General features: G+C 50.0%; 1 long non-coding RNA gene across 1 annotated transcript; it reads right to left on the reverse strand.

Annotated features, from left to right (window-relative positions):
• Positions 1-23,093: 23,093 nt before the first annotated feature.
• On the reverse strand, positions 23,094-51,835 carry LOC135977695 (uncharacterized). Its single transcript, XR_010595116.1, has 4 exons — positions 48,296-51,835; positions 45,584-45,604; positions 45,165-45,197; positions 23,094-23,570 (listed from the first exon to the last, which is right to left on the reverse strand). It is a non-coding gene; the product is annotated as an uncharacterized LOC135977695 (long non-coding RNA).
• Between the last annotated feature and the right edge of the window lie 19,695 nt (positions 51,836-71,530).

The following is a 71,530-nucleotide window of genomic DNA, read 5'->3' on the forward strand; positions in this document are numbered from 1 at the left end:
TTAGAAGCTCCTGAAATGTGTTGTATTTTAAAATTAAAATTTTGGAGAGCTAAACTTCACCGAAGAAGTTTTTTGTTATTTCCCTTGGCGGTATGAAGCCACTGTAGCGCAGCATGGTCTGTTTGTAGTTGGAAACGCCGTTCCCAAACATATGGGCGTAGCTTTTCCAGCGCGTACACAATGGCATAGCATTTCTTTTTGCTGATTGACCAATGGCTTTCCCTCTCAGACAGTTTCTTACTGAGAAACAGGACAGGATGGAATTTTTGATCCGGTCCTTCCTGCATTAAAACTGCTCCCACGCCTCGCTCGGACGCATTTGTGGTTACTAGGAACAGTTTGTTAAAGTTTGGGGCCCTTAGTACAGGGTCAGACATGAGTGTTGCCTTAAGCTGGTTAAAGGCCTTTTGACACTCATCAGTCCACTGAACTGCATTTGGCTGTTTCTTTTTGGTTAGGTCTGTCAGCGGGGCGGCGATTTGGCTGTAGTGGGGTACAAATTGCCTATAATATCCAGCCAAGCCTAAGAAGGATTGGACCTGTTTTTTAGACTTTGGAACCGGCCACTTTTGGATAGCATCCACTTTGGCCTGTAGGGGATTTATAGTTTCTTGACCCACCTGGTGCCCCAGGTAAGTTACTCTGTTTTGGCCTATTTGACACTTTTTAGCCTTAACAGTTAGTTCTGCCTGCTGGATGCGCTCGAAAACTTTTTTCAGGTGCTCCATGTGCTCTGCCCATGAATCAGAAAAAATGGCCACATTACTGAGGTAGGCAACTGCAGATTCTCCCAATCCCGCTGGGAGACCATCTACAAGTTTTTGGAAGGTGGCGGGTGCATTTCGCAACCCGAAAGGGAGTACATTGAATTCATACACCCCTGCCTGGGTGACGAAGGCTGACCTTTCCTTAGCGGGTTCATCTAGTGGTACTTGCCAGTACCCCTTGGTTAAGTTTAAAGTAGAGATGAATTGGGCATGTCCCAATTTCTTCAATAGCTCATCTGTGCGTGGCATTGGATAGTTGTCAGGACGAGTTACAGCATTTAGCTTACGATAGTCCACGCAAAAGCGTATTTCCCCATCTGGTTTGGGAACTAGAACACTGGAGATGCCCATGCACTCTTAGTGGGGCGACTTATACCCATCTGTAGCATGTCCTGGATCTCCTTTGTATAGCAGGTTTTGGCATGAGGTGACTCCCGGTAGGGTGGGGTTCTAATAGGGTGAGCATTACCTGTGTCAATGGAGTGGTATGCCCGTTCTGTCCAGCCTGGAGTGGCTGAGAAAATTGGTGCAAAGCTTGTGCACAGCTCCTTGATCTGCTGTCGCTGCAGACGTCCAAGGGTCGTGGAGAGGTTCACCTCTTCTACGCCACCATCCTTTTTTTCTTCGTAGTAGACACCTTCAGGCCACTCCACGTCATCTGTTTCCTGGGCTGTAAACTGGCAAACGTTTAATTCTCTGGAATAAAAGGGCTTAAGGGAATTAACATGGTATACCTTAGGCTTTATGTTGGAGGTGGGGGAGGCTATGAGATTGTTAACAGCTTCTAGGCGCTCCTGGACCGTGAATGGTCCTTCCCACGATGCTTCCATTTTATGGGCCTGAGCGCCTTTAAGACCATGACTTGGTCTCCTACTTTGAAGGACCGTTCTCTGGAATGTTTATCATACCAGGCCTTTTGCTCTTTCTGAGCATTTTTTAGGTTTTCTTTAGCAAGGGCTAAAGAGTGTCGGAGGGTGCTTTGTAGGTTGCTTACAAAGTCTAGAATGTTAGTTCCTGGAGAAGGCGTAAACCCCTCCCATTGCTGCTTTACCAACTGTAATGGCCCCTTAACCTCGCGGCCATACACAAGTTCAAATGGTGAAAACCCTAAACTGGGATGTGGTACAGCCCTGTAGGCAAAAAGCAACTGCTGCAACACTAGGTCCCAATCATTGGAGTGTTCATTTACGAATTTACGTATCATGGCCCCCAAAGTTCCATTAAACCTCTCCACCAGGCCATTGGTTTTATGGTGGTAAGGGGTGGCAACCAAGTGATTCACCCCATGAGCTTCCCACAGGTTTTCCATGGTCCCTGCCAGGAAATTAGTTCCCGAATCTGTAAGGATGTCGGAGGGCCAACCTACCCTGGCAAAAATGTCTGTTAATGCCTGGCACACACTTTTAGCCCTGGTGTTGCTTAAGGGTACTGCTTCCGGCCATCGGGTAGCAAAATCCATGAAAGTCAGTACGTACTGCTTTCCTCTGGGTGTCTTTTTTGGGAAAGGACCCAGAATATCCACAGCTACGCGCTGAAATGGGACCTCAATTATGCGTAGTGGCTGGAGAGGGGCTTTAACCTGGTCTTGGGGCTTTCCCACTCGTTGGCACACCTCACAAGACCGGACATATTTAGCAACGTCCTTGCCCATTCCCTCCCAGTGGAAGGACTCCCAACCGGTCTTTGGTTCTGTTCACCCCAGAATGACCACTGGGATGATCATGGGCTAAGCTCAAGAGCTTTACCCCGATACTTAGTGGGAACTACCAACTGTCTTTGAGGATGCCAATCTTCCTGGTGCCCACCAGAAAGAGTCCTCCTTGTATAAAAGTCCTTGTTCTACAACAAACCGGGATTGGTTCGAAGAGCTGAGAGGCGTTGGGGTGCTCCGTGCCGCCACCCAAGCTTTCTGAAGGCTGTCATCTGCTTCCTGCTCGGCCTGGAACTGTTCCCTTGATGCTGGAGACATCAGTTCCTCCTTGGACTGTGGACTGGGGCTTGGTCCCTCTGGAAGTGATGCAGGTGCTGGGGCTGTTTTCCATTGACTGTGGTCCGCTGGTGCACTATGTGGTATCTCAGGCTCTGGCTGAGCCTCTTGGGTAGGGTTATCTGCTGCTTCCGCCAGGTCAGGCTCGCTGGTGCCCTCTGGCGTTGGAGTTGTAGACGGGTTTGCAAGCGCTGGACTCAGTGCTGGCAATGGTCCTGGTGCTGGTTGCGTTGCCAGTTCCGGTTCTGGGACTGGCTTTGGCTGGGTCTCTGGGATTGGATCCACTACGGCTGTTGCAGTCGTTGGCAGGGGATCCTGTTCCACCACCTTTGTCTGGGTCTCTGGTAACCCAGACGGGGCCCTGGTGGATGGCTTAGGAACAGGGATGGGGGTAAAAGCTTGCTTAGCCTTGGCTAGTTCCAGTTCATGTTTCCTTTCTTTTTCTCTCTCCTCCATCTCTTTTTCTTTCATCTCCATCTCTCTCGTGGGCCTCCTCTTTGGCTTTCTCTTCTCTGTCTCTCAGCTCTATCTCTTTTTCTTTCAGCTCCATAGCTCTCTTGTGGCCTCCTCTTTGGCTTTTTCTTCTTTTGTAGTCATTTTTCCTGTTTTTTTGTGCTGGGTCACCCCCTCTGCAGTTGACTGAAACTGGGAAGCTCTCAGCTCTGGCTGCTGCTGAGTTAACAGAGACTTTCTAACTAGCTACTCCCGAGGATGTAAAAAGAAAAAAAAAAACAATTCAGCTTCTAAATTCCCTTTCCCTTTGTTTGCCCATTTGAACACTTCTCTTAACAAAGGACCTGTTAAAAAAACTTAACACCTCTGCCTTCAGCAAGGAGAGATAAGATATGCATCTATCTACCTCCAGCTCGGCTTTCCAAGCAGCTAGAAGGAAAAAAAAATCTCACTGGCTTTTGGGTTTAAAATGATCCCACCACTCTACCACCATGTCAAGGCTGGATCCCCACTTTGAACTTTAGGGTACAAATGTAGGGGCCTGCATGAAAACTTCTAAGCTTAACTACCAGCTTAGCTCTAGTTCCGCTGCCACCATTTCAATTTTTCCCTTTCTGAGAAGCCTTGAAAAACCTTCACCAATTCCTGGTGAATACAGATCCAAACCCCTTGGATTTTAAAAACAAGGAGAAATTAACCATCCCCCCTCCTTCCTCCCACCAACTCCTGGTGAACACAGATCCAATCCCCTTGGATCTAAAAGAAGGAGAAATTAACCATTCCCCTCCTTCCTCCCACCAACTCCTGGTGAATCAAGATCCAAACCCCTTGGATCTTAAAACAAGGAAAAATCAATCAGGTTCTTAAAAAGAAGGTTTTTAATTAAAGAAAAAGGTAAAAATCATCTCTGTAAAATCAGTATGGAAATTAACCTTACAGGGTAATCAAACTTAAAGAGCTCAGAGGACTCCCCTCTAGTTTTAGGTTCAAAGTACAGCAAACAAAGATAACCACTCTAGTAAAAGGTACATTTACAAGTTGAGAAAACAAAGGAAAACTAACACGCCTTGCCTGGCTATTTACTTACAAGTTTGAAATAGGAGAGACTTGTTTAGAAAGATGTGGAGAACCTGGATTGATGTCTGGTCCCTCTCAGTCCCGAGAACGAACACACTCCCAAACAAAGAACACAAACAACAACCTTCCCCCCCCCCCCCCCCAAGATTTGAAAGTATCTTGTCCCCTTATTGGTCCTTTAGGTCAGATGCCAGCCAGGTTACCTGAGCTTCTTAACCCTTTACAGGGAAAAGGATTTTGGAGTCTCTGGCCAGGAGGGATTTTATAGTACTGTACACAGGACAGCTGTTACCCTTCCCTTTATAGTTATGACAGGGGTATTGGTTTTCATAACCATCATCCCCATAACGAGTGGCACTGGTAGTGATACTGGGAAACTGGAGTGTCTAAGGGAATTGCTGGTGTGACTTGTGGTTAGCCAGTGGAGAAAAACCAAAGTCCTCTCTGTCTGGCTGGTTTGGTTTGCCTTAGAGGTGGGAAGACCCCAGCCTGGGCTGTAAGTGCCCTGCTTGAAGCGATTTGTCCTGAACTGGCACTCTCCGTTGGGTCCCGCCAGAATCGCCTCGTCACAGCCTGGCTGAGAATTCCCAGCAGCAACAACTGAAGGGCAACACAGTCAGACTCCCCAATAGGCAGCGTTGGTTCTAGGAGCCCTGGCCAGGGTGTTCTCCTGGGTTCGATGGTAACCCTGCCCCACCGTGCAGGCTGGGGCAAGTCACGGAGCTCTCTGGGCTTCAGTTTCCCCAGGTGTCCAATGGGTAGAATTCCTACCTCCCAGGAGGGCGGTGGAGCTTCATTAATCAGGGGGAGTAAATGATGCCAAGAGCCTCCTACCCAGGGGACGTAGAAATGATTCTGCCAGAGATCTCCCTAGGCCAATCTAATTCACGGGGGAGGCACTCAGGTCTGTGGGGATGGGCAACAGGATCAGAGCTTGGGAGAGACAGAGAGAAAAGTGCAAAGCCAAATTCCCAGTTTGACTTTTTCTGTACTCTCCTGCAGCTTCACCTCCTCTGACTCCACCTGGTCTCAGCTGCTTTCTTCTTCAGGGACAAGTGCGTCCACCTTCTGGTGAGGAAACTGTTCTCTCCTCATCGCTATCTGCCATCGAGGTGTCAGATTGGCTACAGACACAGAGTCTTTTCATGCCTGATAGGATGGTCCATGAGAATTTGCTTCTCTGGGGCTTCTCTGGCAAGGCCTGTTCTTGCTGGCTGAGGACAGAGCATGCCTCAATTGCTGCAGGTTGGAGGAACACTTTGTGCACAGGGATCTCTCTGTGCTCCCTAGAGGCGAGTCTTTGGAAAAAGGAACGAAGCCTGGAGTAGAAAGAAGGAGGAAATGGGTTTTTCTGTCATTCTCTAAAGGAAGGGAATTAGTTTGCCCAGGATTCACAGATCCAAGAGACTGGTCTTTTGAATCCATCTGCGCCTCTAATAGCCAGCACTGGTTCATACAACCGAGAACATAAGCAACACAAGACCGCCCAGACTGGGTCAAACCAAAGGTCCATCTAGTCCAGTATCCTGTCTTCCGACAGTAGCCAGTGCCCCAGAGGGAATGAATGATTTAGTTGGGAATTGGTCCTGCTTTGAGCAGGGGGTTGGACTAGATGACCTCCTGAGGTCCCTTCCAACCCTGATATTCTATGATTCTATGAATGAACAGGGAATCGTCAAGTGATCCATTCCTGTTGCTCATTTCCGGCTCCTCGCAAACAGAGGTTAGGGACACCATCCCTATCCATCCAGGCTAATAGCCATTAATAGACCTCTCCTGCATAAATTTATCGAGGTCATTTTTGAAAGCTGTTATAGTCTTGGCCTTCACAACGTCCTCCAGCAAAGAGTTCCACTGGTTAACTGTGCGTCGTTTGAAAAAATACTTCCTTTTGTTTGTGTGAAACCTGCTGCTTATTAACAAAGACTTCAAAGGGGGCACTAGGATGTGAACCAAGGACCACTCGATCTGCAGTCAAACACTCTACCCCTGAACTCTACCCCAGCTGAAGGTGAAGACACATGGGACCATGGTGAAACAGGAATTCTTCTGGGGACGTTCTAGGGCCTGAGTTATGCAGGGGGTCAGACTAGATGATCAGGGCTGGCCTTAGAGCCGTTGAAACTATGAATTTATGAAGCTAAAGTTGGCTGTAACTGCTAGTGTGAAGGTTGCTGCTCCTCTCCAAGAGGAGATGCTTTGTCTGAGGTTTCCTTGGGGAGAGGCACCAGATCCCTGTTCCCTCTTTCTCATAACCTTCCTTGGACAGAGCACATCACAGGTTCTCCCCTTTTGTTCTCTAACAGGAAACCTCCATCCACCAGATCTGTAATTCCTCCCATCCTAGCACAGTCGCTGGCTACATTTCCTAGCCTGACTCTCACCCCATGGATCTCACACCTCCTCTGCCATTGGGCAGACATTGAAACAACAAAGGTCAGTTTCTATTTTCTTTGGTCATTGCCTGAGTCTAGTTGCAAAACTGCTTCATTATTAACCCCACTCCTTTGTGCACAGAATGTTGGGACTCTGGGAACAGATAGGGCCAAGCTGAAAACCAATAAACCTCTGTTCCCAGAGAACCCAGGAAAAGGAACAAAAGATTGTCATCCAGAAGGTTTGAGGGTCTGGAAGGATGGATTAGCAGCTGCAAATATGTTGACTGATTTTAGTAGCGTGGGGAAAATAACCAGTAAACTTTAAATGTAGAACTTCCCATACTATTTATAACATCCAGTCAGAAGTTGGGCCACCAACACAATAACAAAGAAATCACACCGAGACCCATGACAAATGTAGGCTAAAGTTTATTTAAACCCCGTTCCTGGAAAGGAATTGCAGGGGGGAATTTACACATCTATTGTATATAGCCCAATGGGGGCATAGTAGAATTTGTAGAGAGTTTTGAAGTCTATCTCCATGAGATTATTTCTGAGAGAACTGCCAAGATGACAGCCAGGGGATGGGAGTGGAGCCGTATCACTTTCAATAGCTTAAGATTTCTTTCTTCTGCATTATTTGATCTCATTTATGTGTGTTTCAGTCATGTAAATTCTGAGATAGATATTGTCTCAATACACATACATTAGCCAATCATTACATGAGACAAAAGGTTTAGATTCACAACTTGAAGGCAAGGAGTGTATTGAGGCAACTCCAAGGAAAATACTATTTATGGAGATATCAATCTAAATTCTACACGAGTTTTGTTATCTTCCCTTTAGGTTCTATCCATGGAAATTCACCCATACTCGTCTGCTGAAAGATCAAATAATGGAAATCTGCCTCCAGAGAACGTGGAAGGCTAACGCAGAAGGGGAACTGAAAGATGCCCACATTCAAATCAAAACGGGATGTTGAGAACTGACTGTTGCAACGCTGGCCCCCACCAGTCCCTAGGACAGGGGTGGCCAACCTGAGCCTGAGAAGGAGCCAGAATTTACCAATGAACATTGCCAAAGAGCCACAGGAATATGTCAGCAGCCCCCCATCCACTAACCCCCTCCAGCCCCCAGCACCTCCCGCCCACCGCCAGCCCCGCCAATCACCCGCCACAATCAGCTGTTTTGCAGTGCACAGGAGGCTCTGGTGAGGAGGGGGGAGGAGCGAGGGCATGGCAGGCTCGGGGGAAGGGGCTGGGGCCTTGGGGGAAGGGGTGGGGTGGTGGCAGGACCTGGGGCAGAGCAGGGGGTTGAGCAGTGAGCACCCCGCAGCATATTGGAAAGTTAGCAGTTGTAGCTCCAGCCTCGGAGTCAGCGCCTATGCACGGAGCCACAAAGTAACCTCTGAAGAACCGCATGTGGCTCCGGAGGCACAGGTTGGTCACCCCTGCCCTAGGAAAAGGAGACACCAACCTGTCGTGTGCGATCTAATGAGCAGGAAAAGAATCTGGGAGCCTAGAGCACCCAGAAGGAAAAATTAGTGGGTGTTTAGCACCCACTGGCAGCGAAGCTCTGCCCTGCCCGCAGTGCATCTCGCCCGCCAGCGGCCCCACTGAGCAAGTCCTCCCGCTCCCTCCCAGCACTTCCTGCCCACTGCAAAACAGCTCTTTCATGGAATTCAGGATGCTCCGGGAGGGTAGGGGAGGAGCGGGGACATGGCATACTTGGGGGAGGAGATGGGGAAGAGGCGGGGTGGGGGTTGGGGAAAGGGGTGGGATAGAAGCGGGACGGGGGTGGAGCAGGGGCAAGAAGAGAGGGGGCCGGGGGTTAGAGGAAGAGGTTGATTTGGGGGTGCGGCCGGGGCAGAGCAGGGGCGGGAAAAGGTGGGGCGGAGCTTTGGGGAAGGGGTGGAGTGGGGGGCGGGGCCTGGGGCAGAGCGGGAGTTGAGCACCCACTGGCCAGAGGGGAAGTCGGTGCCTACTGAGGGGATGGACAAAGGACTGATAGAATCATAGAATATCCGGGTTGGAAGGGACCTCAGGAGGTATCTAGTCTAACCCCCTGCTCATGGCAGGACCAATCCCCAACTAAATCATCCCAGCCAGGGCTTTGTGAAGCCTGACCTTAAAAATCTCTAAGCATGGAGATTGCACCACCTCCCTAGAGAACCCAGTCCAATGCTTCACCACCCTCCTATTAGGAAATTGTGTTTCCTAATATCCAACCTAGACCTCCCCCACTGCAACTTGAGACCATTGCTCCTTGTTCTGTCATCTGCCACCACTGAGAACAGCCGAGCTCCATCCTCTTTGGAACCCCCCTTTCAGGTAGTTGAAAGCAGCTATCAAATCCCCCCTCACTCTTCTCTTCTGTAGACTAAATAAGCCCAGTTCCCTCAGCCAATCCTCATATGTCATATGCCCCAGCCCCCTAATCATTTTCCTTCCCCTCCGCTGGACTCTCTCCAATTTGTCCACATCCTTTCTGTAGTGAGGGGCCCCAAACTGGACACAATACTCCAGGCGTGGCCTCACCAGTGCCGAATAGAGGGGAATGATCACCTCCCTCGATCTGCTGGCAATGCTCCTACTAATGCAGCCCAATATGCCGTTAGCCTTCTTGGCAACAAGGGCACACTGCTGACTCAAATCCAGCTGCTTGTGCATTGTAATCCTCAGGTCCCTTTCTGCAGAACTGCTGCTTAGCCAGTCAGTCCCCAGCCTGTAGCGGGGCATGGGATTCTTCCGTCCAAAATGCAGGACTCTGCACAACCTCATCAGATTTTTTTTGGCCCAATCCAGTTTGTGTAGGTCACTCTGGACCCTATCCCTACCCTCCAGGGTATCTACCTCTCCCCCAAGCTTAGTGTCATCTGCGAACTTGCTGAGGGTGCAATCCATGCCATCATCCAGATCATTAATGAAGATGTTGACTAAAACCAGCCCCAGGACTGACCCATGGGAAAGCAGGGGAGGGAGTGGAGGAGAGGAGGCACAGGGTGAGCGGAAGGGACTCCACAGAGCGGCAGTGTAGTGCAGGAGAGGGGGAACTCAGCCTAGCAGCGATGGGGGCTGGGAGAAGGGGCTAAGCAGATACAGGAAGAGATGGAGCACAGGAGCTGCCCCCCCCCAGCCCTGTGCTCCTCGCCGCACCCCCGTGCCGCCCCAGCCCTGGGCTCTCCCCCCCCACACACCCTGCCACCCCAGCTCTGGGCTCCCCCCTACCCCTCCACCATTGCCCCCCACACACCTCCTGCCGCCCCAGCCCTGGGCTCTCCCCCCGCACCTGCATCTTCCTTCCGCCACAGCCCTGGGTCATTGGTAACTCGCTCCCAGGGCAGGTCATTCAGCAGGAATTTTGGATGTGCACAGAACACAGACAGGATTGGTTCCCATATGGTTACAGAACTGCAGTAAAGTGGAACAATTTTCAGCTTGTGTGATTGGAGGATATCTGGATGCATATTATAAGACTGTCCTACATAAATGAGGAAAAGTTGAGGTGCCTTTATTATTCTTTTGTTCCACTCTTTGATTCTATGGGGAATTTGCCAATGCAATATCACTGTCTTCCTTTTAAACAAACAAACAAACAAACAAAAGGCAATGGCTGTTGAAAATAGCAATTCCAGTCCTAATAACCACTGGGAAGCATTTCTTGCTCAATTTTATCCTACTTTCTCTACAGCAAGTTACAGTGGATCAGTATATTTGATTTGGGAGAAATGAAGTAACAGCTGCCCAAACTGAGCTTGAGCACTCCTGAATTTTGAGGTATTCAAATCTGGAAGGCAGGTGCTGGGGACAGGAGGGCTGTAGCTCCACAGGGGAGCATGGCAGCATGTATGCAGCAGCGTGTCTGGCGCTGCGCTAAGCCAGACATACTGGTCTGAGTGGCACGGTAAGGGGGCTGGGGGGTTGGAGAAGGGGTAGGGGGCTCTGGGGGGGGCAGTCAAGGGACAGGGAGCGGGGGGGTTGGATGGGTTGGAGGTTTGGGGGGGCAGTCAGGGGCAGGGAGAAGGGGGGGTTAGATGGGTCAGGGGTTTGGAGGGGCAGTCAGGGGGACAGGCAGCAGTTGGATAGGCATGGGAGTCCCAGGGGTTTGTCAGGGGACAGGTAGGGGGTGGGGTCCTAGAGGGGAAGTTGGGGGGGTCTCAGGAGGGGGCAGTTGGGGACAAGGAGAAGGGAGGCTTAGATAGGGGGTAGGGTCCCGGGAGGGGGCAATCAGGGGACAAGGACCAGTGGGGTTTAGATAGGGGGTGAGGTCCTGGGGGGCAGTTGGGGCAAGGGTCGGATGGGTTGGGGTTTCTGGGGGGGCAGTTGGAGGGAGTGGATGGTGGCAGGGTGGGGCTACCTTCCCTCCCCGTGGAGTGTCCTATTTTTTGAATGTTAAAATATGGTATCCCTACTCCCAGTGCAGCTCTCCATTCATAGCAGGCTGCAGTATGAGGTCTCAGCTTCCTCACTCCCTCCCCCTCTTTCCTGTTGGTAGTGGCCAAGGGAATGCTGGGAAATGTAGTTCTTTCCCTGCTCCTGGGCTGGCTCTGTAGGCAGGGAGCTAACCAAGGAACTACAGCTCCCAGGGCCCCCTGCTGGTTCTCAGCTCCCAGGCTGGCTCCCTGCCGCCCCTGCAAATGGGCTGCCCCAAGCACCTGCTTGCTTTGCTGGTGCCTAGAGCAGCCCCGGCCCGGGAGCATGTAACAATGAGTAGATTTGTTTATGATTGGCATAGTCAGGAGGATTGAATTCCCCCTGTGATCCCTGAGGGCTGATGGAAGTCTTGGTTGTTGAAGGAAGGGTCTGTCCACCGAAGTGGGTGTATCGAAGGGCCAAGCTGGTCACTGGATTTCCCACTTCAGTTCCAGGGACTGGTTAAGCAGCCAAAGCAGTTCTAGGGGGTTCTCCAGCAGCTCCTAGAAAAAGCAGAAGGAAGTGCATGCACAGCAGCAGCAACACCTGTGAGAGATCCTGCAAAGGGAAATCAACCCAGGGTCTGCTATGCCAATGGACAAAAAGAGCAGAGAAGGAGAGCGTGCCTGGGCTGTGCCGAGAAGGTTAGCCCAGGGAGAAGGGCATGAGAAAGTGTACAAGCATGGCCTAATACCAAGATGGGGACAAGAGTTCTTTGTTTTGGGTGCAGAGAAACAGGCCATATCAAAAGACAGGGCCCGCTTAGGAAATTGCTGAGTGGCAAAATGAGGGGCCAAAGCCCCAAGAAGGTAGAAAGAAAGGAGGTGTCCTCTGACACAAACCCACATGCGGCAGGCAAGGTGGAGGTGGCAGGGATGGCCGTGAACCTTGCAGACCCTCCACCAACACACCCTGTCGAGTGCTGCAAGGGGTGAAGGACGAAATGGTTGGCCCAGAGATGAAGCAGACTGAAGTAGGGACAAACACAAGGATGGAGCAGTCCATGGTGGGTTTTCAGACCCTGTGACAGGGTCTGCTTACCCCGCACTAGCCCAGACAGGGTTAAGCCCATATTATTGACAGCGGAAGTCCCGCCTCCCCGGCGAGACTGGGTGTGCTCCAAGTGCTCTAGCAGTAGAAAGGGAGGAAGCCCAGCTTATTCTGGGCTGGAGGCTGCAGGGGAATGACCTGTCTGGGAAGCTCCTGCGAAGGGCCAGCCACAGCCCCTGACTGCGCCAGGATTCAGAGCCTCCCTGGGCCCACCTGCACCCCGGCGACTGGAGGAGCCACCGGAGGTGACCAGACCCACTGACCACAGAGAACCCAGCATCTCATGGGAGATCCCAATACAGACTCTGGTAGGAAGTGACTCAGGGAGGGTGACGGAGTGGTACCTCCCACCCAGGAAACCTCAGCATGTTTCGGTAGGCTGAGTCAGTGGCAAGTCGCTATGCTACTGTTAGGGCCCTGGGTTGGTGTCTGGTGGAGTTGGGGGCCCAGGCCCCGCTTCCGGGGCCACCACAACCCTTGGTGGGTGCCCCACCATTATAGACTCTGGCCGTTAGGCCCCACTGCCCCGCACCGAAGGGCGGCTTTATAGACTCTGGCCACTAGGCCCCGCTGCCCTGCACCGAAGGGTTTCTTTATAATCTCTGTGTGGGAGATTATGTTGCCCCTCTGTGGGGAATCCCTTCCTTGCAGATGGTGTGCTTTGGTTCCTGGACTCTGCCAGGAAGCCCAGCTCCCATCCCTAGCAGCTTGGCTGTTCCCTATCATGCTGTGCACCAGGCCCTCTGCAGAGAGCTGCTCTGGGCAAGGACTGCAGAGCCAGCTATCATCCTGGCCGGTGTAGCTCCAGGTTCCATAACCCTGACCCATGGTCTCCCTCCGCTGACAGGCTCTGAAGAAGGCCTGCCCAGAGACATGGATGACATGCTGAAGAGCTTGCTGACAGCAACCCCCAGCACAGACAAACTCCAGCACATCTTGGAGATGAGCAGAATGGGCAGGGGCAGCAGGACTTTTACCTTAGCCATGGGGAGGCCCGGAAATGAGCGACTGGATGATCCATGTTTCTATTGTGTCCTGCTGCCTGAGAGCCATTGGGCCACCGTGGTCAGGGCAGTCAGTGCAGAGCAGTGTTGGGGCCCTTCCTCCTTCAGGGACAGAGGGAAGGCGCTGGTGCTTGACAACAGGTCTCTGCCTGGTTCTGTTGAGCACTAACTCCAAGGCTCCAGGCAGGCTTGCAGAGTGAGAGCATCAGACCCCTGTGAGGTCCAGGAGAAGGTCCTCAGAGAAGAGCACTGGCTCCTTCCTAGGAAGCTGCTGAGATTCTCAAGGAGGGATTCATCTCTTCTCTCCCATGGACACAGAGGATTGTAAGGAGCAGGGCGTTGTCCTTTGTCCAACAGAGACCTGTCCTCGCTCTAGCCATTGATGGACCTATCCTCTATGAACTTACCTAATTCTTTGTTGAACCCTGTTATAGTCTTGGTCTTCACAACATCCTCTGGCAAGGAGTTCCACAGGTTGACTGTGCGTTGTGTAAACAAACAAATACTTCCTTTTTTTAGTTTTAAACCTGCTGCTTATTAATTTCATTTGGTGACCCCCAGTTCTTGAATGATGAGAAGGAGTAAATAACACTTCCTTATTTACTTTCTCCACACCAGTCATCATTTTATAGACCTCTATCATATCCCCCCTTAGTCGTCTCTTTTCTAAGCTGAAAAGTCCCTGTCTTCTTAATCTTTCCTCATTTGGCCGCTGTTCCATACCCCTAATAATTTTTGTTGCCCTTTTCTGAACCCAATTCCATTATATCTTTCAAAGACGGGGAGACCACATCTGCACACAGTGGGAGTACCATGAATTTATAGAGAGGCAATATGATATTTTCTGTCTTATCTATCCCTTTCTTAATGATTCCCAACATTTTGTTCAAATTTGTTGACTGCCACTGCACACTGAGTGGATGTTTTCAGAGAACTATCCACAATGACTCCAAGATCTCTTTCTTGAGTGATAACAGCTCACAGGAGCAGCCACACTCCAGCACTCCACCTGGCAGCCTGCTGAAAATTGCTTAGCGAGGACCCATGAAGTTCAGCCCCAGTTTAAGGCTCCACTCCTGAGGTCCTATTGGAGGAGTCCCAGAGAAGCTAATTGGCCCCTGGCCCTGCTTAAGGCAGCAGCAGGAACAGGAAGCTGACTGAACACCAGGACTGCTCCCTGTTCTGGACCGTGCGCTGCCCCTTTCTGCTGCCGCTCCCCTGGCTTGATTTCCTGGCATCTGATTTGTGGTTGTGTGTATTATCCACCAGGCAAAGTATTAACAACTTCAACAGAACTTTATTTACAGTGCAAGTCTCTTCTCCAAGCTGTAGCTGCACACTCTGTAACTCTCCCAGCCTCCTCAACTCCTCCCCCCTCCTTCCTGATTCCTGTCCTTTCAGACTCCCAACAGCCAGTGCTCCCAGTTCTAATAATTACAAGCAGCATCTAAACACCACATTCCCTCCTCTCTTAAGAAACTTTCCAAATTAAAATAAACATTGTTGTTCTAACCAGAGGAACAAATATGAAACAAGACACTATACTGTTGGCAGGAATATTACACTGAAAACACTGTAGATACTACATAACATAGTCTTTAGTCCAGGCAGGTGGTCGTCTGGGTCTGACAGGCCGTCTCTCAAGCCCCGGTTCCAGTGCAATGTCTTGTTGTGTTGGTTCTACAGTGAAGTCATCCAATGCAGACTGGGTATTGGCATAATCTCCTCTTGGTGCATGGGCAGGTGCAAGATAAGAAGCATTCCATACCTGCCCATCAGAAAGTCGATAGGTGTAAGGTCCCTTCTTCTTTATGATTTTAAGAGGAGCTGTGAATTTATGGTTCCCTTTGCGTAAGATTCCAGGTTTTCGTATTCTAACGAAGGAACCACACTCAAACTTTGGTTCCTTAGCACCCCGCCGTTTGTCTGTGAAAGCCTTAGACTTTGCTTGGTTTTGTTCAATTGTCTTTCTCACATCACCCCTGTTTGGGGCATCAGGTCCAGCCTGTGAAATTGTATGCCCCAGAAAGGAGAGTTCAGTTTGTCTAAATTTGCATTTGGACCTATTGAGCTTGAGGCCTGCTTTGCTGATGCAGTTTAGTACAGACTGCAGTTTATTGTCATGCTCCTCAGTAGTATTTCCAAACACAATAATATCATCCAAATAGCACTGAACTCCATGTTGATTCTTCAGAATCAATGACATCATTTTTTGAAAGGCACTTGGGGCTCATGCGAGACCGTATGGAACACGTTTAAAACGAAATAGTCCCTCATGTGTAATAATTGCTGTGAGGTCTCTGCTACCTTCATGCAACATAACCTGGTGGTATGTTCTACTCTGCAAATCAAGAGTAGAAAACATCTTTGCTCCGCGGAGTTCTGCAAATACTTCCTCTATGTGAGGAAGAGGATGACTGTCAATCACAATAGCTTTATTTGGCTCCCTTAAGTCCACACAAAGGCGAATGTCTCCACCCTTCTTCTGCATCATTACTATAGGTGAAACCCATTCCGAGGAGTTAATCTCTTCAATAATGTCCTTTTGAACAAGTTTTCTACGTTCCTCTGAAACAGCTTCCCTGACTGAAAATGGTAAGCGCCGTAATTTCTGTCGTACAGGCAACACATTATTCCGCATTTTAACTTTATGCAGAAACCCATAAGCACAGCTGAGTTTCTCCTCAACCTGTAGTTGGGTCCCAGCTGAAACTGGTGTGTGTACCGCAAGAGTGCTTTGCTGAGGAAGATCAATTCGTCCATTAACTACCCTGAGATTTAAAGCAGCTAATAAATCTCTGCCAAGGATAGCAGTGCCTTTGTGGACAATGTAGAACTCCACAGTTACACAGCGATCACCAAAAGTAACTATTGCTGGCAGGCAGCCATGTACTGGAATATGGTTTTTCAAATAGCATACCAAGTGAAGTTTGGGTTCAGTAAGAGGCACATCTTTAACGTAATGCAAATAGATGGAATCAGGTAGTATAGATACTGCTGAGCCAGTGTCCAACATTAGCTGAATAGAGTGTGATTTGCCTGAAGGTATGGCAGAAACATTTACAGTGCACTTGATCTGTTCTGGAATATGTGCAGTAGTGATTTTGTCTACACTCAGCACAGTAACATCTGGCATTGTAACTGCATGCACCTGTTGATTGAACTGGCTACTGCAACATACTTTAGCAAAATGCCCAATCTTTTTGCAATGATTGCACCGAGCTACTTTTGCTGGACATCCTGTGTAGCTTGCAAGATGTCATGGGGATCCACAGCGAAAGCATGCTTTTACTGTATTTTGCATTCGCTGATTCAGTGGCTTTTCATTAGTTTTCCTTTTGCAATTGTTTGTCTGCAGTGATAGTGAACTTTTCTGCAAAGGAGTCACAGCCTGGACTGGGCCTCTTGTACCCTGACTCATTATTTTGGCTTCAGCTGTAGCTGACTCAATCTGAGTAGCAATGGTTATTGCTTTTTCTAGTGTAAGTTGTGGTTCTAGAAGTAAGCGTTCTCTTACATGAAGCACTGTTGTTTTCTCAATGAGCTGGTCTCTAATCATCTCATCTGCCATATTCCCAAAGTCACAAGTTACAATCAGACTCCTCAGGGAAGCCATATACTGCATTATAGTCTCCCCTGGTTTCTGCTCACGCTGGCGAAATCTATAGCGATTAGCTACTACATTCACTTTTGGCACAAAAAAGTTCTTTAATGCAGTGAGTGCAGTCTCATATTTATCATCTGCAAGGGGAAAAGTGTAAAATATACACTGCCCTTCTGCTCCAAGGCAGTGGATTAGCAGAGCACGCTTTCTTACTTCAGAAATCTCTGTAGCACTGATTGTAAGCAGATAAGTCTCAAACATACGGATCCAGGCAGTAAAAGCAGTTGGAGGCTCACCTGGGCTTTGCAGAAAGGGTGCAGGTGGGTTCAGAGGCAGAAGATCCATCCTCATCGCCAAAATGTTGTATCCACCAGGCAAAGTATTAAGAACTTCAACAGAACTTTATTTACAGTGCAAGTCTCTTCTCCAAGCTGAAGCTGCACCCTCTGTAACTCTCCCAGCCTCCTCAACTCCGCCCCCTCCTTCCTGTTTCCTGTCCTTTCAGACCCCCCAACAGCCAGTGCTCCCAGTTCTAATAATTACAAGCAGCATCTAAACACCACATTGTGATCACAAGTTTCTTTTGCTTCTGATCTTCCAGTATCCTGACCGAGCTGACTCTCGACTCCTGTCATGTGAGTGTGGACTCTGGCTCTGACCAGTAGGTCTGGCTGCCCTTGACCCAGCTGTGACATTGACTTTTGTACAATTTCTCCAATGCCCTTTTCTGCTCTCCAGCAAGATACACCAGTACCTTGCCTCCCAAAGTCCTAGTTGCCGGCTATTCAAGGGTGAGAGGGGTAGTGCTTGTATTTCCCCCACCCCCAGCCCAGCGGCTTTTCCTATGGGAATCTCCCTAGAGCAGAGGAGAAATGTGCTCTTCTCTTAGGATCAGTCCCAGCAGTAATTCCACCCACCCTGGCCTCAGCTCAGCTACTGTGTTTACCTGGGATCAGGGACCAATTTTGAAGCCCTTACTGTTAGAGGTGGGAGCAGAGCCTGAAGCTCCAGCAGTTTTCACCAAAGCACACCATCCAGTCTTTCTGTGGTCTGACTAGGGCTCCCCATCCATCTTGGAGCTGAACACCAGATGGGAGCTGATCAGGGCCAGCTCCAGGCACCAGCCGAGCAAGCTCGTGCTTGGGGCAGCAGATTCTAAGGGGCGGCATTCCGTCCGCCTTTTTTTTTTCTTTTTCGTTTTGGTTTGCCGCTCCAGCCGCCCTGTAGGGGGCGGCGGCGTGGAGGAGGGGAGTGCCCTGCAGCAAACTCGGCAGGGCAGCCCGCGTCCTTCCCTCCCAGCCGACTGGAGTGGCGCAGAGCCCTCCCGGCAGGTGGCGCGGCAGGAAGGGCCGCGTGGTGAGTGCCCCGCTGAAGCCCTGGCCGCCCCACTTCTGTCTCTCCCCCCCACTCCCTCTCCTTCCCCTCCCCGCTAGACCAAGCGTGCACTCTGCTGCACGTCTGCAGCACAGGGAATCCTCCTGCACCCTGGCTCCGGCTGCCCTGCCGTTTTGGGTTTTTTTTTTTCTGCTTTGCTGCTCCGGCCACCCCACAGGTGGTTTTTGTGTGTGTGTGTGTGCTTTGCCGCTCTGGCCACCCTGCAGGGGTGTGTGTGGGGGCGTGCGCGCTTGGCCGGTCCGCAGGTGTGGTTTTTTTTTTTTTTTTGCTTCGCTACTCCGCCCACACACCCCCGCAGGTTTTTTTGTTTTTTGCTTGGGGTTGCAAAAAAGCCAGAGCCGGCCCTGGAGCTGATAGATTGTCCTTGGTGGGCCATGTTCTTGTGTGTGATGGTGCTGTGTGCCAGAGAGGGCCAGGAGCAGATGCACCACGCATGGCCAGGACCGGGCTAAACAGCCTGTAATGCTAGGTGAGTCAACCATGGCCACATATAGACACCTTGGGCATCCATGGGGACTGAATCTGGGTGCTTCACTGCTAAGAGCACAACTCACCCCAGTTTGAGTCATTACGGTAGTGACCCCTGCCAGCCCCTCTGAGGGGGGTCCGTATTGTCTCTCTAAGCTGGCGCACTGGGATGGAAAGCAATTGGCTGCAAGGTCACACACAAGGTCATGCCAGAGGCAGGAACGAAGCATGGTACTGATACCAGTCCAGCTCCAACCACTAGATACCACCCACTTCCAAAGCCAGAGAACCCAGGAGCCCTGACTCGGACAGCTAGGCCTTAAATGACAAGACCAACCCCCCTCCCACTCAGGAAGCCATAGAAGGGACCATCTGCTGAGCTCCCCTTTGCAATGCTGCTGTCAGAGACCATTGCTAGTGGATGCCAAGTGACTGAGCAGGGAACTCCTTGAGAGACTCCTAGAGACTTGCAGGTGTTTCACTGTGACCCTCTGGGAGCCATGGAAAGAGCGCTGCATTGAAGAGACTCTCCTGCTCTAACAAAGGGTTTCTGTTCTCCTAACTAGTCAGCCAGTGAGGCCAGTTTGCAGAATGTGGAAGAGCTGTTTGGCGATGGGTTGAAGGATTCACTGTGTAGATGGCAGCAGCTGCAGTGCCTGGGGTGTCCATGGGCCAAGCCTCCACTCCTGACACTCCAAGCTAATTTCCCACTGCTCTCAGTGGGGCTTTGGCTTTAGCTGCTGGGCCTGCGTGCCTAGACAGAAGACTCAGGTATTTCCACAGGTTGCTCAATGGCAAATGCAGCCACCCAAAGAAGTGAAGAAGAATGGAAATGAAAGAGCAAAGCTGGACCATCCGCTGAGCTGCTGCAATCAAGTGAGCAGAGCCGGGGAGAGAAGAGGGAGAACTCGAAGGTAGCTGGCAGCAGTAGGGAGGAAAAGCCAGGAGAGTAGAAATAAAGAGTTAATGATGCGGGCTTTGTCTTGTGTGGTGAAGGGTTGAAAACGGGTCTCTACTATCACACTAAACTTTGAAATAGCCGTGTGTGATGAAAGGGCAGGACTATAAAGGGAAGAGGTAACTCTAGGGGCTTGAATTCCCAGATCCTGTCGCTATTGCGTGCTTCTACCAGCCGATCTCAACCCAACAAATCCCTGAGGTGGTAGCAGTAGTGAGCTCTTGTCCTCTTTTTCTGGACTAGCCACCAGAAAAAGAACACGATACATGTGGCCAAGGAAATAGAGAGGCATGGGGGTCACTTGCAGTGTTGCCTGTTAACATGGCTCTTGTGGGGGAGCACCGCAGGTTATATTAGACTAGGTAGGAGCCACATGTCTCCAAACCTGCACATCCCGAGACTCCAGAGACCTCTCTCCAGATCCCAGAGTTTCCTCAGAGTCCTAAGGAGCCAGATGGAATCTGGCCTCTCCCCTCTCCCCCCCACCCCCCAGCTCAGCAGTCCAGAAAAAGCTATTTGTAGACATGTTGTGTGTCCTCTGCCACACTCACCTGTTGCTGACTAATGCAGTCACAGAGTCCAGGCTCAGTGTCATGCATTCCTCTGGGCTGTGACAAGCAGGAGGACGTGAGCTGCAATGGATCCCCCTGTGCATTGGCTGAGTGGGTAACCTCTCTACTGCCATATCTGGTTTCCAGCCCACACGCACTAAGGAGGAGGGTGAGGGACTTACCCCAAAAGTGGGTGTGGGAAGAAGCAGAGTGAAGAGGTGATCAGAGAACCATCCCATAGCATTCCTCCTAGAGTCACTCCAACAACCCCCTGGCTCCTTCCTGCCGTAGGCCACAGCCCCTAGGTTCCATAGGGAATTTCTGAATTAACCCTCTAGAAAGCTGCCTCTGGCTCTACAAGCTCTCACACAGCCCTGTCACCAGAGGTAAGGAATAAGGTCCTGCCCCCCGCAACTGCTTGGGGGAATCCGCTCAGAGAAATCAGTGCAGGGCTTTATGCATCTCTACAAACAGATCACTTTGTGTGGTGTTGTCAAGAAGCTGCACACTCCTTGGCAGCTCTTTTTAGAGCAACATTAACTCCCACAGGGATTTCTGCTCTAAATGCTCTGGGCCTGAGGGAAAGATTCTGTGGAAAACAGGCCTTTCCCTTGCTCCAATCCAGGCTCTGCTGTTCTGATGCTGCAGAGCCGATAGGGAAGGTGTGAGGGTTCCTGGGCAGCATGGTTCTCTTTCTTTCCCGGTACTTTCCAATGGAGGGAAGAAAGGGAGACATGAGATGGAGTCTCTCCCTGGCTTACAGATAACCCATTCTGCAGTAACACAAGTGTGGACTCAGGGGAATGCTGTGCTGCGGAGCATGTGCCCTGCAAGATATCACTCATGAAGGGAAGCAACACTGCTCTTGGCACTGGAATCTGGGCAATAAGGAAGAGAAGTTGGAAATTCTCCCTGGGGAGGGGAAATGGGGAAACCCAGTGGGATGATGTGTATGACTGGAATGTTAGTGTCGCTGTGACGTTCCCTTCTGGTGTTATCTGGACCAGTGATATACTAGGCCACTCCAATCCTTGACTCTGGGAGCCAGCCTTACCCTGCTCTGCTGTGAAAACCCCACTCCTGGGCTTTTCACCCACAGCCTCTCGCATGTAAGCTGCTCCCAGCTACTCGCAAGCGAATGACACCAGCCAATATCTCCGGTCCCAGACGCAACCCTAGAAACCTCCATCTTGCAGTGTCCAGTTATGCCCACTGGATGCTGCAAGGTTATATAAGTTCGTCAATTTAACAAAGAAATTGATATGCACCAGGCTTGCTATCACAAGGGGAGCCTCCGACACACTTCAAACCAAACACACTGCTTCACGTAGAATAAACAAACAGATTTATTAACTATAAGTGATTATAAGTCAAAGCATAACAAGTCAGATTTGGTCAAATGAAATAAAAGCAAAACGCTGATCTTAACACTTTCAATGTCCTTAAAAATGCTTCTCACCGCAGGCTGGCTGATTACTTTTCAGTCAGGCTCTCCCCTTTGATCAACATTTCAGTTGCTTGATGGTAGTGGTGTCTGTAGATGTAGGTGGAAGAGAGAGAGCATGGCCTTTCTTTCCTTCTGACTTTGCTCCCCGTCCCCTTCAGAGTCAGGTGAGCATTACCTCATCGCAGTCCCAACCTGCCTAAAGGAACAGGGTGACTCCCTTGAGGGTCTAATAACAGATTATTTTGTTGCTGCCTGCCTAAGCCAGTTTCCATTGTTCCTGTGAGGCTGGGCTGGAGCTATCTCTAGACCAGATCCTGCATTCCCTGGGCACTCTAATTCCCTTTGGCTTTGGGAGGTGCACAAGGAAAGTAGGTGCAGGTCTGAAAAGCAAATTCATATTCCCCCAGCAACACCAAAACCACAGCAGTACTCAGAAATTCGAAAGCCACTAACAGTGGGGAAACCTCGGGAAAAGTTCCCCAAAGCCCTAGCTACAAAATAAAATATTGATCATTATTAATGCAGTTTGTTAAAGAACAAAGGCCCAGTGAGGAATCAACTGCAGGAGACATAAGCCATTCAAAACTACATAAAGTACAGTGAATATGATCCAGGCGTAAATCAACATCTCTTCATTTCCATGGCATTAGCATGATATACACCCGCTGAGAATCTGGCCCATTATGTGTTTGCACATGTTTGATGGGAGGTTGGATTGGTAAACAAAAGCACAATGTTGTCAAGGGGGTAATAATTACTAGGAAATTACTAGTTCTAAAATACATGGCTGGCAATGTGCTCCCTTGCCTCTCTTAACAGCTGTATGGAACTAACAAATCTTAAAAAAAGGCAACATATCAGTGAAATCAGTCGGGGGGAGGGTCAAAAGTTATCCAAAAAAACTGTTTTTTGATGGAAACAGGTTTTCAACTAATAAACATTTTTCACAAAAAGGATCTGCTTTCTGTGGAAAAACTCAAATACTGCAAACTCAAAAGATTTTGGCCCAAAAACAGATGATTTTGGGCGTGGATCAAATTTTGGGAGGGGTTTCAGCTGAAAATTATCAGGTTTTGAATTTTTGCAGGAAAAAATATCAAAATTTTCTGCAAGAAGAAAACCAGCCCATTTTTCTTTCAGACAGGGCTGGCTCTGCCCAAGTGCTGGCAAAGTCCACAGTTCCCACTGACTTCAATACGACAGTGGGCACTCAACTCTGGAAAAATCAAGCCCTTAGAGCTGCTCCTAGAGCGGGGAACTGTATCTAAACCCGCTACGGTTTTCTAGCCATGTATTTTTTTAATGAGAAAATAAAAAAAATTTGCAAGGAAGGGAGCTTGCAGGGACCGCCCCACGAGCCCTGAGCTCAGCGTTACGCGGGGGCTCGCTGTCTGCCAGGGAACTGAGTCTTTGAGTTCACTTGGCTGCTGCCAGGGGGACGGGACAGCTCCTCTGCACTGGGCATCTCTGGAGCTGCAGGCGCCTGGCGTGGCCTTGGGGCTCTGGCTGCCCCTGGCTCCCGGCTCTGCCTGGCCCTGGGGCTCTGGCTGCCCCTGGCTCCCGGCTCTGCCTGGCCCTGGGGCTCTGGCTGCCCCTGTGTTCTCCACACGTTGGGTGGCCCCCGCTCACCTTGAAGCCTGGCGGCTCCCGCAGGTCCCACCGGCAGGCACAGCAGCAGGATGCCCATGATGCCGGTCACCTTCCTGGCCATGGTGTTCAGTCCCCGCAGGACTGGAACCCGCCGGGCTGGGGCTGGGGCTGGGCCTGGGGCTGCTGCATTAGCAGGCGGGGCTTCCTCCTCCTTCCTGGTGCGCTGCCCGGGGCCTGAGATGGGCCAGGAGCCCGGATGCTGCGGCAGGGGGCACAGGTGATCGGCCCATGGCTCCTCCTCCCGGGACTGCTGCAGCGTCGGTGTTTGACACAGGCCATTGGAAATTGGAAAGGTGCAGGAAAGAGCCACAAATACGATCCAAGGGGCTGGAGAAAATGTCTGATGGGGAGAGATTTACAGAGCTGAATCTATTGAATATCACAAAAAGAAGATCAGAAGTGACTTGATTACAGAGCATAAATACCATCCCAGGGAGAGACTCCCGGGTACTAAAAGGCTCTTTAGCCCAGCAGAGACCACCAGAACAAAAACCAATGGCTGGAAGTTAGAGCCAGACTAATTCAAATGAGAAATAAGCATATACGCTGACTTTTATTTTTCCTGGTGGGTGCTCCATCCTCACTGCACCCCAAGGCCCCCCCACTCCACCTCCTCCCTCGAGGCCCCGCCCTCACTCTGCCTCTTCCTGCCTCTGCTCTGCCCTCTCCTCCGAGGCCCCATGCCAGCTGCCAAACAGCTGAATGGCAGCCCAGCTGTGACTGGTGGGTGTTGACCACCCCTGCTATTTTTTTCCATGGGTGCTTGAGCCCTGGAGCACCAATGGAGTCAGTGCCTATGCCTGATTCTCTTCTCACTTGTAGCCGTGTAAATCAGGAGCAACCCTAAGGAAATCAGTTAATGAACCCCAGCGGTTCACCAGCCTGGGAAGAGCCTAATGAGTGGCTGTGGTTCAATAACAGATATAAACCCAATCTGACAAGCCAGAGAAGGCACGTCAGACTGGCAGTGCCAGCAGGAATCTGAAACACACTTCTTGAGTTGAAGAGGGTACTCAGCAGGGGTAAGGCTGACTGGCATAGCTATACTGGCAAAGACGCTATAGTGTAAACAAGACCTGCATTAACCACGTTTTCAGGCAGTTAATTTCCCTTGTTTCCTGAGGAAGTGGTGTTAGTGAGGGGGCATGATTGGAGGGCACCTGTGGGAGGGGAATGATCTGCCACTTTAGCTACCAGCTCTGAGCAGAGCAGCTTGGCACGCACAGAATTGGGGAAAGGCAGTGGCAGTGAGTCTGCATGCCCCCCACCCCCAAACTGCACCCATGGTGGAACTCCCCATCCCCCCCCAACACTGCAGCATCACCACCCCCGCCAGGCTCCCTCTGCCTGAAACAGGACTCACCTAGTGGTGCCTGCAGTTGGCACTGGCTGGGAGCTGGAGCTTGCCCAGGAGATCTAGGTAGCAGGCGGGGCGACCCAGGGGAGCAGGGTCTCACCACTGCTGATCAGACTGGGTTTTTGCAGAGCAGAGGGAGCCTGGTGCTCCCCCCTTACCCACCTCTAACCCTAGCTGGAGCAGTGGAGCAGCTCCCTGAGGCTGCTGGAGGAGGAGCCCCACCCTCCACCGAAGTCTGACTCAGGCCTGGGTCAGCCTTTGCTGCAGCAAGCCCAGGGGGGCTACAAAAGTTGAACAGCTAATAGGTGATTAATGCAGCCATCTACCAGCTGATCGGTGGGGGTGGGGCTACTTATCCCTGGCTGGGGCTGCAGCTCTATTGTTGGTGGGTGTTAAGCACCCGCTAATTTTTTTCACTGAGTTCTCCAGCTCTGGAGCACCCATGCAGTTGGCACCTATGGAAATAAGGCCCAACATTATGACAGTGGGGGGTGATTAACCACTAGAACAACCGGCCAATGGAAGCATTTGATTACCCAGATTCTGATTCCTCCAGATCCAACCTGGAAGCCCTGCTGGAAGGTGCTTTCGCCAAACATAAGTCATTGGGTCAATATAGGGGTAACTGGGAGAAATTCTCTGACCTGTGCTATACAGGGGGTCAAAGTCAATGTTCTAATGTTCCCCTCTGGCCTTCAAATCTCTGGACCTATGAAGCTGCTGCCAGGCAGCACTAGGTATGACGGCTTGAGTGTGTGCCAGGCGCTGGGAACAGGCCTGCTCAGTGCATGGCACAGGCCCACATTGCAGAGACTGGGGTGTGGAGCTGAGAACAGAGAGAACTGTCATTGTAGGCTGTGTTCAGGATGGGATTGGAAGGGACAACAGGTGTCTGGAGTTGCCCGTGTCTGGGGTCTTGGACAGACAGCAGAGGGGAAGCTGTGTGTGGTGTACATTGCCCTGGTACAGTTTCTAGTAGCAGGGAAGGGAGAGAGATGAGGAGCCAGAGAGGGTTTCTGGAGGCAGGTTGGGTGGGGACTGTGAACCTGGGACAACAGGGGGTGTTTTCATCAGAAGGATGTGAGTTGTGTCAGGTCCTTCCAGAAAGATCCAGACTGCTGACCCCAGCTTTGTGACCTGGGATCTTTCTGTGTGGGACACAATTCCTCATTTCTCAGTCTAGTCATCTAGACATCTGAATTCCCATCACAATTAAAAACAGACTGTGTCTCCTGTTCATAGAATCATAGAAGATTGGGGTTGGAAGAGACCTCAGTAGGTCATCTAGTCCAACCCCCTGCTCAAAGCAGGACCAACACCAACTAAATCATCGGAGCCAGGGCTTTGTCAAGCCGGGCCTTAAAAACTTCTAAGGATGGAGATTCCACCACGTCCCTAGGTAACCCATTCCAGTGCTTCACCAACTTCCTAGTGAAATAGTGTTTCCTAATATCCAACCTAGACAGGCAGGAGTATAAAAAATATTGCTCGAGCATGCAGGGATGTAATCAGAAAGGCCAAAACACAACTGGAGTTGCAGCTATCATGAGATGTGAAGGGTAACAAGAAGGATTTCTACAGGTATATTAGCAACATGAAAAAGGTCAGGGAAAGTGTGGGACCCTTAATGAATGGTGGAGGCAACCTAGTGACAGATGATGTGGAAAAAGCTGAAGAACTCAATGTTTTTTTTGACTTGGTCTTAGCAGACAAGGTCAGCTCCCAGACAGCTATCCTGGGCAAAACAGTATGAGGAGGAGGTGAGCAGCCCTCAGTGGTGAAAGAACAGGTTAAGGACTATTTAGTCGATTTAGTTGGTGTTGGTCCTGCTTTGAGCAGGGGGTTGGACTAGATGACCTCCTGAGGTCTCTTCTAACCCTAATCGTCTCTGATTCTATGATTGTTTTTCTATTTTTTCCAGTCATCCTCCACCCCTTTCTAGTCAATGTCATTTTACTGGTGCCAGGGGCAGTGTCTTCATGTGACCAGACCAGGCTCCACACTGAGATTTCTGGGATTACACTCGGCTGTTTGCAGACTATGAATAGTGTCATGATACAAATCACTCACCTATATTACCATCATAACTGGAACTGGTATCACAGATCCTAGTGAGTGCTCCTTCCTGGCTACCCGCTAAGGCTGCTGTCAGGGCCGGCTCCAGGTTTTTTGCTGCCCCAAGCAAAAAAAAAACCAAAACAACCGGCGAGCCACCGCCGAAGCAAAAAAAAAAAAAAAAAAAAAAAAATCTACACAAAACCCCCCGGAATGCCGCCCCTTGAAAAGTGCCGCCCCAAGCACATGCTTGGAATGCTGGTGCCTAGAGCCGGCCCTGGCTCTGTATTCCCAGGGGTGTTTCAAGCTCATGGAGCATGAGCAGAGTCCAATCACACCCCCAGTTTTGGGGTCCTTGGTGCAGTCTCTTGCCACTTAGGACTTGGTCAGATAAAAGAAAGACTTTGAAGCTTCTCCATTCTGATTCTCCTTCCATATGTTTGTGTCCTTCCAGCATCCAGCGAGTCTCCTTTTGAGCCTCCAAGGAGAGGCATGTGTGTAGTAAAGGTTGGCTTTTCAGCCTGGATTATCACACACACATCGCCAGAGGAGCAGAGGGGAGTGAAAAAGTCAACAGACAGATTGGAAACATTGTTTGTTGATGTTTTTTAACTCTCATGGTTTGTGGGGCCAATCTGATGGTTTTTTAGGATCTGACTCATGATTTTTGATCTCTGAGGCTGACAGTCCTGCCCCAGTGTGTCAGAAGTGAGTGAAATCTGCTCTCCAAAGCAGGAGTAAAGGAAGAAAATGGCCAGAGTGGTGAGTGAGTGGGGACAGTGGCGACTCAGGGTGGAGAGCTGTGGGAGCTGCGGCAGGAGGAGGCAGAGTCGTGTCTCAGCGCAGCACTGCAGTCCCTAGTGCAAACGGCTCTGCGACAGAAATGTGATTGTGGCAAATCAGGCAGCTGGTCTTGCTGGAAGCAGAGATTTGAGCAATTCCAGACGACTGCTGGTTTAATAGAGGAAGCCCAAGAATACCAGGTAAATGCCTGGCCATTTGCCATGGGTGATGCTGCTGATGACATCCTGTGTGCCAGACTCCTCACTCTGAGGAGAGGAAAGACTACGCCAAAGGGAAAGAGGTGTTTAAGGCCCATTTCCTGGGCACATAGAATGTTATCTAGGAAAAGGCCAGTTTGAATAGCAGGTGCCAGGAACCAGAGGAAACAGCTGAGATTTTCATTACTGCAGTTCATAGTCTGGCTGAACGTTGGAAATATGGAACATTTAAAGATGAACTAATAGGAGATGGGCTAGTTATAGGGTGACCAGACGTCCCGATTTTATCGGGACCGTCCCGATATTTCCTTGTTTGTCCCGCGTCCCGACCGACATGCGGTCGGGACAACCGGACAAACAAGGAAATGCCCCAGAGCCTGGAGCCCGGAAGTGCTCGCGCCCCCCCCCACGCCCCGACTCCACCCCCTCCTCCCCCGATTGGCTCCCTCCCCGAATCCCCGCCTCTTCCCCAGGCTCACCATTCCTCCCCCCTACGCAAGCGCTGGAGGGAGGCCTGGGAGACGCAGGGGAAGCGCGGGACCAGGGTGAGTAAGAGTCCGGCCTGGCCCCGAACAGGCAGGACTCAGTCGGGTGGTAGGGAGAGGAGGGGGGCGGCCCGTGGGGCCAGGCGGCGGCTGTTGTTCTCCCCCCCGGGCAGCGGGACACAGGAGCAGCTGCTGCTGCAGCTCCTACTGCCGCGGGGGAGGAAGCGGCCATGGCGCTCCGCGGCTGCGGCGCCCCCGAACCCCCCGAGCCGGGGTCTGCTGCGGGGACCCAGCAGCGCGCACGCTGGGCCCAGCCCCTGGCCAGTCGCGTCTGGGCTGCTGCCCAGCTGGTGCTATCCCGCGGAGGCATCGGCAGCCCAGCCCCGTTCGTTCCCCTGCGGGACCCGAGCGGGACGGGGGGGCTGGGGCCTGCTGCCCCCGCTCCGGGGCCGCCGCGGGATAGCACCAGCTGGGCAGCAGCCCAGACGCGACTGGCCAGGGGCTGGGCCCAGCGTGCGCGCTGCTGGGTCCCCGCAGCAGGCCCCGGCTCGGGGGGTTCGGGGGCGCCAGAGCCGCAGCCGCCAAGTGCCATGGCTGCTTCCTCCCCCACGGCAGTGGGAGCTGCAGCAGCGGCTGCTCCCGAGTCCCGCTGCCCGGGGGTGAGAACAGCCACTGCCTGGCCCCGCGGGCCGCCCCCCTCCTCTCCCTACCACCCGACTGAGTCCTGCCTGCTCGGGACCAGGCCGGACTCTTACCCTGGCCCCGCGCTTCCCCTGAGTCTCCCGGGCCTCCCTCCAGCACTTGCGGAGGAAGGTTTTTTTTTTTTTTTTGGCCCCGCCCCCCGCCATGCCCCCCCCACGTCACCCCCCCCCCCCCCCCGCGTCCCGATATTTGTCTTTGGTGATCTGGTCACCCTAGCTAGTTATAAGAGACACTGACTGATCAACACAGCTTCAGTTAGACCCAGACTGCACACCAGCAAGTGTGATAGCAAAAGTGAGAATGGTGATGTAAGCAGAGTCTGAATGAATGAGCTCTTCTCTGATTTCTAGTGATGAGCTGGAACAGGAGTAGTCAATTATTTTTTGTCAAGGGCCAAATTTCTTGGTCAAGGTATAGTCAAGGTCCAGACTCCGGAGAAAATAATAAAGACATTATAACAACAATGATAATTATAAGATTTTGGGTCTGTTCAAAAACATCTGGTGGTCCGGATTTGGCCCGCCATCATCTGCCCATTGACTGCTCCTGGGGGGAAAAGACTTCAGGAGCAGATTGTATTTGCACAGACACACCTACACTGCCTAGGCATGCAGCAGAGGGAGCTGCTCTGCCAAAATGATCAGTTTTGGCTGGTTTTGGGTTACAAATCACTCTAGTATTTGAGTGGAAGGGCAATGAAATGTTGTTATCCTGAGTGTGTGAGCAAAGGGCATCAGAACTGTGATTTGCAGGCCCCTGACTGAGTGGGTCACGCAGGGATTCTCACTTGCTAAGCAGGGGGTAGAGTTGCCAAATCCCAGTGAAAGAGAGACAAGGGTGGAGGCGGGAATTCTTTTCTGGTGGTGTGGGCTCTGGCTAAGAGTGGTCTCTCCCTTGTTTAAAGACAGAGCTGGTTAGTCTCAGTGGTGAGCCCTTGTTTTGTTCTGTGGTCACTACCCCTGCAATCACTGCTAACCAGCTGTAGGTGCTGAGCCTTAGACCTGGTGTGGGGCCATGTTACAGTGAAAGGGACTGTCCAGCCTGCACCAGCAGGGAGGTTCCCCACTACTGGCTGAAATCCCTGAGAGCTGGGTAAGTGACAGAACCTCCGAATGTGGCAGCGGAGAAAGTGGTGGCAGCAGCGGGCCATGACAAAAATGGGTGGAGCAGCAGAGTGAACAACAGCAGTGGTGGGTGACAGCAGCGAGTGAATGCTAGCAACTGTGAGCCAATTGCAGAGGCAGCAGCTGAAGCATTGCTCAATGCCTCCCCCCACACCCATGGTGGGAGGTTGTAACGGGGTCCCTGAGGTGTAACGTGGACTGTGGGACTGCTGAGCCCTCCAACCCCACCTGCCTGGGCCGTCCCTCACACTGCGGTGCTAATGTCAAGCTACAAGCCTCGGACAGGCCCTGCACTCACACAGCCATCCACAGGCAGGGACACACCTGTTACCCGAAATTGGGTCAGCTAGTGAGCTTAGGGAGGACTAATGACCCACCAGAGTTTGGCAGAAAGCAGTACGTTTATTATATTGATAGCTAAGCTCAAAATAGAGGGTGGTGTCACATTCACACTTGCATACTCATGCTCCCAGGACAGGCATGGCACTGGAGATGTCAGGATCCTTCAACGTAAGTGTCCCACAGCATAGCGATGGATTGTGCGATGAAGGTAAGTCTTCCCGAGGCATGATGGAATGCAATGCGGTGAACCACTGGCCAGGCGGTCCGGGCGAAGGGCCTTCACGGGAGGTACAAGCTTGTGAGTGCACTGCTGAGCACATGGCCCCTTCCCCTTTTAAGGACCTGCTCCTCATGGCCTGTGACTAGAGATGACTTGGCTGCATCTGGTTGGTCACACTCCACCTCAGCCAGTGTCCATGCAGTGTCCATGCATTGGGTGTGTGAACGCTGCCTAATTAGAGTCCCAGACACCTTGTGGAGCTTGGGGGCGGAGGCTCGACTGATTAGGGGGCCTATAAAAGCGGCCGCCCAGCCAGGCAGCGGCACAGCTGTGAGCAGCGGCACAGGAGGCTGCTAACAGGGGAGTTTGAGTGGGAGTCTCATTGGAGGAGAAGGTATCTGTACTTGTGTCTGTCTTTGTAGTGCTTGTGTGTGTAGAGGCCTGTAGGGGCACTGTGCTGGGAGGGCAGCCGAGCCCTGAGTAGGGGGCGGAGCTTGGCTGATTAGGGGGCCTATAAAAGCAGCCGCCCAGCCAGGCAGCGGCACAGGAGGCAGTGAACAGGGCTGCTAACTGGGGAGTTTGAGTGGGAGTTTGCAGGGGGAGGTGGAAGGGGAGGCAGGAGGGCGCGGTGTCCCGTGTGCTCTGTTTCCCCAGGTGCACTGGGCAGAGACTACAGCGGCCATGAGCCAAGCAGCAGGGGACACAATGCAGATGATTGCATGTGGAAGCTGCGGTATGTACATGGTACTAGAAGGGGGAAGCCTAAACAGAGGTATGTCTGTATGAAGTGCCGTCTAATAGAGCTGCTGGAAGAAAAGATCCGAGGGTTGGAGATGCAGGTAGATACCCGGGTAGAGTTTAGAAGGGGGTTCGAGCAGCTGATGGAGGAAAGGCAAGGAGGGGCTGAAGGGGAATGCTCAGGGGTTCAGGTGGAAGCAGGGGCTAAGGTCTGTGAGGGGGGAATATCTGAGGGAGAACAAGGGCAGTGGAAGCATGTGACCATGAGAAGCAGGCCAAGGAAAAGGAGGGCTAGTGAAGGGGAAATAGAACTCAGGAACAGGTTTGGGTGTTTGGATAGCGAGGAGGGGGGGCAGCAGGTGGTAACTGAAGGTGGGAGGGTGAGGAAGAAGAGAAGAGCAGCTAGCCCAATAGAGAGAGGGGAGGAGTTGATGGAGACAGCACCAAATCTGGGCCCCGGGAGGATACAGGATGGCACAAGGGGGAGTATAAAGGAAAATAGGAACGGACACGGGTTACGACTAGAGGGAACAGAGGATAGATTAGTAGATCGCACTGTTGCCAGGCAAAGGCAGGTTTACGTGATTGGGGACTCCTTACTGAGGAGGCTAGACAGGCCTGTGACCAGGGCGGACCCAGAGAACAGAAGGGTGTGCTGTCTACCGGGTGCTAAGATACGGGATGTGGACCTGCGGTTGAAAAGGATCCTCAAAGGAGCAGGTAAGAACCCCTTGATAATCCTTCACGTAGGAACAAATGACACAGCTAGGTTCTCGTTAGAGAGAATCAAGGGAGATTATACCAGACTGGGGAAGACGCTCAAGGAAATCGAGGCTCAGATCATCTTCAGTGGGATTCTGCCTGTTCCTAGAGAAGGGCAGCAAAGGGCTGACAGGATTGTGAGGATAAATAGCTGGCTAAGGGAGTAGTGCTATAAGGAGGGCTTTGGGATGTATGGTCACTGGGAGGCTTTCGGGGACAGACAACTGTTCTCACGGGATGGACTTCACCTGAGTAGGGAAGGAAATAGACTTCTGGGAGGCACGCTGGCTCATCTCATCAAAAGAGCTTTAAACTAGGAATCTGGGGGAGACGGTTGGGAGATGTCCAGTTAATCTCCACGCCAGATTCCAACATTGAAAAGGAGGGTGATGAGATAAGAACAGATATGTCCAAACCCTTCCCCCCGGCTATAAGAAGGAGAGGGGGGATGAACAGCAAGGGGTCCGTACCAAATTGCATAACTGATGGGAGACAGGCTAAACGGCATACATTAAGATGTTTATACACCAATGTGAGAAGCCTAGGTAACAAAATGGAGGAATTGGAGCTCCTGGTCCGAGAAATGAAACCGGATATCGTAGGAATAACCGAAACCTGGTGGAACAGTAGTCATGACTGGAGTACAGATATGGAAGGGTATGTGCTGTTTAGGAACGATAGGAACAAAGGTAAAGGTGTGGGGGGGTAGCATTGTATGAGGTAAACTGTAAAGAAATAATAACTGATGGAATGGATAAGACGGAGTCTGTCTGGGCAATACTCACACTGGGTAAAAGAACTACTAGAGCCTCCCCAGGATAGTGCTTGGGGTGTGCTATAGACCGCCGGGACTACCCTGGATATGGACAGAGAACTATTTAATGTTTTTAGGGAAGTAAATACTAATAGGAACTGTGTAATCATGGGAGACTTTAACTTCCCGGATATAGATTGGGGACAAATGCTAGCAACAATAATAGGGCTCAGATGTTGCTAGACGTGCTAGCTGATGAATTCCTTCATCAAGTAGTAGCTGAACCGACGAGGGGGGAGGCCATTTTAGATTTGGTTTTGGTGAGTAGTGAGGACCTCGTTGAGGAAATGGTTGTAGGGGACAACCTTGGCTTGAGTGATCATGAGCTAATTCGATTTAAACTAAATGGAAAGATTAACAGAATTATATCAGAGACTAGGGTTTACAATTTCAAAAAGGCTAATTTTAATAAATTAAGGGGACTGGTAAGGGAAGTGGATTGGGCTAACATATTTATGGATCTAAAGGCGGATGGCGCCTGGGATTATTTTAAGTTGAAGTTGCAGGAGCTGTCGGAGGCCTGTATCCCGAGAAAGGGAAAACGGTTAGTAGGAAAGAGATTTAGACCAAACTCGGGGGTGGTACCGTTGGACTGGAGAATAGCTAATGTGGTTCCTATTTTCAAGAAAGGGAAAAAAAGTGACCTGGGTAACTACAGGCCTGTTAGTTTAACATCTGTAGTATGTAAGGTCCTGGAAAAAAATTTTGAAGGAGAAAGTAGTTAAGGACCTTGAGGTCAATGGCAATTGCGACAAATTACAACATGGTTTTACGAAAGGCAGATCGTGCCAAACCAGCCTGATCTCCTTCTTTGAGAAAGTAACAGACTTTTTAGATAAGGAAAATGCAGTGGACCTAATATACCTCGATTTCAGTAAAGCGTTTGATACGGTACCGCACGAGGAATTATTGGTTAAATTGGAAAAGATGGAGATCGATATGAAAATCCAGAGGTGGATAAGGAACTGGTTAAAGGGGAGACTGCAGTGGGTCATACTGAAAGGTGAACTGTCAGGTTGGAGGGAGGTCACCAGTGGAGTTCCTCAAGGTTCGGTTTTGGGTCCCATTTTATTTAATCTATTTATTACTGACCTCGGAACCAAATGTAGGAGTGGGCTGATAAAGTTTGCGGATGACACAAAGTTGGGAGGTATTGCCAATTCGGAGAAGGATTGGGATATTCTGCAGGGAGACTTGGATGACCTTGTAAATTGGAGTAATAGAAATAGGATGAAATTTAATAGTGAAAAGTGTAAGTTGATGCATTTAGGGATGACTAACAAGAATTTTAGTTATAAGCTGGGGACGCATCGGTTGGAAGTAACGGAGGAGGAGAAAGACCTCGGAGTCCTGGTTGACCGCAGGATGACTATGAGTCGGCAATGTGACGTGGCCGTGAAAAAAGCTAATGCAGTCTTGAGATGCATTAGGCGAGGTATATCTGGTAGGGATAAGGAGGTGCTGCTTCCGTATACAAGGCACTGGTGAGACCTCATTTGGAGTACTGTGTGCAAGTTCTTGTCTCCCATGTTTAAAAGGGAACTCAAACTGGAATGGGTACAGAGAAGGGCCACTAGGATGATCAGAGGAATGGAAACCTGTCGTATGAAAGGAGACTCGAGGAGCTCGGTTTGTTTACCCTAACCAAAAGAAGGCTGAGGGGGGATATGATTGCTCTCTTTAAATATATCAGAGGGATAAATTCCAGGGAGGGAGAGGAATTATTTCAGCTCAGTACTAATGTGGACACGAGAAGGAATGGATATAAACTGGTGGTGGGGAAGTTTAGGCTTGAAATTAGACAAAGGTTTCTAACCATCAGAGGGGTGAAATTTTGGAACAGCCTTCCGAGGGAAACAGTGGGGGAGAAAGACCTCTTTGGCTTTAAGATTAAGCTTGATAAGTTTATGGAGGGGATGGTTTGATGGGATAACATGATTTTAGTCAATTAATCAACAGTGTGCCATCACTGGTAAATAGTATCAATGGTCAATGAGGGTCTGGCTAGAGAATCTTGCCTGCATGCTTGGGGTTCTACTGATTGCCATATTTGGGGTCGGGAAGGAATTTTCCTCCAGGGTAGATTGGCAGAGGCCCTGGAGGTTTTTCGCCTTCCTCCGCAGCATGGGGCGGGGGTCGCTAGCTGGAGGATTCTCTGCGACTTGAAGTCCTTAAATCACAGGATTCGGGGACTTCAACAGCTGAGTCAAGGGAAAGGGGGTGGGTCAGCTTTTGTGGCCTGCATCATGCGGGAGGTCAGACTAGATGATCATACTGGTCCCTTCTGACCTTAAAGTCTATGAGTCTACCTGGGAGCTCTCCTGATCTTCCAGCTGTTCAACCAATCCATTCATCCCACAAGCATTCCAGGAGGGAGGGGTGGGGGAAAGTGTAACAGACCTTTTGAGCATACAGGTTATACATAGCATACAGATCACTGCTGCTCCTACAACAACACCCAACTGCATTACATGAATACTCTCCCAGCCACTCATGAGCCATAGTAGGGAGGCTCCAGTCAATTCCCCCCAGCTCCCCAGCCTTGCACCCCAGGATTGTACCATTGTGCACTTGTCAGCAGCCTAGCCAGTGTAAGCTCATTACCTAGTTCACCACACCCTCAGTGTGGAATGGACACACATCAGCCTTTGTAGTCTGAGCTGCAATTCCCCAAGCACTTCAAACAAAACACACTGTTTGAGGTAACATATCAAACAGGTTTATTAACTACAGAACAGTTGATTTAAGTGATTATAAGTAGCAGATGCAGAGGTCTTAATTCTAACTTAAAGAGGCTAAGCAAGATTTGAATCAAGCAGTGTCTCACCCTAAGAGCTGGTACAAGCAGCTTCCACTTCTCCAATACACAGACTGAACCCCTTTCCAGCTTGGGACCAAACTCCCTCCTTCAAAGTCTTCGGCTACACTACGGACCTTACAGCGGCACAGCTGTACCGCTACAGATGTGCCGCTGTAAGGTCTCCCATGTAGCCACGCTTTGCCGATAGGAGAGAGTTCTCCTGCTGGCATGATTAAACCACCCCCAATGAGCGGCGTTAGCTATTTCTGCAGGAGAGCCTCTACTGCCAACATAGCGCTGTCCATATCAGCACTTCTGTCTGTGACAGTTGTCTGTCAGGGCTTTCTTTTTTCGCACCCCTGACCGACAGAAATTTTACCAACAGAAGTGGTGTTGACAAAGCCTTTGTCTTTCAGACAATCTTCCAGGTGTTGAGCTGAGCGGGGAGAGAGGCCAAGTAATGATGTCACTCTTCCTCTTTTATACTTTTTTCCGGCTGCTCGAAAGATTCTTGCTGTGACGTGGGTTAGCGTATCCCCATGGCATACGTGCCTTCTCCGAAAAGTCTCTGGGATAGTGGATTGAGTGTTGATGAGCCCTTAACTCCTGTCTGGCCACTGATGGCTGCTCCTTTGTCCCTACTGAAAGGCTGGCTTTGGGCATCTCCCAACCCCATGACATATTTCAGTAACACAAAAGGCAATACCTCATAACTTCACACACAATGATAGCAGAGACAATCCAACAGGATATTACGGTTCAACAGATCATAAAGTAATCGTTCTAGATTACTACATTTTTAATTGACTGAAACAAAGACATTATTTTAAATTAATCAGTCACAGAGGTTTAGTATGTTCATAACAATGTTCATTGCTTTTAGAAAAAGGGAACACTAATTTATTTTGTGTTATCTCCATAACCAGACATGTTTATGAAATTTCACCAACTTTATGTTTCCAAAGATTTTAGGCATAACAAAGGATTTTAAATCTTACTAAGGTACTGATTGTGCTGGAGGGTTCTCTTAAAACTAGTTCATCAAATAGTTCAGAGGTAAAGAAAGGGAAACTTGTTTGTCCAGCTATCTGGAAGGAAAGCGTTGTCCCTTTAAGGGCTAGCCTCTCTTCAACAGGGGGGTGAAGGGAGAAAGGGATGGACAGAAAGGACAGGGAGACTTTGGAAGCAAGTTTTTTGTACTATAGTAACTAAAATTAAAATATGTATTTTAGATAAGAGTGGTCTTTTGAAGGATTTATTTTAAAAACTATATGTCTGAAGAGCCAAGCATGTGAGGCTAAAGGTGAATACTCAGATCGTGGATCTAAAACTCTATGCAAGGATTTTTTAGAGATGTGATTTCATAATCTTCAGCAATCTTCTAATGAAATAGTTTAAAATTTGCTTTAAAAATAAGGTCCCGTAGACTAACATATTCTGAGTAAATATTACAGTAATGCACAACTGTTTTTGTCAGTAAATTCAGAAACTGAGACCTGGTCCACACTAACCCCCCCACTTCGGACTAAGGTACGCTAATAACGTAGCTGAATTCGAAGTACCTTAGTCCGAACTTACCGCGGGTCCAGACGCGGCAGGCAGGCTCCCCTGTCGATGCCACGTACTCCTCTCGCCGAGCTGGAGTACCGGCGTCGACGGCAAGCACTTCCGGGATCGATCCCAGAAGATCGATCGCTTACATCCGGACCAGGAAGTAAGTATAGACGTACCCTGACAGTATATACCTAGGGGTTGGCAAATGCCTGTTAAATGGCTTCATTACCACTCGAATGGCTCTTTAACAGTTTCAATGTTGTGCTAATAGGATTGGCAGGCTGGAGGCTTTTTCACTTTTAAGTTACTAGCTCCCTTCCGGAGTAAGAGACACCAGGCTGCAGCAGCCAGCTGTGGGAGCCTGCAGGAAGGGTCAGAACAGGGATAGGAAGGTGGGGGGGTGGACACTAAGACCCAGGAGGTGCCCCGAATTTTCCGGTGCCCTACACAGCTGTGTATGCTGAGTATGCCTAAGGACGGCCCTGGGTGAATGTCACCCCCGTCCCTCCATCTCAGGGACCCAGTCTGAGCTGGGAGTTCATCTGAAAGAAAGGACGGATTCTCTCCCCAGCGAAGGAGGCCTCAGTGAAAGTGAAGATCGGGGCCTCATTATCAGCACTGAAAAATGCCACCTGCCCCTGTTCATAGTCCAGAGAGACCCGAACCTGCCGGTGCCAGCTGCTCTGGGGCAGGGTGCTCTGAGGGGCAGGTTGAACCTTAGACACCCATCCCCACCAATTCATGGCCCAGATCCCCTCCTCAGGGGAAATGCCGATCCAGCCTTTCCTCCACACAGACTCCCTGGCCACCCCGATGGCCCAGAATTCCTCATCCCCCACCTCCACCTCCCAGTACCAACTCCCCGTGGTGAACCCTGGAGAGCCCAGCACACAGTGCCAACGATCAAATCGCTCAGGATTGTTGGGCAGGTCCTGCCGTGTGTCTCCCCATCTCACACCCCGCCGATCCTCAGACAGGATGAGTTCAGGATGAGCTGTGTCTGGATCCAGAGTCACATGCACTGTGGGGAATTCAAGGGAATGGGTTAAAAAACCTCGGGACAGGAAGGGGGACAGCAGCTGAAGGGGGGGGTAGGGAGTGGGGGGAAGGGGAAGGACTGCAGTAGAGGACAGTAGGAGCTGAAATAGGGGGCAGAGAATGGGGAGGGGATAGGTAATTTTAAGTTGAAAAGATCGTAAATGTGTTATAAGACTGAAAACTATTATAACTGTACTTGTCATGAACCCCCCTTTCAGTGACAGGTGGGTCCCCCTTGCCGTCCCTTCATTCCCCATATTCGTCTCCTCACCAAGGGGTGAAGGCAGAAACCCCCCCTCCCTTCAACCCCCGTTGTGATAACTGTCCCTACAGGCTGACCCTGACTGTGAGCGCCGCTGGCAGACGTGAGTGAGAGCTCATCAAAAGTCACAGTAACCCATGGTAATAAATGTTGAAAGTAGGGTGACCAGAGAGCAAATGTGAAAAACGGGACCAGGGGTGGGGGGTAATAGGAGCCTATATAAGAAAATGTCCCAAAAATCAGGACTGTCCCTATAAAATCGGGACATCTGGTCACCCTAGTTGAGAGGAAAGGGGTTGAAAGGGGAGTGAAACAGACTGAAATAGCCCAGACAAAGAGACCTCCTGCTATAACTCAAGGATTGAGTTAAGCTCATGCCTGGTGAACAAGCGACGTGTGGGACTGGTACTAAGGAGACCAAAATTGGTGTGTCAGAAACTGGGTGTAATTGGTGGACAATATAATGAGTGAACAGAGCTATTCCACCTCTCCCTTCCCTGTGGGGTTCTTGAAAGAAAAGCCTGTGGCAGGAGAGTCTGAGACTCACTGCTGATGGGGGGAGGGGTGACTGAATGGAGTGAGCTGCATCATCATGGCTGCCACCCCCACTGTCCCCTGGAACCCCGGGATCCCCCATGACACCGTTGGATCTTTGTCATCCTGAGCCTGAAAGGCACCTGACCAGACCAGGCCAGAATGTGGGACCCAGATGACATCACTACCTCCATTGGGTCTGGCTAAAACCCACCACCACCTGGGATGTGAGACTTTGCCCCTCACTTCCTGTGTCCTCTTCCTCCCTCACGTCTTCTCTTTCCTATAGCCAGGGCTGCCTGGGGGGGCAAGTGGGGCAATTTGCCCCAGGCCCCGCAGGGGCCCCCACGAGAACGTCATAGGCTCCCCCCCGCCTCTGCCTTCCCCCATCCCCCAGCGCCACGGCGCGCCGCATCCAGGAGCAGCCCTGGACAGCGCTGCAGCGGCATGGCTCGGGCGGGGCCTGAGCTCCTCCCGCTCAGAGCCGCGAGGTAAGGGGTGGGATTGCGAGTTGCGGCCGAGCGGCGGGAGCTCAGGCCCTGCTGGAGCCACGCCGCTGCAGCACTGTCCAGGGCTGGGCTGTGTTTCTCCAGCAAGGGTCACACTCCACTTCTGAGCATCTCTCATTGCCTAGTTTGTGTGAATCACATTCATAGGCCTCACGTCTCCCCACACATGGTATCAGGGGCCTAGGTGCCTGACTGAGGCTTTGTAGATGCCACGGGGGGGGAGGGGAGGGGCTAGCTGAAAGTTAGGCATAGTGCCCAAGTTCCTTTGTGGATCTGGGCCTGAGTGCAGAAGGCTCTGGGTGTGTTATATTTCACCCAAACCCACAGGGCTGCACTAATGATAATTCTTTAAACTTATCCCAGACCTTTTTCCCACCATCCTGTTTGTTTCCTACAGCAGTCTGAGGTGCACTCAGAGTTTGCTTCTGAGCTTCAAAGTGAACTTAGTGCCAGAGATAAAAGGAGGATTCAAACTCCTTTGAAATCCCTGGGTATAATAATAAATAATCTCAGAACAACAGTTTCTTCCACCAACAAAGCAGATCTCTGGAAGGGCAATGTCTAGAGAAAGGTTTCTCTCCCTAGCTGATTTAGCCAATATTCTGCAAATCAGTCAGATACACCTCTACCTCGATATAATGCTGTCCTCGGGAGCGAAAAAAATCTTACCGCGTTATAGGTGAAACCGCGTTATATCGAACTTGCTTTGATCTGCCGGAGTGTGCAGCCCCCTTTCCCCCCGGAGCACAAGGGGGAATGATGTTAGCTAAGGTGATGGAAGCACTCTTCCACTGGCCTGGAAGACTTTCATACCCCTGACCAATGTAGCTACACTGATAGAATTTTCATGTGTAGACCAAGCCTTAGCTAGACTCTTATTTTAAGCTCTTAAGTGGTGCTATATATATAGCTATACTTTTTCCAGTTCATTGTAGAAAAAGTGGAACTATGCTTTTCATTCATCTCTTCAATCTCTCACACATTTAAAAAACATAACAATGAATACATTTCAAATATTGCTATATTTGAAAACAAAACAGCTTGTGGAGGTGTCAGCAAGAAGAGGTGTCAGCAAACATTTCTAACAAGACCTTTTAACTTATTTATTTCTAGTTTTTTAATCAGATTCTTAAATGTGTAGAAATAAAATGTTAAGGTTCCACATTAAAAACAATTTTCAAAAGATCATACAACTCCCATCCCTTAGTGGGAGGTGTTTCTCTGTACTCCAGGTAGAAGGAAGAGGGAAAATGGAACTTACCAGATTTAGCAAGAATTTCCTCTAAAAGACAAATAAAGAAAAATAAATAATGTATGAAAATGATGATAGTTGTTAAGATGTTTCATAATAGAGGTATTTTTTCTCCCCTGTCCTTTTTTGTATTTTTGCAAAGTCAAATGGTCAAATATGGATCAGTAATAGAAACCTGTGTTCCCAGGAGCCACATCATATGTCAGGGCAATCCAAGGAACCACGCTGATTTTAGAGCAGTTAGGAAAGACCAGCTTCAAACACAGGCCTGATCTAAACCTTAACTCTGGCAGGGCTGTCACCTTTATATGTTTAATACTTAATATACCTTAGAGAATATTTATGAAAATACTTATGTACCTTAATATTTAATACTCATTGGCCCAGAAAACAAGTGTAGGCTCTGTAGGGTAGGGATTAGGATGGTCACTGGGGAGGGGTGAGCTCCTGGGTTTCAGTCTCTGTGCCTAAGACTATTTAATGATTTATACCACCTAGAACAGCTTCGACAGAGAGATTGAGAGAGACCCACTTAGAATAGCCAGCAGCCCTGCAGTTAGGGCACTCGCCTAGGAAAGGGGAGAGCAGGGATTCAAAGCTGGGCCGCCGCAGTTCGTCTGAGTGACTTAATAACTGGGCTATCGGTGATCAGAGGGACATCATCTCTGCAGTGCTGTACATGTAGACAAGCCATGACGCATCATTCGAAAAACTAAGGAGGTGCTCCTTAGTTTTTAGAATGACGCGTCATGGCTTGTCTACATGTACAGCACTGCAGAGATGAAGAAGCTCTCTCGTCAACAAAGCGCTGTCTACACCAGGGTTAGGTCGGTATAATTTTTCACATCCCTGAGTGACGTAGTTATACCGAGATGTTTGTGGTGTAGATCTGGCCTAAGGCACCTTGTGAAACCTAACAACATAGGACTGGAAGGAACCACCTGAATCATTGAGCCAGTCCCCTGCTATCACTGACCACCTCTTTAAATCTAGCCCTTCATTTCCAAACTGACTTAGCTTTTAATTTAAACAATGTTTTCAAAAGCCCCAAATCACAATGAAATAGTTTTGAAGTTTTTATAACTACCAGACAAACAAAAAATCAATTATTTCAACAGCTCTTTCTCTGACTCTGTCATTCACCAACCAGTCTGCCTGCACAGACCAGGGAGCAGAGGCGTTAAGTTGGAGAGGTTGTAGCTGATAGACTTTTTGACCTTTGTTACATCTGAATACCTCAGCTCTTTGACTAAGCAATGGCACTGTTATAAAATAACTGTGCTCTCTGATGCTCAACCATTGCTATTCTCCTGAATTTCAAAAGGTGTGAAGTAAACTTTCTTGTCTGAAATTACAGCACGTTGCTTTGAATATACAGCAGGGAAACAGATTTCCTCCATTCGATGGAAAATTTTATCTTTTTCACTGTCTGACTGAAAACGACAACATGTACTCAGTAAATCCATTGTACCCTGCTTTGCTGCTATTTGAAATGACAGCTGTGTCAGAGATGATGGTGCACACCTTGGGCTGGACTGTACACTGCGCTAACACCTCTGAAATCCAGGAAATACAAAGTTAAGTTACATGCCACCTGTTCAAAGCATCCTTAGTTCTGCCCCTTTTAAGCTGTGTCCCACCATGTCCACAACATACCATTCCCATCAGGCAGAGCAGTTTTCAATCAGTTTTAGCTCAGTGAGAAAAGTTATCTTTTAAACTGCGAGTCTCAATCCTAACTACAGCAGAGTTGCTGCTCCATTATCAGACTTCACTGTTAGCTACATCCATGCAGCCTACCTTGATATACACCTGGACCTTTTCCCTAGTGAAGCCTGCACTTACTCCAGTCCCCTGCTCTCACAGACAGCTCCTGTGGCACTTTGTACCTCAAAGCAGCCCCCTGAAATCCCTATATTCACCCCATCATATAATTATGAGATGTTTCCTACAAAGTATCCATTGTAAAGTATCATTTTAAAATTCTTGATCTGTTTAACATTAATATCCTGTTGGATTGTATGTGCTATGATTGTATGTGAAGTTATGAAGTTTTGCTAGGTGTGTGTTACTGAAATATGTTGTGAGGTTGGAAACATCCACAACCAGCCTTTCAGGTGCAACAATGGAGTAGCCAGATGTGCTGATGGGCCATTAAAGGGAATTCACTTTCCCAGCAGCCATCCCAGAAGATTTCTCAGAGAGGTCACGTAGACAATGGAGATTACTTGACCAATGGAGGCAGACCCCCACCTCGCAAGCATAGATCTTTGCAGCAAACTGGAAGAAACTATAAAAGAAGGGATGTGACATCGTGATTGGCTTCACTCCTGCCACAACTCAACACCTGGAAGAAACATCTAGCGGACAAAGACTTTGAACTGTGGAGGGTGGTCCGGTGCTGGAGGAGAGACCCAGCCACTGTATTGAAGATCTGTGACCTGTTTGTACCATCTGTCAGGGTGAGACACTGCTTGATTCAAATCCTGTTTAGTTTATAGAACTCAGATTGCAAATTTACTTTTCTTTCTTAGGTAACCAACTTTGATCTCTATGTCTGCTACTTATAATAACTTAAAATCTATCTTTCTGTAGTTATTAAATCTGTTTTATATTTTACATAAAATAGTTGAAGTGCTTGGAAAATCTCAGCTCAGGATACAAAGGTTAGTGTGTGTCCTCTCCACATTGAGGGAGGGGCAGACTGGGTAATGAACTTACATTGCTCAGGCTTCTGACCAGCGCAAGACACTTCAGCTCTGGGGTCCTAGGCTGGGGAGCTGTGAGGATTGGCTGGAGCCTCTCTGCTGACGATTCATGAGTGGCTGGGAGAAGCATTCATGTAACTCAGCTAGGTGTGTCCCTTCCTGTGGATATCCGTGTAAATGCAGAACCTGCCAGAGGTCTGTAGCTTGCCAACAACCACCCAGTGGTGGGACAGAGGGCTCAGCAGTCCCCCAGTCCAGGTGACATCCTGGGATCCCCATCACAGCCCCTTCATAAAATCCTATTAAAAAACTTAGCAAGTTCCATTTTAACATTAGTTCTGTTTCATAGATTCATAGATTCTAGGACTGGAAGGGACCTCGAGAGGTCATCGAGTCCAGTCCCCTGCCCGCATGGCAGGACCAAATACTGTCTAGACCATCCCTGATAGACATTTATCTAACCTACTCTTAAATATCTCCAGAGATGGAGATTCCACAACCTCCCTCGGCAATTTATTCCAGTGTTTAACCACCCTGACCGTTAGGAACTTTTTCCTCGTGTCCAACCTAGACCTCCCTTGCTGCAGTTTAAACCCATTGCTTCTTGTTCTATCCTTAGAGTCTAAGGTGAACAAGTTTTCTCCCTCCTCCTTATGACACCCTTTTAAATACCTGAAAATACCTGTTGTTTTCTCTCACAACACTTCCTGGCAGTCTGCTCCAGAACCTCACTCCTCTGATGGGTAGAAACCTTTAGTTCCCAGCCTGAATTGAATTCAAGGCCAGATAATCCCCATTTCTTCTTGATCGATTTGATTGTTAGCTTCAACAGTTCATCTCTCTCCATGTTGTTTACTCCCCTGATGCATTCGCAAAGAGCAATCACATCCCCTCTCAGCCTTCCCTTTGCTACCCAAAACAAGCTCAGTTTTTTTAGTCTCCTCTCTTACGGCAGGCCCTCCATGACCCTGATCATCCTGGGAGCCCATCTCTGAACCTGAAATTCATCCACCTCTGGCTGAGGTTGTGGGACACCCCACAGATGCCAGGACAGGAGAGCAGCCCCTCTTACAAAATATCCAGCTCCTGGGTGCTGATCCTTGGCATTGAGGAGAAGCTACAATTTGCTGCAGAAGTAGAAGAGGAGCCAGGGGAGGGATTTGAGTAGGGAGCGGACGACATGGTTGGAGAACAATTGAGGCAGCTGATTTTGCTGGCACAATGTTCGATCAGGCTCTTCATTTCTCTGGTGGGAGAGAAGAGCTTGAGAAGCAACAAAAGCACCTGGTGCCAAGGCTGAGACCCAACCAGAGTCCCCCTGACCACAGGGGAACCAGCCCCATGTAACCTCCTTGCCCAGCCACATGGCGATGGGGGAAATGACAGCAGGAAAACTTAGAGGTGTTCCAAGCCCCTGCAGCCAGAAGGATTCCTCCAGCAGTAGCCGGCAAAGCAGCAATAGCCTGCTGCCCAGACAGCCTCTGGCCTTTTCAGTTTGCTGGTTTCCTCTTTGCTCTGCTCCGTTCCCTGCCTCCCTCTGCCCTCCATGGTCCTAGGCAGGACCTGAATTGCTAATATATTGAACAATCACATTCTAAAAAACAGTGTTTCAGCCCTTCTTCTTTCATCTTAAAGGAAGAGCAGAAGCTGTGTTTATTTCCCCTTTGCTAGTCTTTTGAATACACCCCACTGGTCCCAGAAATTACCTTTGTCTTTCTTCATTTCAGATCGCAAGGTTGCTAGAAGGAGAAAAAGGCAAATTATGAGCTTTCGTTCTGCCATGGTTATGGTGATATTCCAACGGTTGAACACAATGTGTTGTGCTTGTGAAAGAGAGGGACAGATTTACAGTTAGTGGTTTAAAACACACCTGTCTCAAATGCACCGTGTGATCAAGTGGGGTCAAGTGAAGGCAGGGAGGAGTCGGCTATGTGGGATGAGGATAGAACTTGGGGGCAGAGAGGTGTGATGATCTGGCAGAATTGGGAGGGGAAAGATGAGGAAAGGAAGGAGATGTAGGACTGTTGTTTTTTGGGGGGGATGCACAGGTCAGGAAAGCCTCATCCCTTAGTGGGAGAGGTTTCAGGGGACTCCAGAAACAAGGAATAGGAAAAATTGAACTTACCAAGTTCAGCAAGAATTTCTTCTAAAAGACAAAAAAGAGGAATTAATAATGTGTAATAGCTGTTAAAAATTTTAGTACAGTGGTTCTCTCCCCACCCCTGCTACCTTCATCCATTTTGTTATGTTTGCAAAGTCAAACACAGGCAGTTTTTGTTTGTTTGTTTCCTGTTTTGGGCATGCTCTCTTGTGACGTTTTTTATCACTAGAGTTGGGCAACATTTTTCAGCTGAAATCATCATCATCGGCAGTTCCTTGGTTCGCGGATGATCTCTACCACAGATTTACTTATGGGTCCTGAGATATCTCAGGAGTCCAATCCTGGAACCACAGATCTGCCCGCAGTAGGTACAGACATTTCCTAGCGGGTCAGCTCCCCATTGTGAGAAAGTTCTTTTTCCTTCCTTCAGCTTTGAGGGAAAGGCGCTTCTCCTCGAAGCGGGCCACTACCTGATGGAGGCTGACCACTGAGGTCAGTTGGTGGCTTGCTCCTCCCAGCTTGTGATGTCCACATCAGTTTTCTTGAGATACATTTTCAGTGTCTATTTGTAGCGTTTCCTCTGACCACCACGGGATCTCTGACCATGGGTGATCTGAGAGTAGATGGCTTGTTTTGGGAGGCGAGAGTATGGCATCCGCACACAATGTTCAGCCCAATGAAGCTGGTTCATGAGAATCATTGCTTAGTGCTGGTGACATTGGCTTCAGTGAGGATGCTGGCGTTAGCGTAGCAATCTTCCCATTTGATGCGAAGGATCTTCCAGAAGCATTGTCGGTGGTACCTCTCCAGACAGTTGGGTTTGCATCCCTAAAGGAGTGTAGGAGTCATATTTGTCTTATGGGTTATGTAAAAGGCCTGAGGCAGGCTGATGGAGCACTTTAGTCTTCCGAATATTGAGTCAGAGTCCTAGGCTTCGATGAGCTTGTGCAAAAAAATCCAGTGTGGACTGAAGGTCAGTCTTAGTGTGCACGAGGATGTCATCAGCATCTGGCCCTGCTGCCTTGCTGTTCTTCATTTGCATGATGGATCATGTTACTTCTTCAAGGGCAGGAGGATCAGCAAGAGATTCTCTTTCATGTCACTGAGGTATAGATTCGATGGTGGCATTAGAGACGGTTGACTCACGATTCAGGAGTGACTCAAAATGCTCCTTCCATCTGGCTTTGATGGCTTCATTGTCCTTAAAATATGTCAACCCGTCTTAGGCTCGGAGTGGTGTAGGACCATGGGATCATGGATTGTAGACTTGTTCATTTAAATTGCACAGATTACAGCTAATAGCCTTTTTGACTATTGGTACATCTGAATCAGGGCCGGCTCCAGGCACCAGCTTCTCAAGCAGGTGCTTGGGGCGGCCGTTCCGGACAGGGGCGGCAGTTCCAGGTATTCGGCAGCAATTCGGTGGAGGGTCCGTCACTCCGCCTGGGAGTGAAGGACCTCCCGCCGAATTGCCGCCGCAGATCGCGATTGCGGCTTTTTTTTTTTTTTTTTTTTTTTTTTTTTTTTTTTTTTTTTTTTTTTTTTTTTTTTTTTTTTTTTGGTACAAAGGCCCATGGTTCAGAAATCCCTTTCCTAGGCCAGTGTTCTCGACTCGGCTGACACATTGTCCCTGAAAGGGTCAGTTGAGAACTCAGCGTGCGCACAGCAAGCTGGAAATCTGCACAGTGTGTGGAGCGTGTGTATGTGACTTGGAGCTTGGCAGGGCAGCAGCACTGGTTCGTGGGGTTAAGGCAGCTGGGCTGTGCAGGAGCACTCCACAAAGCAGGGTGGCAGACATGGGGTCTGCAGCTGGGAGTGTGTCTGAGAGGCCCAGAAGCACATGGGATCCTGGGGTTAGGCCCACCCACAGCAGACTGGCGTCAGTCCAGAGAGGGGGTGACACAGGGCCTTGAAGTGATTTAATTAGCTAGCAAAACACCCCTACCTTGGACCCATGAGCAGCCTTTGCCATGGGAATCACAGCGTGAGAGCGGTGAGTCGGGGATCCTTTGCAATCTTCACAAAGAGCTTTGGCAATCTCCTTACAGAACCATGTGAGCTCCTTGCCATGTTCCCCACAGACATTCCCTTCCCTTCCCCTTTTTCCTGGTTTTAACCCCAGTTGTTTGATGAACTCTGCTATGCTGTCCAGCTGAGTGTTGGAAAGGTCTTTTCCAGAATGTGCATTTGGATATTTAAAAGCGCGCTGGCGCAGCTTACTGACTCGCTCAGACCTCAGCGAAAAGAATATCCCCATTGTTATTGCTGCTTGCTGTGCACTCCACAATATCTGTGAGTGTAAGGGGGAGACATTTATGTCGGAGTGAGAGATTGAGGCAAATCGCCTGGCTGCTGATTACGTGCAGCCAGACACCAGGATGGTTAGAAGAGCACAGCAGGGCGCGGTGCGCATCAGAGAAGCTTTGAAAATGAGTTTTGTGACTGGCCAGGCTACGGAGTGAAACTTCTGTTTGTTTCTCCTTGATGAACCGTCCGCCCCCACCCCACCCGGTTCACTCTACTTCCCTGTAAACCAACCACCCCACCCTCCCCTCCCACCCTCGAGCAGCACATGCAGAGGCAATAAAGTCATGGTTACTTCACATTCATGCATTCTTTATGAATTCATCACACAACTAGGGGGATAATTGCCACGGTAGCCCGGGATGGGTGGGGGAGTAGGGAAGGAAAAGGACACACTACAGTTTAAAACTTTAACTCTTATTGAAGGCCAACCTTCTGATGCTCGGGCAATCATCTGGGGTGGAGTGACTGGGTGGCCGGAGGCCCCCCCCCACCGTGTTCTTGGGCGTCTGGTTGAGGAGGCTATGGAACTTGGGGAGGTGGGCTGTTGGTTACACAGGGGCTGTAGCGGCGGTCTCTGCTCCTGCTGCCTTTCCTGCAGCTCAACCATACGCTGGAGCACATCAGTTTGATGCTCCAGTAGACAGAGCATTGACTCTTGCCTTCTGTCTGCAAGCTGACGCCACCTATCATCTTCAGCCCGCCACTTGCTCTGTTCATCCCGCGATTCAGCCCGCCACCTCTCCTCTCGTTCATATTGTGCTTTTCTGTAGTCTGACATTGACTGCCTCCATGCGTTCTGCTGTGCTCTGTCAGCGTGGGAGGACATCTGGAGCTCCGAGAACATATCATCCCGAGTCTGCCGTTTTCTCCTTCTAATCTTCACTAGCCTCTGTGAAGGAGAAACATTTGCAGCTGGTGGAGGAGAAGGGAGAGGTGGTTAAAAAAGACACATTTTAGAGAACAATGGGTACACTCTTTCACGTTAAATTTTGCTGTTCACATTACACAGCACATGTACTTTCGTTACAAGGTCACATTTTTCCTCTTATATTGAGGGCCTGCCGGTTTGGTGTGAGAGATCACTCACGCAGTGCCAGGCAACAGATTTCGGCTTGCAGGCAGCCATGGTAAGCCACAGTCTTTTGGCTTTTTTAACCTTCTTAACATGTGGGAATGGTTTCAAACAGTAGCACCCTCCTTTCCCATACCAAGCACCCGTTGGGTTGGCCATTTAAAAGGGGCTGCGGTTTCCGGGTTAACATGCAGCACAAACCCAACTAACACCCCCCCCAAATCTCTGGGATGATCACTTCACCCCTCCCCCCCACGGCGTGGCTAACAGTGGGGAACATTTCTGTTCAGCAGAGCAGGAACGGGCACCTCTGAATGTCCCCTTAATAAAATCGCCCCATTTCAACCAGGTGACCGTGAATGATATCACTCTCCTGTGGATAACAAAGAGCGATAAGGAATGGATGTTGTCTGCATGCCAGCAAACACCGAGAACATATGCTGCCATGCTTTGTTATGCAATGATTCCAGACTATGTGCTACTGGCCTGGCGTGGTAAAGTGTCCTACCATGGCGGACGGGATAAGGCAGCCCTCCCCAAAAAACCTTTTGCAAAGGCTTTGGGAGTACATGAAGGAGAGCTTTCTGGAGATGTCCCTGGAGGATTTCCGCTCCATCCTCATACACGTTAACAGACTTTTCCAGTAGCTGTACTGGCCGCGATTGCCAGGGCAAATTAATCATTAATCATTAAACACGCTTGCTTTTAAACCATGTGTAATATTTACAAAGGTACACTCACCAGAGGTCCCCTGTGTGCCCTCAGGGTCTGGGACCACGCCTTGGGTGAGTTCGGGGGTTACTGGTTCCAGGTCCAGGGTGATAAACATATCCTGGCTGTTGGGGAAACCGGTTTCTCCGCTTCCTTGCTGCTGTGAGCTATCTACATTATCTTCATCCTCATCTTCCTCATAGCCCGAACCTGCTTACCTGTGTGTTTCTCCATTGAAGGAGTCAAAGCACATGGTTGGGGTAGTGGTGGCTGCACCCCCTAGCATGGCATGCAGCTCTGCGTAGAAGCGGCATGTTTGCGGCTCTGCCCCGGACCTTCTGTTTGCCTCTCTGGCTTTGTGGTAGGCTTGTCTTAGCTCCTTAATTTTCACGCGGCACTGCTGTGCATCCCTGTTATGGCCTCTGTCCTTCATGGCCTTGGAGACCTTTTCTAATATTTTGCCATTTCGTTTACTGCTACGGAGTTCAGCTAGCACTGATTCATCTCCCCATATGGCGAGCAGATCCCGTACCTCCCGTTCGGTCCATGATGGAGCTCTTTTGCGATCCTAGGACTCCATCCATGGTTACCTGTGCTGATGAGCTCTGCGTGGTCACCTGTGCTCTCCACACTGGGCAAACAGGAAATGAAATTCAAACATTCGCGGGGCTTTTCCTATCTACCTGGTCAGTGCATCTGAGTTGAGAGTGCTGTCCAGAGCAGTCACAATGAAGCACTGTGGGATAGCTCCTGGAGGCCAATAACGTCGAATTCCGTTCACACTACCCCAATTCCGACCTGCTAAGGCCGATTTTATTGCTAATCCCCTCGTTGGAGGTGGAGTAAAGAAATCGGTTTAAAGGGCCCTTTAAGTCGAAAAAAGGGACTTAGCCGTGTGAACGTGTCCAGGCTTAATTCAATTTAACGCTACTAAATTCGACCTAAACTCGTAGTGTAGACCAGGCCTCACTCCTGTTGTGTCTGTTGTGTAGATTGTGAGCTCTCTGGGCCAGGGAGTCTCTTGTTACACATCTGTGACTGGGGTTCCTAGGCACTAACACACCATCACTGATACTGATAACCATTAACAGCGAACAGGGGAATAAACAAATGTGCTGACTATACTGTGGCCTTCATCGCTCCTTCATCACTAACCCACCTCAGAGTAATACAGCACCACCCACCCCTCCTGAACTTCCCAGAGAGGGGCCACCAGTACAGATGTGGACAAGGGAGCGGGGTTGGGCAGAGGGAAGGTATTAGAGGGAATTACTGGAGACAGGCCCATCCAGCTCAGCATATCGGGGGGACCAGTAAAGGGCAGGGAGCCATTAGCTCAGCTGTAAATAGGGCCAGAGATCTCCTGCTGTTACCACTGGGCCTGCTGCCTCTGCCTAATCCTTTCTAGCAAAGTTACACAGACAACACACATGGTGACAGCCCAGCCTGGCACACCCACTCTGGCTGCCACCCCTTCCCCCACACACTGCTCGGCCTCGCTCCTATTGAATGTGGCAGTTGCGTTATAGACACACGTTACAGCTTAGCAATATCGCCTGTGTGCCCAGCACCACGTGTCCCTGCTGGGCTCCCCACTCAGCCCCTCTCCCTTCCCTTCCACTGTTCTCTGCTGCCCTTGGCTTGCCCAGCATCGCCTCGGGTTAGAAGCAAAACGAGGTCTGCATGAAGCATGGTCTGAGTATGCCTCTGCCCCACCCAGAGACCAGGGTGAAGCCCTGCCAGTCAGGTTTACTGGACCCTGCTTTAGCGCAGGGGGCTGGACTTGGTGACTTCTCCAGGGCCTATCCAGCCTGACATTTCTATCCATGAGCTCTGCTCTGTTTGAGACGCTCTGGGACTTGGAGCCTGACCAATTGCAATCAATGGTGAGATTCCCATTGGCTGCTGGGTTTGTCCCTAGGGCACATCTCATCACCCTGTGTATTGCAGTGTGTGTTGTTAGGGTCCTAGAGACCCCTGGGTTATTGTTATGGGGGCCACTGAGCTGAGCTCACAGAGTTCTGTCTCCTCTGTGACATCTCCTCTGGGTTTTGCTATCCTGCCCCTGAAAATGAAATTGTCAGAAAGTAACAACATAGATCAATGTATTTGACAAACGTATTTAGCAACTATTTATGATCAGTTCTTGGGCAGCTGACAAACCAGAATGGAGGTTGAGCTCACTGGACACATCACATGCTGCACATTATTCCCCCAGCTCTGCTTTTCAGCCCTTCTGTCCCTCCCCCACAATCCCCCCTGCCCCCCCCCACACACACATACACTCTCTGGGTCTTGGTCTCCTGACTTGTATTTACCCCTTAGCTCTGCCTGAGGAATTACTAGGGTTACTCCCATGTTATTTCTGTAGCCCCCTCAGTGCCCTGGGCATGTTCTATGGTTCCTGCCCTGGGAGCTTCCAGGCTGGGCTGGGTTTAGGGGCTCACTAATGGGTGTAAGCAGGGAGGAGGAGGAGACATCTGCAGGCCCAGGGCAGTAGGTCAGGGTGGGTGTTCCAGGCATGGAGGAAGATGCAAAGATAGAAGGACATTGGGCAGGGGCAGGCAAGAGGCTGGCATGGACTAACACATAGGGTGAGGGGCAAAAAGCTTCCTGGGTTCTTTCCTCTATCCCCTTCCCCTGGCCCAGCTACCAGATTCCCTTCCCCAGCTCTCCCCATTCCCCATCCCCTCTCTATTGTGCTGGGACCAACTCCCCTCACACGGCTGAGTCTGCAGCACAGAGCAGACCATCTATTCGACACTGGTGACGCCGCACCTGGAGTATTGTGTCCAGTTTTGGTCCCTCCACTACAGAAGAGATGTGGACAAATTGGAGACAGTCCAGCGGAGGGCAATGATAATGATTAGGGTGCTAGTGCACATGACTTATGAGGAGAGGCTGAGGGAACTGGGCTTGTTTAGTCTGCAGAAGAGAAGAGTGAGGGGGGATTTGATAGCAGCCTTCAACTATCTGAAGGGGGGTTCCATAGAGAATGGAGCTAGGCTGTTCTCAATGGTGGCAGATGACAGAACAAGAAGCAATGGTCTCAAGTTGCAGTGGGGGAGGTCTGGGTTGGATATTAGGAAACACTATTTCACTAGGAGGGTGGTGAAGCACTGGACTGGGTTATCTAGGGAGATGGTGGAATCTCCATCTGTCAGGGTTCCCTCCCCACGCTGAACTCTAGGGGACAGACATGGGGACCCGCATGAAGACCCCCTAAGCTTATTTCTACCAGCTTAGGTTAAAAACTCCCCAAGGCACAAATCCTTCCTTGTACCTTGGATTAGGTAACGCTGCCACCACCAAGTGATTTAAACAAAGATTTAGGGAGGGCCACTTGGAGACCTACCTTCCCCAAATATCTCCCCAAGCCCCTACACCCCTTTTCCTGGGCAGGCTTGAGAATATATCCTCACCAATTGGTACAGGTGAACACAGACCCAAACCCTAGGATCTTAAAACAATGAAAAATCAATCAGGTTCTTAAAAGAAGGATTTTAATTAAAGAAAAGGTAAAAGAATTACCTCTGTAAAATCAGGATGGTAAGTACTTTACAGAATAACAAAAGACTCAAGAACACAGAGGATCTCCCCTCTAAGCAAAACCTTAAAGTTACAAAACCAGGCATAGTATCAGAGGGGTAGCCGTGTTAGTCTGAATCTGTAAAAAGCAACAGAGGGTCCTGTGGCACCTTTGAGACTAACAGAAGTATTGGGAGCATAAGCTTTCGTGGGTAAGAACCTCACTTCTTCAGATGCAAAACCAGGCATAAACCTCCTCTTACACAAAGGAAAACACAAGCCAAAATAAAAGTAAACTAACACATTTCCTTGCTAAATACTTACTAACTCTATAGGAGTTGGATTGCTTGCTTCCTTGATCTGACTCCAGCAAGCACACAGAACAGACAGACAAAGCCTTCCCCCCCACCCAGATTTGAAAGTATCTTGTCCCTTTATTGATCCTTTTGGTCAGGTGCCAGCTTGAGCTTCTTAACCCTTTACAGGTAAGAGGATTTTGTGCCTCTGGCCAGGAGGGACCCCATAGCACTGTATACAGAAAGGTGGTCACCCTTCCCTTTATATTCATGACACCATCCTTTTAAGGCCCAGCTTGACAAAGCCTTGGCTGGGATGATTTATTTGGTGTTGGTCCTATTTTGAGCAGGGGGTTGGACTAGATGACTTCCTGAGGTCTCTTCCAACCCTGATATTCTATGATTCCATGATGGGTACAGCAACGCTTTGGTGGTCTCAGTCCTGCTCCCTGTGGCTGTTTCACTCCTCCTCATGAGCAAAGAGTCCCTAGGGCGGTAAATGGCAGGACGTTCCCTAACACTCACTGGCCACGTCGCACTCACTGGGCCCCCGGGACTGGCTTCCTTTGGGAGTGGCCCTGAGGGAATCTGGGAATCCCCCTGACTTGGAGCTGATGCCACTGGGATGCTCTTGGAGATTGTGTGGGAGGTGCTAAAATGAGGGGCCCTAGGCCCCAGGACATTCTGAAATCCTGCTGCAATTCTCTGAATTTTATACGATTTAAAAAAAAATTGAGGACAAAAATTGCAAGTGCCCATGTGGGACTCTGTGAGTGTGTGTGTGGGGGGGCAGCCTGCGTTGAGCTGGCCTAGTCGTTCTTGTTCTGAAAGGGCCTCACCACTGTACCGAGTCCCTTACAATGGACAGTGTCAGTGTTATGGAGGCCCCGAGAGATTGTGGCTTGGTCTACAGATAAATGTTGTGTTGGCAAAGCTAGCTTGCTTAGGAGTTTGAACCCGCCTCACCCCCAGCCCACATAGGTATGCCAGAAAAAGCCGCCCTGTGGCCCTTTTGTTGGTACAATTTGTTCCCGTCAGGGAGCTGGTGTCATCTCTCCTGGGGAAAGCATTCTCTGCTACTATCCGCTGCATCTCCACTTGGCAGGAGGGGCTGCTGCTCATCTTGCTGCATAGACGAGGCTGAACCATCTCCTCAGCCCACAGCCTCCCAGCCTACCCATTGCAGCAGCTGCCCCCCACAGGCGCTCCCTTGCATACAGGTACATGGGGCTCCCTGCGCAGCTCCAATCCACAGCCAGGCCGTGTCAGCAACTAGCACACGATGTTCTCACGGTGATGTGATTCTGGACAGTCTGGAACCTGTCCCTTGATAATACAGGAAGCTCCATCCCTCCACCACGCTGCTCTTCCCACATCCTGGGGCTGAACAGTTGATCAGGGCTGCCACAGGAAGAGCTCCCCTTCCCCTCCCCCAGCATCCCGAAGCCGTTCTCACGGGAGGGGAGCTGCCGCCTCTGACATTACAAGAGGGTGACACAAGAGGCGATACAAGAGGCTGCTGATCTGGGCCAGGGTTACTGACCAGTGTGTGCTCTAGGGGGCCCAGAGACATTGGGGTCCCATACAGCCCCGCGGTACCAGTACAACCCTTGCCCTCCTCACATGACATACACACACCACACACACACACTGCATTTGGGGCCAGCAAATGAGTGAGGGCCAACACCTGAATGAGAAGCAGGAGGCAATGGGATTTCGGGGAGGGGAGAGATATAATACCTTTGTGTCACATGTGGATTCTTCAGCCACCCCCTCTCCTGCCTGCAGCCACTGCCCCCTCTCCTCCCCACCCAGAGAAGGGCCGTAGGCCTGGCTGCTTCCCCCCAGCCTGGCTGGCCAAACTCGGCAGTACAGCCAGTGTAGACATGCCCCAGAGCCAGGCAGGCCTGGAGTTATTGCCTGGGCAGATTCCTGGCACATGGCTCTGCTGGCTTCTGCCTTCAGCCACCCCCACGCCCCCACAGATTCCCTGCAGCAGTGGATCCTTCCCAGAGATCTCCTGCTCTAACTACTGGGCCTGCTGCCTCTGCCTAATCCCTTTCTAGCAAGGTCTCACCGAAAATGCACATGGTGACAGCCCAGCCTGGCACACCAACTCTGGCTGCCCCCTCCCCCCCCCACCACACACACACATACCCCTCTTCCCCTGTGCTATACTCTGCCTTGCTCCTATTGAATGTGGCAGCTGCATTATAGACAAACACGTTACATCTCAGCAATAGTACCTGTGTGCCCAGCACCCCATGTCCCTGCTGGGCTCCCTGCTGAGTCCCTCTCCCTTCCCTCCTGCTGTTCTCTGCTGCCCTCGGCTTACCCAGCATTGCCTCCTGTGAGCAGCAAAATGAGGTCTGCACAAAGCCTTGTCTGAGGATGCCCCTCCCCCACTGCACCCAGAGACAAGGGTGAACCCCTGTCAGTTTATTGGACCTTGCCTCAGTGCAGGGGGCTGGACTTGGCAGGGCCACCCGGGGTGGGGGAGAAGTGGGGCAATTTGCCCCAGGCCCTGCAAGGGCCCTGCGAGCCCTGGCCCGGTGGTGGTCCAGGTCTTTGGTGGCATTTCGGCGGTGGGGGGTCCTTCAGTGCTGCCGAAGACGCGGAGCGACTGAAGGGCCCCCCGCCGCCGAAATGCCACTGAAGACCCGGACCGCCGCCGGGTGAGTACAAGTGCTGCAGCTCCCCCGCTTTGCCCAAGGCTCCCTGAATCCTCTGGGCGGCCCTGGGACTTGTTGACATCTCCAGGGCCCTTCCAATCCCACATTTGGAACTAGTGGTCACCAAATGAAATTAATAGGCAGCAGGTTTAAAACTAATATAAGGAAGTATTTCTTCACACAATGCACAATCAACCTGTGGAACTCCTTGCCAGAGGATATTGTAAAGGCCAAGACTATAACAGGGTTCAGAAAAGAACTAGATAAGTTAATGGAGGATAGATCTATCAATGGCTATTAGCCAGGGTGGGCAGGGATACAAAACCATGCTCTTGAAGTGTCCCTAGCCTCTGTTTGCCAGAGGCTGGGAATGGGCAACAGGGGATGGATCACTTGATGATTACTTGTTCTGTTCATTCGCTCTGGGACACCTGGCATTGGCCACTGTTGGAAGACAGGATACTGGGCTAGATGGACCACCGGTCTGACCCAAAGTGGCCAGTTTTATGTTCTTATGACATTTCTTATCAGTGGGCTCTGACGTATCTGAGACTCTCTGGGCCTTGGAACTGACCCTAGCGCACAGCTCATCACCTGTGTATTGCTATGTGCATTGTTAGGGTCCTAGCAACCCCTGGGCTATTGTTACAGGGGGGCACTGAGCTGAGCTCACAAAGTTCTGTCTCCTCTGTGAAATCTCCTCTGGGTTTCCGCCACCCTGTCCCTGAAAATGAAAATGTCAGAAAGTAACAACAGCCCTTGCGCTGACCCGAGTGATTCTGCAGGGACACGGTGGTCCAGAGTCTGACGTTCACAGCCCAGCCCAATCCAGGCTCAGATAAGACTCAGGTGCAGCTTTCACTTTGAATGTGGCAAACCCCAAGTTCCTGAAGAGGAAGGAGCAAAGAGAAACTAACAATGTGATTTTATCAGCTGTTCTTTTATGTGGCCATATTATTGTTTCCAAGGAAAGAGGTGAGAATGGGAGAGAAAAATCCTATTTAAAAATTAAGGGGAAAAGCTATCAAGACACCCTAGTTACTGTCCAACTGTTCCCGATCATTACTCAGGGCATTCTCCCCTCCCCCATCATTTACAATCCAGCTGAGATGATGACCTTGGATAACAGCAGCAGAAAGGGGCAAGTGACGAGCATCAGGGACAAAGGGTAACAATAAGCATCAGTTGATTGAGCTGCAGAGGGGAGCGATGTCCAGTGGGAGCCTCTGGGGGTCAGAGTCTCCTTTTTTATTGCACATCATTGAACTCTTATCTGACAGAGAGGCCCTGAGTTGGGGTAATAGCAAGGCTGAGCCCATGTGCTCCAGAAAACACTGATAGGAAATGATAATTAAACACTCCACTGCCTGTGCTGACAGAGCTCAGGGGCTCTGAGATGCTTCAGGTGCAGCTCTGAAAGAAGTTCCAGTGTCAGGCTGCACAATTCCTTGCCCTGCTACAGACGCCCTGGGTGGCCTTAGGCAAGTCACTTGGGCCCAAAGTTTCAAAGGTGTTTTGATGTCTAAAGATGCAGATAGGTATCTAGTGGGATTTTCAAAGGTGTCTGGGCACTGAGCTTCCAATGGGAGTTAGGCACCTCGATGCTGTTGAAAATCCCACTAGACACCCAACTGCATCTTTAGGTGCCCACAGACCTTCCAAACTCTGCCCTTAGTCTCTGTCCCAGGTTTGTAAAGCTATTTAGGCACTTAAAGATTCAGACAGAAGCCGAGTGGTATTTTCAAGAGTGCCTGTGTGAGTGAGGTGCCTGGCTCCCATGAACTCCCTTCAGCTGTGATCCTGCCCCTTCTCTATTCGCCCCAGGTATAATCAGTCGAAGGCGCTTCCTGGTAGGAATGGCCATGCAAACCAGGGATTTCTGCTGAATGTTATAAAATATTCATGGGAAGCAATGTTTGAAAATTAAGGCCCTAATCTAACAAGCACATGCATAACTCTCACAATGCAAGGAAACCCACCAAAGCCTGAATCACAAATATTTGCACCAAAATCCTGTTTATAAGAATTAAATTCATCCATTCAGGACTCAGAAACAATCCCATGTGACCTGTGTGTCCAATCAGAACTAACCCATGCAGATCAATGTATTTGACAAACGTATTTAGCAAATATTTTTGAATAACAAATAAATCTGAAAAAATTGTGGTCAGTTTGTGGGCAGCTGAGAAACTGGAACAGAAGCTGAGCTCACTGGATACAACACATGCAGTACATTATTTCCCCCAGCTCCGCTTTCAGCCCTTCTGTCTCTCCCCCACCCCCACACTCTCTGGGTCTTGGTTTATTTACCCCTTTGCTCTGTCTGAAGAATTACTGGGGTTACTCCCATGTTATTTCTGTAGCCCCCTCAGTGCCCTGGGCATGTCGTATGGTCCCTGTCCTGGGAGCTTCCAGGCTGGGCTGGGTTTAGGGGCTCACTAATGGGTGTAAGCAAGGAGGAGGAGGAGAAGTCTGCAGGCCTGGGGCAGTAGGTCAGGGTGGGCGTTCCAGGCATGGAGGAAGATAGAAGGGGTAGGCAAGAGGCTGGGGTGGAGCTAACATGGAGAAGGGGAAAAAGCTGCATGGCTCCTTCCTGTGAGTGGGTTTCCTTCACCCAGCCAGGGCCTATTGCTCACACAGTCCTGGGGCAGGGGTCTCACTCCCCTTCCCCTGGCCCAGCTACCAGATCCCCTTCCCCAGCTCTCCCCATTCCCCCTCCATAGGGTTACCATATTTCAGCAAGCAAAAAAGAGGACGGGAGGAGCCCCGCCCCTGCCCCTCCCACTTCCCACCCCCCCAGAACCCTCAACCCTCCCCCCATTCCTTGTCCCCTGACTGCCCCCTCCTGGGACCTCTGCCCCTAACTGCACCCCAGGACTCCACCCCCTATCTAAGCCTCCCTGCCTCTTGTCCCCTGACTGCCCCAACCCTTATCCACACTCCCACCCCCAGACAGACCCCTGGGACTCCCACACCCCATCCAACCACTCCCCACCCCCTGAAAGCCCCCCCCAGAACTCCCAACCCATCTAAACCCCTCTGCTCCCTGTCCCCTGACTGCTCCGATCCCTCTCCCCACTCCTGCTCCCTGACAGCTCCCCCCCAGAACTCCCAACCCCCCACCCCTCCCGCTCCTTGTCCCCTGACTGCCTCCTCCTGGGACCCCTGCTCCTAACTGCCCTCCAGAACCCCACCTCCTACCTAAGCCTCCCTGTTCCTTATCCCCTAACTGCTCCTTCCTAAGACCCCCCCCAACTGCCCCCCAGGACCCTACCCCCTACCTGTACCCTGACTGCCCAAAACTTTCTCCACTCCCCCCAAAAAGCCCCCCCGAACTCCCGACCCCCCCCCCGTTTCTTGACTGCCCCCTCCAGAACCTCCCTGCCCCTTCTCCTGCCCCCCTGGCCCCCTTACCCTGCTGCTCAGAACAGGGTGTTGGGCTCTGCGCGAGCCGGAGATGTGGCTGCGCTCCCCAGCACAACACACAACACGGTCCCTGGCCCTGCACAGTGCTGCTGGAGCCGGGCGCGGGGCTGCCGGGGACGAGCTGCCGGCTCAGAATGCAGGGAGGGAGGGAGGAGGAGGAGCTCCTCTACAGCTGCTCCGGAGTCCAGCCCGTGACTTTCCTGCAGCCCTCCCAGCCGCTCGCTCTGCTCTGCCGGGGGGGGGGAAATCCCGGACATTTTGAGTGATTTACAAATCCCCCCCGGACGCTATTTTTAGCACAAAAAGGAGGACATGTCCGGGTAAATCCGGACGAATGGTAACCCTAGCCGACCCAGGCTGGAGACGCGCCTCCTCCCCCCACACCCTCCTTACCTGCTTCAGGCTTTCCGTGAATCAAATATTCGTGGGAAGCAGGGGAGGGGGCGGAGTTGGGGCGGGGACTTTGGAGAAGGGGCGGAGTTGGGGCAGGGGGGCATGGGCGGGGCCCCGTGGAGTGTCCTCCTTTTGGAGGCTCAAAATATGGTAACCCTAGACCGGGTTGGCCCGCCCAGCACTGCCAGTCCCCGGCCGAGCACCCGCGGCCCAGCCTCGCCGACCGCCGGCCCCCGAGCCCCCGGCCCGGCACCACCGACCGCCGGCCCCCCGGCCCGGCACCGCCGGCCCCCGAGCCCCCGGCCCGGCCCGGCCGACCTCCGTCCCCCGAGCCCCCGAGCCGCCGGCCCCCGAGTCCCCGGCCCGGCACCGCTGGCTCCCGAGCCCCCGAGCCCCCGGCCCGGCACCGCTGACCGCCGGCCGTCGGCCCGCATGTCCCGATTTTCCCAGACATGTCCGGCTTTTGGGGATTTCCCCCCGGACGGGAATTTGGAGCCCAAAAAGCCGGACGTGTCCGGGAAAATCCGGACGTATGGTAACCCTACCCCTCCATCACACTGAGACCAGCTCCTCTCACAAGGCTGAGTCTGCAGCACAGAGCAGCCCTTGCAGCAGAGCCTGGTGCTCTCACACCTGCCTCCTGTGCCGTTTCACTCCTTGCCATGGGCACAGAGTCCCTAGGACAGTAAATGCCGAGGCGTTGGGACTGGCTTCTTTTGGGCATCAGATCAGGCAGTTAATGGCCCTGAGGTGACCTGGGAATCTCTTCAAACCTAGCTTACAGCTGACCCTGCTGGGAGGCTCTGGGAGGCTGTGGGGGAGATACTAAAATGAGGGCACCTAGGTCTGCTCCACTAGGACAGTCTGAAATTTTGCTGCCATTTTATACAATTAAAAACAAAGTTGAAGCCATAAATTGTACGTGCCCATGCGGGATGCTGTGTGGGGCAAGCAGCCTGTGGTGAGTTGGTCTAGTCATTCTAGCTATTGTAATGAAACGGCTTCACTGCCATACTGCGCCCCTTGCAATCACTAACAAGACAGACAGGCAGAAATCAGCAATTTCTCAAAAGGACAATTTCCCTCTGCTTTGCACAGTCTCCTCCCCTCCACTCCCCTCCCCTCTGTCCGGCTGACAGCCCCAAATCCTCCTACCACCCTGCCTACCCCCATAGGAAGATACTCAGCAGCATTCTGGTTGTAGAAGAGGGATTTGAAATACCAGTATAACCAACCACAAGCATAGGAGCACAGAAAATCATGAGCCTGGCCCCCAAAAGATAAAAAATAAATCATGCCTTCTGGTCTGCTTGGGGATTTTTGAACTCCTACTCCTCCACTCCGTCCCCTATCCAGCCCCTGATGTTCCCAGCCACATCCATCCCCTGAGGAGACCCCTTGCATTTGCCCCCTGGCAGGAGAAACCAGGCAAGCCAGCTGGTAAATAGATGATATGGTGGATTGGCTATTTGGACCAGGATCAGTTATGGTTGGCATCATGTTACCAGGATTGCTGACCCCAAATGTTAGAAAGTCATGAACCTGGCCCCCAAAACACCATGAAATTTATTTAAAAAAAAACGAAACAAAACACATTTTCTCCCAAGACTTCTGGCCGCACTCACTTTCAAGCTTCTGTCTGCAACCAGGAGGGCTTAAAAACTAACTTTTTTTGTTTAAATAAAAACTGAGTCTCTCACCTAGTCACCTGACTCCAGGAGCTGGGGTTCTCTGTCAAACACCAAGTATCACGAGACTCACAATAAAATCGCAGGAGCCGGTGACATTGTGTTAGCTCGCTCTGTTGTTCACTTTGTGGCGCAGAGCAGGTCTGTTTGGGCCCCTCCTAGACCTTTCCCCACATCATCGCATGGGGGGAGTGGGCAGGGTTGGCCCTTTGTGAAAAGGCTGCAGGACCTATCCACAAACCAGTGACAGCCTCAGGCACCTGCACTGATCCTAGCCATCTGTGCAGAGCCCCTGGGCTTGATCACTTGATCATTGCCTATTAGGTTCACTCCCTCTGGGGCACCTGGCATTGGCCACTATCAGCAGGCAGGATGCTGGGCTGGATGGACCCTTGGTCTGACCCAGTATGGCCGTTCTTACGTTCGTATGTTCTACACTGACTCTGCTCCCTGATGCCCATCCTAGCTCCATAGCAGCATCAGTCCATTGGAGCCGCACTGCCAGGGCTCCCCTTGCCCATGGCTGCCCTGGCTCACTTGCTGAGGGGCAGGAGCTGGACTCTGAAGGAAAAATGATGCAGCACAGATTGAAAAATCCCTCCCAGGCTAGGTCTCTTCCTGGGGCCTTCATTCTTCCCCTCCCTTGGCCTGAGCCTGCCAGACAGCAGTGCCCACTCCCCCCCCCCCCCAGAGGAAGGGAAGGGTGAGAAAAAAGGAACAGAGATCAACTAATTCCTGGGGAGAACACAAGAAGGACAGGGCTAAGCCAGAGAGTGCCAGTGGGGTCATCAGGCAGAGAACCATGAATTATGCCTGCTGCTCTGAGGAGATGTCTGGGGAGTGACTGGATGCTGCCTGGGGAGCTCTGCCTGGACTTGTGAGGGAATGAGGAAAAGGAGAGAGCTGCATAGGCTGAGCTGGGCCAATGCCAGGCCAAGCTTATGAAGAGGTCCCTGGGCTTCCTGAGGCTTTGGGCAGGGTGACCATAAATAACCAGGGGAGGGGAGAAGAGAAGCCAGATCTGAAGGGGATGGTCGAGGTGCTGAACCCCAGCTGCAGAAGGGGCAGGGATGTGTGAGAGGCAGGCCACTGCTGTCTGTGAACACCTCAGGGCTCCATGAAGGAGCCTCCAGCTCATGTTGCCAGTGGGCTGTGGAACCCAGGTGCAGTGGGGTCTCTCCCAGGGCTTCATTTGTGCCAGGGCTTGCCAGGATTGAGCCCCAGCACCTCTAGGCTGGCCGCATCAGTTATGAAATTAAAAAAATTGCTTGAGCCCAGGCACCTTTTCATTTCAAATGACCAGTCTGCCAACGATTCTTAAACATAAACATCAGCCATAGCACAATGCTCACTGGGTGCACCAAAGTGCAAAGGAGGAACAGAAAATCAGGAATTGATACTGTTTATCCCCCAAAATGGCTTTTTGTATGAAAAAAAGAATATTTGCTTCCCTCTTTAATTTGTGAATGTGGTGAGTCCTCCATCCCATTTATTTAAAATATATAAAATTGTATTTTTATTTACAAATGTTTGCATGAAAGATATAAAACAAAATCTGAATGCCGAACACTGACGTTTTATAGCAAAGATACTATTCATTCACCAGTATAGCTCATGACCCCTATTAATCACTGAAGTATTGGTTATTCAATTATTCAATGATTAATTAGTAAGCAGGAATTGCTGCACATTGATGGTAACATGCTACTTCAGACACTGAATGAACCCAGCAGAAATGGGCTTCATTGCTGTAAACACTATGATAAAAATGTGAGAACTAGTGGCAGTACAATTAGGCAAAGAGTCAGACCTTAGTTATGTAAGTCATAACTTAGTTTCATTTTTATATTCCAATACACTAGTGATTCTCCAGAATCCAAGAATAAAACAGTTGATGACCCAAGCACTTGGGACCAGTAGCTTTAGAGAGACGCTGGTCCATGAGGGATTCTCTGGTGAAGTGATCCATGGACTGAAAGAAAGGGAGAAACACTGATCTGCAATCATTCAGTGTCAAGGTAATGTATTGAATTCAACTCGAAGGCTGTTGATGTTTACTGACTTTAATATGTTCACTGTTGTTATATCTATTTCTAGTCATAATTCTATTTTTTAAATCTATTTTGCTATGTCTTCATAGTACACAGGCAAAAAAAAAACCTCTATGTTGAAGGCAAAAGTGAGAATAAATATAATTAATTTCAAGGTAAAAATCCTGACAAGATCATTATAGTTAAGGGGGGAAATCTGTCAAATGTTAAGAATTTCATGATCTTGGTGGTCTTGAATATATTTATCAATAACTTCGACTTGTTATTTAACAGTTCTATTTCTGTAAGGAATTGTAGCAGGGTACTGATGCAAAAGCACCTCATTATCATGTTCTTTCTTCCCTCTGGGGGTACGTCTTCACTACCCGCTGTATTGGTGGGTAGCAATCGATTTATCTGGGATCGATATATCACATCTCGTTAAGACGCGATATATCGATCCCCGAACGCGCTCACCGTGGACTCCGGAACTCCACCAGAGCGAGCGGCGGTAGCGCAGTCGACGGGGGAGCCGCGGCCGTCGATCCCGCGCCGTCTGGACCCCAGGTAATTCGATCCAAGATACTTCGACTTCAGCTATGCTATTCGCGTAGCTGAAGTTCCGTATCTTGGATCGATCCCCCCCCAGTGTAGACCAGCCCTTGGCTTTGCCCCCACCCCCCCTTCAGAGTCAGGTGAGCATTACCTCATCGTAGTCCCAAACTGACCAAAGGAAGGGAAAGGGGGTGACTCACTTGAGAGTCCAACAGATCCTTTGTTGCTGCCTAGGCCAGTGTCCTTTGTTCCTGTGAGGCTGGGCTGGGTTCATCCCATATATGCCTCGATGAGGTGTGAACTGCCCCTCTGTTCCTGGAGAGTTTTGCCTGGGCTTGTTTTAAGCCATGAGGACACATTTTCAGCCTCACAACTATATAGATGAAATTACTACCTATAACATTATTGTAACAACAATGCTCAGTGCATCATAAACCTTCTGAAGACACCCGACATGACAAACTTTGCATTGGATACCACGCAATTATATTACAAGGATGAACATGGGGTTGCAGGGTGTTCCCCCGAGATACAGAGTGTCACACTTACACAAAAGAGGAAATAGTTCTTATATAGCAATTCCCATCACTAGATCTCAAAGGGAACATTTACACGGCAACAAAAGACCCACGGCAGGGCAGCAGGAGGCACAAATCAGCTCACAGGGCTCTATCTCCAGGATTACAAATTGCAGGGCAGACGTTTTGGCTTGGTCTGGAATCCAGGCTGTGAAAGCCCACAAGGAGGGAGGGTCTCAGAGCCTGGGGTCTAGTCTGATCCCAAATGTTTACACAGCAGTATTTAGCTCCACAGTCCGAGCCCTAGTCAATTGACCATGGCTCTCAGACTTGGTGCCGGGAATTATTTATTGCAGTGTAGACATACTCAAAGTGTCCTACAAAGGAGGTCAGGGAGTAATTATCATCAATTTACAGATTAAAAGCCTTTAAAATGGCTCATCTAAGAAACTGAAAAGTATCTAATGGTTATTTCCCTCCCTCTGCTCCAGAAAAAAAATCACGTTATGCCATGAAATTGGACAGTTTTAGCACTGGCTCAAGCAGGTGGCTGGTTTTAATGATCAGAATATTAAAAGGATGCTGAAATTGCCATTATTTGAAACACTACCTATGATTCCCGGTGAGGAAAATGTAGCTCATATAAAAAATCTTTGTCAACAAAGCTGTGAGATTCATTTTCCCTGTTGCATTGATAGAGGGTGTATGTTGGGGCCAGCAACGGTTGAGGAGATTGAAGGCTCTTGTATATAGTTGCAGCACTAAACACTTACTTATGGTAAGCGGGTTTGTGTCAGAATTATTACTGATCACTGCCCCTTTTCCATTAAAGGGCGGGGAGAGAACATAAATCCTTTTAACCTTCTATTAAAAACACAGGGGAAGGAGAAGGGAAAGGAAAACTCTTAAAGCATTTACAACTGAAAGAACTAAATAAGACTTTCATTGTGGCTGCTTCCCATACTCCCTTTCTCTGTACAGCATTTTCTTTAGTGGAAAATCTCCTCACCTTTGTCTAAACTAGAGATTTTGGCCATATCAGACAAGTGACTTGTTTGCCAGCTATAGCAGGGGTGTAAATGGTCATCTAGACACTCTAGAAATGTTTGTTCCTGGCTGGACTATCCTTGGGCTCTGGTGCTGAAGAAGGATTGAATGACCTTGTTGGGGACATGAGGTAGATACAGTAAGATGGTTGCTTTGGGGGTGTTGAATTCCAGTCCTGTTTCTTTTAAAGACAAGACAAAACAAAGCAGACACACACAGGAGAAGAAATATAAGAAGGCCCAGCTTCTGTCCCTATTATTTGCCATTTAGCAGCTGCAAATTCCAAGAGTTTTATTAGTAGAGCAGTGCAAAGAACTGACTTTTAATTTTGCTGGCAGTGCCAAAAAATTTGGCGGGGGGGAATGTTTTAGGTAACCCTGAATGAAAAAAAATTCAAAATTTTGGCCTATAAAATTTTTTTTTCAGTGACATGAAGTGTTTGACATGAAATGTAACATTTCATTTTGTTTTGGAGCTTTTAAAATGTTTTTATATATTTTAAATAAAATTGAAGAAAATTTAAAAAAAAAGTCATTTTGAATTGAGAAATCAAATGTTTCCATTCAACAACGTCAAAACAAAACAATTTCCTTTTTTCTGCATGTTTGTTGGTTTGTTTTTCACCAAAATAATTCTGCAAAATTAACATGAATTCGCAAAATGTTTTAGTCAGCCTAAATCTGCATTTTTTACTGGAAAAAGAGGTTCAGACAAAAGGTTTCACGCAGCTCTACTTATTAACCTGAGATTTAGCTGTTACTGGCTGGGGTGAAAGCATGGCTCTCAGGTTGTCTCTTTCAGTACAGCAGAGTTGCAAAGGTGGAGTTTTTCTGGCTGCCTAAGCTAGACTCTCATGAGACGGAAGGCAAAACAAGAAAAAGAGGAAGCGTAATGTGGAGTGCTCCTGTGTGGGAAGGAAAAATGATGTGCTAGAGCATGGGTGATATTAGGAACTTCAGGTTCTCATCATCCCAGGCATTGCCCAGGATTCAGCTGAACCCAATGGAGATTGTCCCAGTTTTGGGGTTAACTGCACCTGTTCCCCCTTCCTGGCCTCCAGCCATCATCCCACTATGAGCAGGATGATTTAGTTGGGGTTGGTCCTGCTTTGAGCAGGGGGTTGGACTAGATGACCTCCTGAGGTCCTTCCAATCCTGATATTCTATGATTCTATAACCCCTGTCCCTCTCCCTCCAGACCACAATTTTAGGGCTGCAGTCCCCCGGCAATTCCCTGTGACTACCCTAGCAGGTCTGACTTTAGGTTAGCACCTGCAGTTCTGCTCTCCCCCAGGGATAATGACAGGGTTACCAGTGACTAGCCAGCTTTCACAGAACACAGTATCTTGATTTAGTACAAGTGTATGTCAAAGAAAACCTATCCTAAAACAATAGACAGCACAGATATTAACCTTAGCCAGTGTCACCCATCATCCACAGGGAGTCCTGGTAGGTCCATACACTGGTCCAGAGTGAGTCTGACCTAAGTCAGATCAGGCTGAATCGTTATACTATTTGGGGCCTTTGTCGTCAGGCCTCCAGGACCAGGTAAAACCAATCAGTGCTACTTCTCCCCAGGACCAAAGCTTCAAAGGTGCTGGGTGTCTGAGTAACTGGCATTGGGACTTGCATTCATTACCCTCCCCACCCCGCAGTGAGTCCAGATTCTGCTGAAAACTCACTCAGCGAGCCAGAAACACACAGCTGCATATACCGATTATTGATACAGCAGTCTGTGAACATCCCCTGTGCCCATAGTGGCTATCACATCTCAGTAGAACAGTCTTTGAAGTTTCCATGCTTGCAAGGTCTCACGTTTGTCACAGTGATCTTGTCTGGTTGCTTCCTCTTGTCTGGTCAGGACGTCTTTCAAGATGTGATGGCTAAATGAGTGGGCTGATTTTCGGAGATGCCAAGCTCCCATAATTACTTCTGAAATCAATGGGGACTGTAGGTTCTCAGCACCTGTGAGAATAAAGCCACTTACTTTGATACCTAAGTAAAGATTTAGGTGCCTAATTTTAGACACTAAGAGTAACATTTTCAAAAGTATCTAAGTGATTTCAGTGTCTAAGTCCCATTGAAAGTCTAGAACAATATTTTTGGAATAAGAAATTACAATATGAATATTAGTACTAGAAGTTCTCATATTAATTAGGATATTAAAATGAATATAGAATCCTAGAATATCAGGGTTGGAAGGGACCTCAAGAGGTCATCTAGTCCTACCTCCTGCTCAAAGCAGGACCAATTCCCAGCTAAATCATCCCAGCCAGGGCTTTGTCAAGCCGGGCCTTAAAAACCTCCAAGAAAGGAGACTCCACCACCTCCCTAGGTAACGCATTCCAGTGCTTCACCACCCTTCTAGTGAAATAGTGTTTCCTAATATCCAACCTGGACCTCCCCCACTGCAACTTGAGACCATTGCTCCTTGTTCTGTCATCTGCCACCACTGAGAACAGCCGAACTCCATCCTCTTTGGAACCCCCCTTCAGGTAGTTGAAGGCTGCTATCAAATCCCCCCTCATTCTTCTCTTCTGCAGACTAAACAATCCCAGTTCCCTCAGCCTTTCCTCATAAGTCATGTGCTCCAGATCCCTAATCATTTTTGTTGCCCTCCGTTGGACTCTTTCCAATTTTTCCACATCCTTCTTGTAATGTGGGGCCCAAAACTGGACACAGTATTCCAGATGAGGCCTCACCAATGTCGAATAAAGGGGAACGATCACGTTCCTCGATCTGCTGGCAATGCCCCTACTTATACATCCCAAAATGCCATTAGCCTTCTTGGCAACAAGAGCACACTGTTGACTCATATCCAGGTTCTTGTCCACTGTGACCCCTAGGTCCTTTTCTGCAGAACTGCTACCTAGCCATTTGGTCCCTAGTCTGTAGCAGTGCGTGGGATTCTTCCGTCCTAAGTGCAGGACTCTGCTCTTGTCCTTGTTGAACCTCATCAGGTTTTTTTTGGCCCAATCCTCTAATTTGTCTAGGTCCCGCTGTATCCGATCCCTACCCTCTAATGTATCTACCACGCCTCCTAGTTTAGTGTCATCTGCAAACTTGCTGAGAGTGCAGTCCACACCATCCTCCAGATCATTAATAAAGATATCAAACAAAACCGGCCCCAGGACCGACCCTTGGGGCACTCCGCTTGAAACCGGCTGCCAGCTAGACATGGAGTCATTGATCACTTCCCGTTGAGCCCGACGATCTAGCCAGCTTTCTATCCACCTTACAGTCCATTCATCCAGCCCATACTTCTTTAACTTGGTGGCAAGAATATTGTGGGAGTCCGTATCAAAAGCTTTGCTAAAGTCAAGGAATAACACCTCCACTGCTTTCCCCTCATCCACAGAGCCAGTTATCTCATCATAGAAGGCAATTAGGTTAGTCAGGCACGACTTCCCCTTCGTGAATCCCTGCTGACTGTTCCTGATCACTTTCCTCTCCTCTAAATGTTTCATAATTGATTCCTTGAGGACCTGCTCCATGATTTTTCCAGGGACGGAGGTGAGGCTGACTGGCCTGTAGTTCCCCGGATCCTCCTCCTTCCCTTTTTTAAAGATGGGCACTACATTAGCCTTTTTCCAGTCATCCGGGACCTCCCCCGATCGCCATGAGTTTTCAAAAATAATGGCTAATGGCTCTGCAATCTCACCCGCCTACTCCTTTAGCACCCTCGGATGCAGCGCATCCGGCCCCATGGACTTGTGCACGTCCAGTTTTTCTAAATAGTCCTGAACCACTTCTTTCTCCACAGAGGGCTGGTCACCTTCTCCCCATATTGTGCTGCCCAGTGCAGCAGTCTGGGAGCTGACCTAGTTCGTGAAGACAGAGGCAAAAAAATCATTGAGTACATTAGCTTTTTCCACATCCTCGGTCACTAGGTTGCCTCCCTCATTCAGTAAGGGGCCCACACTTTCCTTGACTTTCTTCTTGTTGCTAACATACCTGTAGAAACCCTTCTTGTTACTCTTAACATCTCTTGCTAACTGCAACTCCAAGAGTGATTTGGCCTTCCTGATTTCACTCCTGCATGCCTGAGCAATATTTTTATACTCCTCCCTGGTCACTTGTCCAATCTTCCACTTCTTGTAAGCTTCTTTTTTGCGTTTAAGATCAGCAAGGATTTCACTGTTTAGCCAAGCTGGTCGCCTGCCATATTTACTATTCTTTCTACACATCGGGATGGTTTGTTCCTGCGACCGCAATAAGGATTCTTTAAAATACAGCCAGCTCTCCTGGACCCCTTTGCCCTTCATGTTATTCTCCCAGGGGATCCTGCCCATCTGTTCCCTGAGGGAGTCAAAGTCTGCTTTTCTGAAGTCCAGGGTCCGTATTGTGCTGATCTCCTTTCTTCCTTGTGTCAGGATCCTGAACTCGACCATCTCATGGTCACTGCCTCCCAGGTTCCCATCCACTTTTGCTTCCCCTACTAATTCTTCCCTGTTTGTGAGCAGCAGGTCGAGAAAAGCTCTGCCCTAGTTGGTTCCTCCAGCACTTGCACCAGGAAATTGTCCCCTACACTTTCCAAAAATTTCCTGGATTGTCTGTGCACCGCTGTATTGCTCTCCCAGCAGATATCAGGGTGATTAAAGTCTCCCTTGAGAACCAGGGCCTGCGATCTAGCAACTTCTGCTAGTTGCCAGAAGAAAGCCTCGTCCACCTCATCCCCCTGGTCTGGTGGTCTATAGCAGACTCCAACCATGACATCACCCTTGTTACTCACACTTCTCAACTTTATCCAGAGACTCTCAGGTTTTTCTGCAGTTTCATACAGGAGCTCTGAGCAGTCATACTCCTCTCTTACATACAACGCAACTCCCCCACCTTTTCTGCCCTGCCTGTCCTTCCTGAACAGTTTATATCCATCCATGACAGTACTCCAGTCATGTGAGTTATCCCACCAAGTCTCTGTTATTCCAATCGCATCATAGTTCCCTGACTGTGCCAGGACTTCCAGTTCTCCCTGCTTGTTTCCCAGGCTTCTTGCATTTGTGTATAGGCACTTAAGATAACTCATCGATCGTCCCTCTTTCTCAGCATGAGACAGGAGTCCTCCCCTCTTGCGCTCTCCTACTCGTGCTTCCTCCCAGGATCCCATTTCCCCACTTACCTCAGGGCTTTGGTCTCCTTCCCCCGGTGAACCTAGTTTAAAGCCCTCCTCACTAGGTTAGCCAGCCTGCTGGCGAAGATGCTCTTCCCTCTCGTCGTTAGGTGGAGCCCGTCTCTGCCTAGCACTCCTCGTTCTGGGAACACCATCCCATGGTCAAAGAATCCAAAGCCTTCTCTCCAACACCACCTGCGTAGCCATTCGTTGAGTTCCCTGATTCGACGGTCTCTACCCAGGCCTTTTCCTTGCACAGGGAGGATGGACGAGAACGCCACTTGCGCCTCAAACTCCTTTATCCTTCTTCCCAGAGCCACGTAGTCTGCAGTGATCCGCTCAAGGTCATTCTTGGCAGTATCATTGGTGCCCACGTGGAGAAGCAGGAAGGGGTAGCGATCCGAAGGTTTGATGAGTCTCGGCAGTCTCTCCGTCACATCGTGTATCCTAGCTCCTGGCAAGCAGCAGACCTCTCGGTTTTCCCGGTCAGGGCGGCAGATAGATGACTCAGTCCCCCTGAGGAGGGAGTCCCCGACCACCACCACCCTCCTCCTCCTCTTGGGAGTGGTGGTCGTGGAACCCCCATCCCTAGGACAGTGCATCTTTTGCCTTCCAATCG

The sequence above is a fragment of the Chrysemys picta genome, unplaced genomic scaffold (genome assembly GCF_011386835.1).
Source record: "Chrysemys picta bellii isolate R12L10 unplaced genomic scaffold, ASM1138683v2 scaf14, whole genome shotgun sequence".
Lineage (NCBI taxonomy): Eukaryota > Metazoa > Chordata > Testudines > Emydidae > Chrysemys > Chrysemys picta.